Genomic DNA, 72,089 nt, shown 5'->3' with positions numbered 1-72,089 from the left:
CTGGCTACACAAGTTTTTTATATATTTTTCAACTAAATCAGAAATCCAAATGTAAAAGTCAGCACTTGGGGATGTCTACATGGATTTGTGACTCTCCTGCCTGAGTTCTAAGGTTATAAACCAACGAAGGGATTAAACTCATATGTACATTTTTTTTCTTTATGTGACAGACCTAAAATGAATAACAATGCTCATATACAGAATCAGAGAACATTTAAATGGGAAAGGTTTCTCCAAACCATTGAGGTAAAATCCTGGCCCTTTTGAAGGTGGTTTTAGGCTGGTTTTGATAGCACTCAGTGTCACCATTTTTCACAGGAAGAATCTCGTCTGCCAACTCTGATGGTTTCCCACATTTCGTAGGGCCTCATCCACCCCAGCTTGAAAATACCCAGAAATGGGACATATGCTGGCAATCCTGAGGCATATACTAACATAAAACAAAGTTATTTAATAAAACTGTAATATAATTCATTTTATTCAGTCCTTTCAGAAAGCCATGTATGAAAGACATGGAAGACACTAGAAAAGTGATGCTGTTGGCAGCGAGCACACAAATGCTGTGTTTGCCTGAACCCATAGAAATGGGTTCAAGGAAGATTATAGCTCTGTATATGTACACACTAAGCTCCTGAATCCTGTTATGCCAATCCCTCTGACCCTAGCACTGCCCTCATCAGAGGTGAAAACCAAAACCACCAACAGCTAATCAGGTGCTCAGCCAAATACATGTGGGTTGTGTCACACTTGCTGCTGAGCCCTTGAGCCAGAAACAGGGAGTCCAGATTCGCAGCAGGTACATCCTGGGGAAGCAGGAGCCTTAGAAGAAGAAGGTGGGCAGAAGCCTGAACTTCTGGCCGTGAGGAACATGGACCAGTGGGATCCAGGTGGATAACTAACTGCCCTTACTTGCAATCGCAGTTTCAGGCAGAGGGAAATGCTAAATTACTGTGTCCCCCTCCACTCCTGCCCCTGCTGGAGAACTGCTCTGATTTGGGAGGGCAGCACAGGGCACTTGGCGGGCAGCATAAGCTCTCTTTATATCTGTGTACAACAGCACAGCTTAAATTTAGCAGCGATGTGCAACATTTGGCCTGGTGTGACTTATAGGCAGACTGTCCTTGCCTGCAGATGTTAACTGCAGGCAGCAGACACAATCTGTGCAATGCCACCTCTGAGTGCTTCTGTGGTGCCAAGGAAAGGAGGACCAGGACTGAGCTCCATTACTGGACCCTCCATTACCCACACTACCTACTGGTTTATTTTCTCCCTGGCTCTGTTTTGGACCTCTCCAAACAGCTCTGTCAAGACAATGCCTAAGTCAAGCCTGTGCCAGCTCTACTTCTCTCCATGTTATACCATTCCCTAATGCTATCCCAGCAGGCTTTTCATCCTCAAACTCCCCCATATGCTTTTATGTCACAGTCCAGGGCATGAAAACATGGACCTCACAGTCATGCTGTAAAAATGTAACTCTGGTGAGCTGCAGCCTTGGCCTACACTATTTTAGAAACTTTGAGCTGAAAAGGTTGCACAGAATAATGATGACACCTGAGGGCAAGGTGTACCACATGAGGCCTGCAGGTGATCTTGAACCAAGGTGGTACAGATGCAGTCTGCTCAGGAGGAGGCTTGTCCCATTCAGTGTAGAGGAAAGCCAGGTGGTGCCTGCTAAATGGGCACTATTGATCCAGTTAAACCTTGTGCCAGGGTCCAGATAGATAGAAATTGGAAAAGATGATATCTATTCCAACTTTCAGATGACGCCCTGACTTCTCTTTAGCCTAGGGTGCTTTCCAGGTGAACCCCAGGTTTTCTTGGAGTTGTGGTTGGTGACACTGCTGGGAGTATATCACAGACCCTACAGTTAAGGCAATGCTGGTAACTACTGTATAGCACTATGGAAGTCGACCAGCCCGTCCCTGCATTCCAGGGTCTCACTGTTGCATAATCAGAGAAGAAGGAAGGCTGTATCTTTCACAAATGGCTGGAAGAATCCAGGATGAGGATGTGAGGCAAAAATAGGGTCAGAAAAGGAGAGAGAGAGAAAAGTCTTATATTTGCAGTTAGTTTTTAAGTATCGGAAGAAGTGATGACAGCCTGTTCACTTCCATCCAAATCCCTCTGTCATCTAGTCCTGGGAGAGGACCAGGGTCTCTACATGGGGCACACTATATTTTTAATCCAATTATAATATGGCTCAGTCCCTTTCCTACAGCTTAAGCTGAAGCATGAATACAATTAGACGGCAACTGAGTTTAACAGCCATAGCCATAAATTTGATGGTTTGCATAATTTAGATGGGAGTTTCCTTGGAGATTTGCTGGAAAAACTGAAGTTCAGGTTTTGTTTTTTCTTCCAAAGGTAAAATGAAGACTACAGCTCTTTTGCAAAGGACATAAATACAAAGCTATTTTTTCTAGAAAAAAGAGCCTGTGTGGTGCATGGTCAATGGTGCAAACATTATCATGGACTGCTGTTAAGTTCAGTGCGGCTTTGGGTCTTAAGTAAGAGCCTGCAGTTTGCAGGTTTGGGCCTAGATCCGTGGAAGTGCATGCAAACCCTTCCCCAAATCTACCTGTTTTCACATAGCGTTTTTCAATCAAAGGTGTGACAATCAAATGTGCAATTTCTACAAACAAATTGAAAAATGTGAATACAAAAAAAACCACACCAAAACCAAAACTGTTGAAGTGTTTGATGGCAGAAGTCAGGCACGTGCTTACAAGAAAGAGTAAAAATGATATGGCTGTCCTGCTGTCATTAACACTGGCCAGAAGAGCAGCATGACATGGGAGTATTTGTGTAGCTACATTGCTGGCCTCCACCCAGATCAGAGTTATATCTGACCCTGAAAGTACCTCATAATGTAGTCCTTGAAAGGTAAAAAAAAAAATAATCTCAATTACTAACTTCCTGAGGCTTACTGTAGGTGATTTGCTATTTAATGTCATTATAAATTAACATCCCATTACTGTAATATGAAAATTAAGCAAATTTAATTTTCTTTCTGCTGCTCAGTTAATTTAATGTAATATGTTTTGGGCAGGTAAGCATTTAAAAAACATAATTCAATTAAAATGCCACAGTTAAGGTATGTCCCTGACCAAAGAGCACTGAGTTCCTTAGTGTGGAAATTTAGACAAAACACAATGTCTCATTATCTTATGATTCTATGATTCTATTAATACAGTGCCTAAAAAGAATCAGGTTGTATTAGATGTTGTAACACGGTTGTGAAACACATATGCACGTTTTGGTCCTGCTCATATAGGCAAGATGTTATCGTTTTCTTAAATAGTTGGAGGAAGTGGTTAACTTTCCTGTAGATGTTCATTTGCACATGTTTATGGGCTATTGGATATTTTACAATGAATCTTCTGTATCTTCACTCACCTGAATGCCCCATGGTCAAACTGAAAGTTAGTTGGAAGAAGTAAAAAGTAAGGAGTGTAATGTTCTACTTTCCACTACAGGGGAAAAAAAAAAAAAGAAGGAAACTTTAGGTTCTGGCAGACTTCATTTGAACCATTTCTAATTTTACTTACTTATAGATTCATACCATGTGGTGGGTTATTTAGAGTTTATATTACGGATGGTTATACTTACTTAATGCAAGAACATTTGTAAAAAAAAGACATGTGCACTGGATACAATACCCAGTCTATCTCTCCCCAAGTAGAAAAAACTTGCAGAAATCTTCCCTCCACTACCCCTTCCCAAAGATCTGGGATTCTGTCCAGGTACCTGTCTGCTTTTGCTCTGAATTTTCCATCCAGAGCTTGTGAAATATTTGTAAGACTAATTCTGTAGGTCATTCTCATGGCAGAGCTAGAGCTAGTTATACAGGGCTCCCAAACCAGACCGGGCAGTTAGCTCAGCAGGTAAATGGGAAACCAGACAGAACAGCCAGATGGATGCCAGATTTCTCTGACTTCACCTTTGACTTCCACAGAGCATACATTGGTGAATGAGTTTCAGTTCTGGGCCTCAAAAAGGTGGCAAGGAAGAAATGGCCTGGGTCAACTGCAGTCTCCAAGGAGAATGGGGTGCTGTAAAGTATCCAAAGATACACAGGACTGACAGATGAGACACAGGGCTATGGCAGACCAGTGCCTGTCTGGGGCAGCAGCTGGAAACCAGGAGAGATACAGCAGCATATCTCAGACATGGCATGGTCACATTTAAGCAACAACGTGGACTCTTTACTATTTTCTTACAGTGACTTGTAATTAAACTTTCCAAGTGAGTTTAAATAACTCTTAACTGGTTAAATAAATAACCTCAAATGAAATATTTAATCAGAATTTCCCAAAGAGAAATGTCTTTTTTTTTTTTTTTTTTACAAAACCAGTGGTTTCCAGTGTTGGTTTTGCAGAGAGTACCTTTTCTTGTCTGGAAGGCCAGCCTAAGCAGAAAATTCCCAACAAGCTTCAAGTCCAAAAAGTGGAGGCGGGGGTTTCAGCTTCTGAGACCCTGAAAAGTGCAGGCTGGAGCTACCGTGGCTTTTCATAGCATTTCATATACTGGCTCATTTGTCTCACTGTTTATGTAGATAGGGGGGTGCTGAGAAGTCTTTTCTGGACCTTCCCATCTCAGATGTCTGGGACACTTTTTACTCCTTTGTTTTGAAATCAGAGTGAAAGGATGAGTGAAAGGATCTTTTCTGCTCTCTTTTCAGTTCTTATCATCATGCCAAAAGCTGTCTTCAATTATGCAGCTTTTGTAAAACTCCTTGAAATGTGTTTATATAAGAACAAACCGTAAAAATTGAAGTGAAAGGACTAAATCCTGCGCTGCGCTTGCTCTCCATTGACGAGGTACTCAGGGAAAGCCTGAATGGCAGCATGTGAATAAGGGCAGAACAGAGATTAAATTATTCTCTAGGGGAGTTGAGGCACCATGGGCAGGCAATGCAGATTCCTAACGTACTCCCCTATGGATCCCATATGTAATGGTAGAAAGACAGTTCATTCAGGATGCTGACACAAAATAAAGACTGAAATTCTTACCCACTTTGCATGACAAACTCTTGAGGTAGCTGCCACTCATTTTTGTAGCAGTCGTACTTAGAAGATTTGTATACTGGTAAACAAAATGCAGTTTGCCTTCTCTTTAACAACTGGTTTCCTCATGGCTTGTGTACTAGTACTGCCCAATATGTCATGCATGCTGGGTCACGGCTGGGGAAGACACCGTGTGAAAGAGCAGGTCCCCTAAAAACATGCAGGCTTGTGGATGCCCTCCACAGCTATAAGTCCTGAAGGTCACCAGAGTCATCTCCAACCAAGTTATAATCATATTTTAGTAAATTTTTTAACTAAAATAAAATCATTAGAATCTCCTTATTGCCTTCTGACCACAGCCACTGACCCCCCTCCCCTTTTACTGGGGCATGGATAACAAAGAATCTGTAGATGTTGAAAACATACAACCCGGGAACTTAGGATCCCCAGAGAGAACAGGTACTTTAATTGAGCCACAATTAAAACTTGTCTTTTAAAATGCCAGGGCCAGATCCACAATTTATGGAAGCAGACATGCTTGCATAAGCATCTGTGGGGATTCATCCCAGAGGAAGGGCTGGTTCTAGAATTTGAGCCGTTTTAAAGAGAACCTTAACAAAACAGATCTTAGCTTATGCTTCTGGGCATGAAAAACCACATACAGGAAACTTCAAATATTCATTTTGTTAAACATTTAATTCATTATCATATCAGAAGTAATCGGGTAACATTTTGTGGGGGTGGGCTTTTAGTCACATTTGATGTTCTGTTTATTCCAAAGAAACTGGGAGGTCATTTTTCTAGGAGACACTCTACTGGAAAGCATAAATGTGCCACAGCAGAATTGGTGAGGCTGGACTAGCCCATCCTCTGAATCTCCCCTATGAAATGACAGCTCAGTCGTACCGTTTACCAGGGTGGTACCAGGGTGTCCAGGCACTTTTAAACAGGTTGCAAGTTTGTCTCTCACTAAAGAGAGTTTACAGCACAAAAGTAAGTGGCACTAGACACCTCTACCTTTCTGCTCCACATGGGATTTGTCCTGTGGGGGGAGACCAAAGACCTTGCTGTCTCTAAGAGCCTCCCTTGTAAGAAACCATAAAGAGTACCTGGAAGACACAGCACTTCCCAGTCACATCTGACTGGCCTTAGCTCACCCTCCACTCTCACCCCAAGGCCACAGTATGGGGATTATAAGGGACCTCAGTTTTCTGCTGGGAAAGAGACTAGAACAGGAAAGGATTGCATTACTTTCTTGACCTCCCACACATCTGTTCATCCCCACCATACCACCACTACACCGCACCAGCATGGACTGACCCTCTCTGAAGCCTCCCCGGTCCTGTGCAGAGCTGCTCTGTGCAGTGATAAGAAGCTTCCCTACATCTTACTGTCTTATAAACAGAAGATAAAGCTTGGCCTTATGAATGTGACTTTCCCTGATTTTTGAGATACTGACACAATGCATATTTGCAAAGACTGTTCCTTCCTCTGGCCATCTGAGAACAGCGTTTGAAAGAAAATTTATATTTGGATATGTGAGATCAAAGATTTAGGTGAACAAAGGCTTTACCAGGAAAATAATAAATAAAAGACACCTATGAGAGCTGAACACAGTTGAAAGTTCAATGAATACAAGGATAAATAGAGGTTCCTGTGCTTGAAGGAAGAGAGCAGCCATAAATGCAACAGTTACGCACAAAGGCAGCGTGCTACAAAGCGTTTACAAAGCCACATTCATCAGGGAGTGCATGAAGTAGGATCTGAACTGGGTACTGTGAAAATCTATGAGTAGATGATCTCCGCATTCAGAAAAAGCAACGAAAGTTCCTACTGAGCTTTGGAAGGACTTAGAAGAAGGCCTAAAGACCAGATTATGTTTTCCCAACCTGTCAGGTCTTGCACTCAGTTACCGTGGGCGGTTTGCCAGTCTGCTAGCCCAGCACAGCCTTTCCCCTCTGGTACCGAGGGACTGTTGACCTGTCCACCTTTGACTGAGAGGCAAGAGATTTCAAAGGATGACTTTTCTGCAAGGTAAGAGAGCACAGGAGTTACCGAGAGATGATATGTCAGTGAATTCACAGCTAATATTTACATGATGGCTCTTCCCCATGGTAGTTTACCTGTGTCTCAGCAGAGTGTAGTTGCAATGCAAAGGTGCAGTGCAATTAAACATAAAATCCCTCCCAAACCCCTACACATGCTACATTGTCCCTCAGCTACCTTTCAACTTAGACTACTGCTTCATTCTTTCTGAAAAAAAAAACCAAACCAAAACCAACAAACCAACAAAACAAAACCCAAATAGCCTAGTGGTTTAATTCTTACTTTTTTTTTCCTGCTAAACCTTCCAATTCATTTACCCCAGAAAATAAAAACTCCTTTGCTTTAACTGTAAATAAATATTTTGGATGGATATACACCCTAAAACAGTTCTCTGAAATCTCTACTGACCACCTGGTAAATTCTAGCGAATAGCTTAATTCAGCATTAAATTAGAAAGACAGGTAGAGACGTGCCTGAACTCATGCACTTTTAAGCTCGTAAAGAACAGGGACGAACAATGTTACCAGAACTCATTCCACAAACAGCAGTAACTATGTTCACAGAGCAAAAGAATGGAAATAAAGGAACTAGGCACACAAGCAGACTGAGAAATGATTGTCTAAACTAATGCAGAGCACAGCAAATAAGGCATGTTGAAGTAAGTTATACACAAAAATTAAGATGAGCAGAGAACAGAGGACCTGACATATTGCAGGAATTGTGTATTTTCCAGTGCAAGATCCCATGCAGGTCATGTACCTAGAGGCTATGTGCTTTACAGGAATCTGTCAGTTTAGTGCCTTGATGCTCATGGTTCTTATCTACACACTGTTGGAACGCCTGGTGGTTCTGGTTTGCAGTTCATAAAAGCAGTATTGCTGAGAGTAACATTTTATTTGTGCCCCATTTTGTTCCCATTTTCCCACCGAAAAAGCCTAAAAATACATTATGTCGGGGGGGGGGGGGGATTGTAATAGCTCATCCTTTTTATACATGTTCATTATCTTTTCTCATTGTTTCTCTCAGGTATCTTCTGTAAAATGAAAAATAACAACAGAACACAATTGAACAAATATTATTAAATATTAAAAAAACCCTACAATTATTATACAGTTAAGTGTTAGTTAGAACAGAAAACCTGAATATATAAAAGCAGCTTAAATTCTGATTCTTTAGGCTGAGTAAGGCTGGTTTAATGCATAGACTGAAAGTCGAGGCTCATACAGCATGGCTTCCTAATAATTTCCTTTGAAACATTAAGGATATGGGATATGTATCTCCACAATAAAGATGGCTGATGAACATATCATTCTTTAAAACAGTGTTCAAAATTCCTTTTCTTCCAGAAAACTCCTGATTTGCCACTCAACATAGGATTTGGCTCCCATAGGTGTCTATACACAGGTGTTTATCTGTGAGCATGTTGTGTAAGCTCCTGTTGTAGTCAGCTAAAATCTCTTTAGTACAGTTAGTGGAGCTCATTCAGGTGCCTAAATCTAGGTCCCTAGTTGAGATTCCCTAGTACCATAAGAAGGCATCTATACAGGGCTGGCAGATATGACAGACAGTTATGGTGGGACTTACAGCAAACCAGAACCGTACCGCAGCAGCAGCAGGGTGTTACAGAGACACCCTTTACTTATTAAAATGACTCTTGACTGTGATCAACTCAATGAAGTCCAGTAACTTCTGGTTTTGGTTTTACTCTGATCTTAACAATTGCACTTTTTAATGTATAGAGCCTTTATTGAGTCCTCTGGGCCTGATCGTGACATGCAGGGTAATTATGGAGAAGCTGTACATAGGATTTTTAAAGAGTAATGATACTCTGGGTGCACAGCAATGAAAAAAATATCACAATGTTCCTTCAGATTAAAGGCTACTCTAGCACTAGTGGCAGTCCTGCTTCAAGAGGGAGGTTGGACTGGGTGACCAGGCGACCTCCAGACATCTCTTCCAACTGACTTTTCTATGATGTTATAGGCCTGGCTTATTCAGTCCTACCCAACAGAGCATCCTTCTAATCTCTTCATGAGGTCTGCTCCATTCTTGAGTTGAACCAGAAGCCATTATTTACGTTTTTCATGGCTTTTCTGTATGTCTGAGTTAGTTCAACAATTCCCCAGGACATGGGCTGTGTCTTTATTTACATTTGTAAAGGGTCCAGAACACCCTCTGTGCCATGAAAAAAGTGTCTCAAGAGACTAACTGTTCTTCATCTGTGTCTAATTGTATAAGGGCTTATATCACGAAATCTCTCACTGACTTAAGGAAAAGCTAGGTGTGAACTTAAAGCTGATCATATGTTTAAGTGGTTTTCAGAACACAAATAAAGAAAACAGCAAGTATTGATTTTAACTAGACAGAGACTGTTGTTCTATGAGCAGCAAAGCCTTCCTGATTTGTGACAATTCATTGAAGTTATATAATCTTATGACATATTTGAGTTGTTAGGAAGTGAGAAGGTGGGCGTCTGCTAATGGAAGGAGACAAGGGTGGGAGCTTGAGCGCAAAGTCTCAGTTGTCCCCACTTCTTCACTGTTAGCTCCATTCCTGCCTTAGCTCCAAATAGCTCTCCCCAAAGCAAACCTACGTGAGAGACAGAGAGAGGAGCTGTAAGCAGGGTAAGTGGGGGTGGTTCTTAACCCTCTTTTACTTTGTAGTACAAACAGCCTAAGAGGTCAACACTGGTGGGAGAATCCTGGAGCTCCTTGGGCTAAGAGATAACACAGAGGCTGTACCCAGAAACTGCAAGCAGCAGTGGGAGAAGGAAGAGATGGATAATACCAGTGTGATACGTGTGCCAGGAAGAAAGCACCCCAGGGGTGTTCAGCTTTGGGGAGCCTTATTGCATGGTGTCATGATGAATACTGCTATGACTAGAACAGCTGCATCAGCAGTAATGCAACAAACAGGCCCAGAATAGGACATAGGACAAGAGGAAACAGCCTCAAGTTGCACCAGGGGAGGTTTAGATTGCACATTAGGAAAAAAATTCTTCACCAAAAGGGTTGTTAAGAATTGGAAGAGGCTGCCCAGGGGAGAGGTTGCGTCACCATCTCTGAAGGTAGATTAAAAAGACATGTAGATGTCGCACTTAGGGACATGGTTTAGTGGTGGACTCGGCAGTGTTGGGTTAACAGTTGGACTTGATGATCTTAAAGGTCTTTGCCAACTAAATGATTATATGATTCTATGATTTATATGTAATTTATTATTTTCACCTGAGAAATTAATTTTAGAATAGAACAAGATAACTGGACGCAATTGAACAGACATCCAGCTTAATCCTTGTCTTTATAATATCTGATAACTATATATTTTTTGGAGAACACAGTGTTGGATTCTCAGTTGACTCAGTCATTGTGCAAGTATCTATTAGATTTCAAATCACTGAGATTTATTTCTTTTCATTAAAAGTCCACATTATTATTTATATGGTCAAGAACATAAGTAGTGTTGGGAAAAATAAGTATTAAAGTCTAAAAAAAATATTCAAGTCAATAATAACAGAAGAAAAGAAAAATATATAGTACATACTAAAAATGAAAACAATTGTTATAAATATAATGGCCTTAAATGTTTGCTTTTATGTGACAGATGTTTTTAACAAAATGTCTGTGTTGGCAGTTTGAGCACACTTATGATTTTAATTTGTGTAATATTCCCTTTTAGTATTGATGTCTATTTACAACATCTGTGAAGGGTCTGTAACCTGAATGTGACAGGGAAAAACTAACAGACTGCTATTGGAATCTTTCCACTGGGTCCATGTAACAGACTATTAACAAAAATCTTAAATAGCTATTCTAATCATCAACAGCAATCTTACGCAAATTATATCAGACCCAAAGGACCCGATTAACTTTAAAATGCCTTACAGACCTGAAACATAAATTTTGTTCCTCCTGCCTTTCTCTGTAGAGTTAAAATCAGATTATATCACAGGCACCAGTTTTAGCTAGGCACACACAAGATCAGTATGCAAGGCAGTCTTCAGACATACAGGCAGGGTTCCACTTTCATGACAAGGAAAGCACATTTCTGAGTATTGAAATTAAATGTAATCCTCCTCTTTTTTCTTTTTTCTTTTTTCTTTTCTCTTTTTTCTTTTTTCTTTTCTCTTTTTTCTTTTCTCTTTTTTCTTTTTCCCTGTTGCTCTTCTATAAATCTCCAACTGGAATTTCCATTCTGTAACAACTCTTTTAACCAGCTGGAACTTGGACAATATCCTGGCACAAGGAGGCATTAATATGTTGAAGTGCTGCAGTTAAAGTGATACCACTGATAGAGGTAGATACAGGATTTCTGCTTGAGGAAAGCCAAGTCTTACTTACCAAGAGCATAGAAAAGTGTGAATGAGGGAACATGAGCTGTCCTTTGCAAATATTAATTTGCACCAAAATTTGAAACGTTAACTATTATTGTTATGTCCCAGAGGTCTTTTCCACAGTGTTCTTGCTTGTTCACGCCTTCTAAATCAGGAGCCAAGATTCCCTCTACCTTTTGCCATTTAGGCCCTCTCTTCCCCTCCCCTCCCACACATACCCTTTGTTTGACCCCATCTATACTACAATAACTATTTAATTAACAACAGTTGTTAAATTTGTTTATGGCCTGACCTTATAACACAGTTTGGCTGGCCAGTTAGGATGGAGCCAAACTGTTTTATATCTAGGTTAAGAAAAAAGCCTAGGTAGAGACCTAAGCTAAAGAGCTTTTTTTCTAATAAATCTAAAACCCAAAACACAAGAAAAAAAAAAAGTCATTCCATTTGTATCACCCTTTGGCCTTATCCACCATGGCTGTCCAAGCTGCATTATAACTAAGTCCCTGACAAGGGAACCCAACAGCCATTGCTGAAGTTTGTTATTTTTCGTACAGTAGAGGAGAAAGGGGAACAGTCTTTTGAAAGCCTTTATTCAAGGCAAAGACTTTTATTTAAGACAAAAAGCTCTCTTCATCTCTACCCCTGTTTTCCTTGGCATTTGGAAGTTGGGTCCAGTTTCTGGCAAGCGAGCCCCCGGGTCTCTGACAAATCTGGGTCTCTGATGGATACAGCTGCTTCCTTCTGAACCACTGATATGGTCTCATGGGTAGGAAACTTCTAGTGTTCTCTGCAGTTACTTTTTCTTTCCCTCTCACTAGACACATTTCACTTCTCTTTTTCTTATATACGTTTTTATCCTCCTTTGCCAAAGTCCCCCTTTTTTCTCGTGCTTTTATTTCCAATTACTTTTTCCTTCTCTTGCCTTTTATCCTTCAGGATTTCCACATTAAATCACTTAGAAGTAGAACATAAAAGTCTTAGTTTAGCAAAAATACAGGTGTTGGCTTTTGTCTGCCACTCTACTTCTAAGTGCATTGGATGTGGAAATCCTGTGAGGTAGAATTAAGACATCCTCTTAAGGACTGATATTGTTCTATATAATTCACAAATTATATATTGCACAAATAAAACCAGGGATGTTTTCCATATTACTTAGATTTTTCTCCTTTTTCAGAAACATTCAGATAATGGTTTTAGTTCTTTAGTACCTCAGTGGAAATAGCTTTCTCTGAGTCAAGGATGGTTCCCCAAGCATTCTGCTGCTTAAGCAAAACTGACTTGGAAAGTTTTATTTTTTCTCTGTGAAGAGAAATGTGACTGCAGATGGGTCTAGAGCCAGACCATGTCAGACTCTGAGTGTATTTGCACATCAGAGAAGAGAAGAAGCAAGGCCTCACTGCATATGAATGGAGGAAGCTGAAGGAGCTCACCTGCTTGCCCTCTGAAGAGAGGCTGGTTATTGGCAGCAGGGAAAACTGCTCTTCATTGTGCCAATGTCACTGCTCACAGAAGAGGATTCAGAACTGCTGCAGATGCTGTCTCTGAAACAAAGCCAGCCCAGGTGATTAGAGATTCATTAGCACTTTTCATTATTGCATATCCTGGCCAACGTGGCATTCAATTTAAAAAAAAAAAAAAAAAAAAAAGTAAGCATGGGTGGACAAACAGACAAACATTCCAAACTGTGAATTTCAGGGTCTTATAGTAAAGTCTTCAGACATTCACTGAGGAAAACTAGGTACACTCACTCCCAAACAGCTCACTTCTATCTGTGTAACTGAGCTCTAAACAGGCTTCCTGTGAGATTTCGTCTGCTTCCCAGCCACCTTTGCAGTCAAGTTAGCACAGCAGTGGAAGTGCTATCTCAATATCTCCTCATTCCGGCTTCACCCCAACAGAGCAAGAAGGCACAAAACTTAATTTCACAGTGTATTCTTCATTTATCCAAATGTGAAAAAGATTTCAGCTTGAAATCAGTCAGATTTTTGGATACAGGCTCAGCCTGTTTCTTATTTTATTCAAATTGACTTATTTTAAGTTCTGTTACTGTCCTTTTGAACTAGCTGTTCTCCTGCTCTCTTTGTGTAATGAGCTGTACGTATTCCAAAACAGTTGAGTGAAGTTAAATCATAAAACAACGGATCTCTGCTGAACCTGAGTGTCAGGGAAAAATTAAAAACATATTTTGGAGAGGGGTTAAAGAATCACATCAGCCACCATTCTGGGTACATTGAGAAGACTCAGGAATTGTAATAAACCTGAGTTTAACTGGTAATGTATGGCTTTTCTACAGAAGTTTGTGTTCAAAAAGTTTTAGTCTTCTGTTCATCTCACTTATGATGTACATAGCAGAATCAGTTCCCTTACCCAAAATGAAATCTTGGACTGAGCTCTTCTGTTTCTTGAATTAAATTTTTCCAGGTAGACGCAAGTTTTGGACTGGTATTTACCTATACATAAAAAGTTTTAATGGAACTAAATGAAAATTTATTGTATTCTTTGCAATATTTTTCTACACTATCTATAGCAATATTAAAGTAGATAAATCACTATATTAAATACACATGTTCCCTAATTGCTATTACTTTTAGCCTGGTTTCCCATAATTCCTGCAATGGGGCAGTCTATCTGTCCTCCTCTCCTGACCTCCATGGACAGTTTCAATCAAATTAGAAAGAGTAAGACTCAAACTGGAAACTTATTTTAAGTTCTTAACTTGAACAAACATTTCAGGGAACTGGAGAGGAAGCCCTCCTAGAGCAAAGTTTCCCTCTACAGTCAGCGGAGACAGGTAAATGCCTTTGAAATGCCTGTCTCTGAAGGCAGACCTTGTCTGCAAAATCTAGATGCAGCGATGATCTTCTGTTGCTTGTGGTAGAGGCAGAAGCACTGAAAGAAGGCTGGCTCCCTAGCTTTCTTGAATTTAAGCTCAAGTTAGATCCCTCAGTTAGGCAGGCTTGATCCCATCTTAGGCATCTATAGACAATGAAGATCTCCTGGAGGACAGAGGTCCTCAGACAATTGGCCCTGACTTTTAGAGAGACATGCTGAGCTCAGCTATTGCATGGTCTGGCTGTGGCCAGGTGACCAACCAGTGCACCCACAGCTCTGGATAAGCTGCAGCGTTTGATGAGTCTCAGCTGTCTGAAAAGGTGAAGAGGACCTGGGCAAGGGAGCTGGGGTTATGATGGGGGAAGCTGAAGAACAAAGATAGAAATCCATAAGAAACAATTTGGTCCTTGTAGAATTTTTTTGCATTCATTAGTTCTGCTGCTTGTGAAATATCTTATTGAAGTATGTCAATTGCTTTTGTTTACCCTTGTAAATGCCGAGTGCATCCCAAATTCAACTGCTGGAGTAGCTGGTAAGCCTGTCCTTACCGTACCAATTGCTTTTCCAGGACATCAAATGCAAATCCTGTGTTGTAGGAATATATCTTTTGTGGGAGGATTTGCTGATACTGCAGTCCAAATGCCTAACTCTTACAGGAACAATCATTGCACTGACTCTTGCTTACATTTTTAATCTTTCTTTGGCCCCTGGCCATTTGCTAAATAAATGAAACATGCCGGTATTGTCCCGTCCAGCAGACAGATGATAAAAAGTCTGTTTCAGACTATAGGCAAGTCAGTCTTCAGCCAGTGACTTCTAAAGATATGGAACAAGTACAGCAGTCTTTATGTTTAATACTACCCTTTCACATTTTAAATCAATTTACAATCTTGCTTTGTAATCAGTTTGGTTACTTCCCAAATCCAGTACAGGGGATGTTTCATTGCCAATTCTTCATTTCTAGTATGATGTTCTTGATAAGGGTTATGTCAAAGACAACGCTTCTTGATCTGTACAGAACATTTGATATTGCATCTCACACAGGCCCTTTGTTTCAATAAAGCTATGCATAGTACATATACCTTAACAAGTCATTTTTCTAATTATCTGCTTTGAAGGTCACAAAATATTGTTAACGATGTTCCAAATAACAAGGACCTTTTGCCTTCTAGAATTCCCCTGGAGAACATACTTGGCTGAAATCAATTTTTATGTATATTAGCAATATAATCTCTTTGCAGTGCTCACAAAATAATAGACTTACTTGCATTAGTGAAGACACAACATTTGATAAGCGAATATATAATTCAACTGAGAATTCTGATTTTCAGTCTGATTTAAAAGTAACCTTAGAATATAGCTAGTTCCAACATGATTAACACGTCCAGCAAGCTAAGAATTCACCAAATACCTAATTACCAATGAGATTCATTCTGTACATGAATTCAGAAGACTTTTAAAAGATAAATGAAAAACTGTTGTGAAATGAAAGTTTTATATAGTATGGGAGCTGAAACCATTGACTCAGAAGCAATTGAAAATCTTACATTCTTAGGTATAAAAAAAATAAATCTTAGGTATATCTGCATATTCCCACAGAAAAGACCCCTTTTTCCACTTCAACATTTTGTATTGTCAGAAAAAGAAAACCATGGTCATTTGTCAAGGATTCCTGCATGTCTGGCTGTCCATTTGGAGCCACAGCAATAGCTTTGCCTGCGCTGTCGGTTCTTGGCAAATGGCCACCGTGCATGCACCAGTACCTGCACTCACCTGCAGTTGTTACACAGTGTGTTTGCACATATTACAGATGCAGATATGCAGTATGTTTTCTGCATGTGCAACAAACCCCGTAGTTCTAGAAATCCAGAAATGTCAGGCTCACAGTGCATGAACTGGCCATCTGTACGCAATCTTCACCCACAACTCCTAGAAACAGAGGAGCCTTATAAGATTTATTTGAATATTGACCTCTCGTGACTGCTTGCAGGAGACCTATTTGGCAAAAATTCTCACTGGCCACATTTTGAGCCATACCGAGGTATGGCTATGCCTGTACTAGTAAATAAATCAGGCCAGGGTGCCTTCCACAGCCCCAAGGGAAGAAGAACAATGCTGATGTTGTACTCTTTCCCCAAAACAGGGTGGCCTTGTTCATACTGCTTATTTGGAACAGTCATGCTGTCCTTTACATTGTGCCGGGGCAGTGTCTGGGAGCTTACTATTTGGCAAGGACTATGATGAGGTTGCTACCAGATAGACAACACAGTTAGTTTCTGGACAGTGTTTGAGGCCATGCTCTAACCCTGTTTATTTTACTTCTCCTGATTCACTCACAGTAAAGAAGCCACAAGCAGGAATTAGGGAAGAGGCAGGTGAAGCAGTCTGCATCCGGAAGGACTGGGCCACTCTTAACAGCAGAAATACCGAATCCTGGTCTCAGAATTGCATGGAACAAAATAAGGAACCAATAACTTGTTTTAAATACATTTACTTGTGAGGGCAGTGTTTGTGTTCTGCTTTACATTAGGCTCCTTGCATTTAAAACTCCGGTGTCTCAAACTGCTATAGACCTGGTTGTTCTTTCTAAACCTGCTCATACACATGCCCTCTGCTTATAGATCACCCTGCTTCCACCTGTAAGCAATGTTCAGCTCTCCCACAACCACTACACAGCCCACATTTCTGGCCCTGTGGAGGTATTTTTATGCATAACCACAGATGGCATACAAGCAGAGAGCAGGCAGATCACCCCTCCTAATATATTTGGCTTTTAGAAAAACCACAATAAAACAATAGTTACAAATTCACCAGTGAAGCTTGGTTTCTAATGAATTTGTGTCCCATAGCTGATTGAACTGTCCTTTGAATTGTGACATGAGCTCAAATTCTTATTAGATGTTAGATAATCCATGTAGATGCTAGCCATTTTATGAATGCTATCATTCATAGCTGGGAAGCCTTCAGGAATATTCACACCTAGTTTGACATGAAAGGATTCTTAGAAGAAAGAAATCTGGGCTATGATGCTGATACTCCACTGCCTTGTGGGGCCTGAACATCAAAACATTCATGGCTAAGGTGTTTAGAATTTCTGTTTCTTCATTTCACAATTCTCTTCTCCCCTAGAGAGGTCACTGATGCCATCTAAGATACCTTAAGATATCTGACACATGCATATGGAACTAGAGGATATGACAAAAGACCTATGGGAGACCAGTGTCCCGCTGGACCAGAAGTGGGTAGCCAGGTGTTCCCACTCTGCAACCAAATCAAGCCTGTACTCATTAAATGCCATGGATTTGAGAGAGCTATTGGGCTGTCCAGAGATGGGCATCTGTTTTAGGAGGAGCTGAATGTCACCTGAAGGGTGTTTCTCTCCTCAACCTAGCTGTGTGTTCTCATAAAATATGAACCTACATCAAAGGTGGCTTAAGTAAGTGACCACTTACTGAGGGTCCTTCTACGTGATCTACAGGAAGACTGTTATGCCAGCCCCAGTGAGAGAAATTCGGTGGGTCTGCTGGGGAACTAAGTCTGGGTTTGAATTACATGAATGACCATCTTTGGTGACAATTGTCCTTGGCAGATTGGCACACAGCATCTGCTAGTAAAGAAACCGAGCCTCTGTGGCGGGATCTCTCTGAAGACAGCATTATAAACAGTTCTGTTCTTTGAGATCCACCTGGAGGGTTTTCTGCAAGAGGGTAAGTCTGTTGGTTTACACTTGTATGACTGAAAGCAGAAATTGACTATTTAAGTTTCATAATTAACCATGATGGACCTCCATAATGATCAGAGCACAGAATGCTGCCTTAGCTGTTGCTGGATATTAGAATTATGAATGTTTTGCTTTAGTAACAGGATTGCTGTTAGTAAAAAGCAGGGAGGGAAAAAAATGGCAGAAATTAAACCATTAAACTCACAGTGGTTGTTCAAAGAGGAAAAATGGGAACACAGAAGATCAAAGGGAATTATAGCTGTTTAAAGATGGATGAGAAGAAGGAGAGGCATTTTCTGGACTATATAGATAGAATTCTAGGATAAATAGTACTGATTTGTCTGAGAAATCTAGGCTTCTATTCCTCAATATCAAAGGGACGAAGCCTCAGGTCCAATAGACTGGCACATAGACTTCTGAAACATTTTGGTGCACAGCACAATACTGAAACAGACATAGACATATACACATTTTATATGGAAAATACCTATATATATTTCAAATGGTTGTGTCTGTGTACACCGCAGATATATATGTGTATGTATCCATATGTATGAACTGTGGTAGAAAGGTATTGTTTCTGGTTTTTTTTGCCTTATGGATACATTTCTAACCATTGGTACTGTGGAAGGGAAGTGCAGCATTAAAGCTGCCAAAGTTCTGTTGGATAATAACAACAACAACAACAACAACAACAACAATAATAATAACAACAACAACAACAATACCATCACATGGCACTTACAACATTTAAACACAGGTACTCTCTTCCTTCTTACCAACCTGGACTTTTTGTTTGCATAGCGGTTTTTTCATGCTCTGCATTTCAAGTGAACACTTGTTTTTTGAGACTGAGAAATTTGTTGAAATCCACAGTACAGGAAGGCAGGGTTAATATGGCCACTACAAGTTTTGATGCAACAACTTTTAATCTGAAAATGTTCAGAAAAGTCTCCATATGTTTGGTGGTTTTTTTAAAAAGACGTTCGTCTCCTTTCTTTTTTTTTGCCAGTGTCTGAGTCATTATCTCGAGGATGTTTTGCAGTAACTTACTGCAGTGGATGAATGTATCATGCACATTAAACAAGTGTTGCTACTGTTCACTTTAAGCCAGCTCACAATGTGTATACTCATTCAATTTTTTTCTCCAAACAGTATACATCATTCTGAGCAGCTTCTATAAACAGACCAAGTTCTGCCTGCTATAGCAACACACCTCCAATAAGTGAATTTTCTCGTTGATTAAATAGAGGAACAATAATATTTCTTAGGTGCTGTGAAAGAAAATTGGGAAATCCAGCATACTTGAGTCAATAAATATCTGCTCGTGCTAACCCCACAATAAGGTCCTCATCCATCCTTAGGGTGTAACGGATGCACAAAAGATGAGGGGAAAAAAGTAAGTGCTAATGATAAAAATTGTATGTAAACTGGGGCCTGTCCCAGTACAGAAAAAAGGTAATGGAGAAAGGTTCTTACCTGCTCATCTGAGGCGTCTGCAATTTGGGTATCTACCTCTAGATGGATGGGCTAACTCTGAAACAGACTTAGGAAGTAGGGGAGATGAATGCTACTCTGTTCCTCTCTGTTAACTATAAAAAGGCACTAAATGATCAGCTTGAAGGTAGATATTTACAGTATAAAATTAGGCAGTATGAATCCCATGGTTTCTGTGGGTGTGCCTTATTTCCCCATCTAATACTGATTTCTTTCCTTTTCTCTCTCTTACTCTTATTTGACTTGACATACAGGCAAACTTTGGAACCCATTAGGTTATTCCCGTTAAGGCAAAAATTAGTAATTGTTACCTATAGGTGTGGCACAACCTTGTTTAGTGCAAAAGACAAAGCATTTTCTTTGGGTAGAATCTTTTTCATCATTGCTTGAATGCTTTTAAATGAATGCTGTTATTTTCCTTCAAGTGGACTATTTTCAGTAAGAGAAGTACTTGCTTAGGTGGATACTGTCATAAAGAACTATTTAAAATAATTATTCTTCAGCTTGAAAGATTGACTTGGATTTATAGTTAGAAATTCAAACATGGCTTTGAGAGTTGTTTCATAGATTTATAATGCCTGTATGTGCTCTTTCTGGTCAATGCCATCTCTATGTTAGGCCTCCACGTGTTCGTTTGAGTCATGGCAGAACCTTCTAAGGTCACTAGGATTTAAATCTAGGGATTAACCAGATGTTAACTGTTTTCAAACTAAAAAAACAGAGATTGGGAAATGATTTCATGAGGCAAGCAAACCTATTCTGGAGGACAAGAAGACTGCACACCTGGACCTGCTCCCTCCTATGTGCCAGCACATGTGTGTTCCATGTGACCAAAATGGCAATTTTTCCTGCCGCAGAATCAGACTTGGCCATGGTGCGTGTGACAAAATGCTCTTACTGCTTGAACTGAGGGAGATGGATGTTACGTTTCAGTCAAATCAGTGAGTATTTTTGGTCACACAAGGAGGAAGCACTATGGTTTGTTTTGGGGGGTCAGAGCACTTCATCACCAGTTTACATTCTGTTAAAGTATGCTAAGAATATACCATTTGTCATTTAAATGAGCTTATTTTAATGTATAATGAAGCATGACTCATGTCTCCTTTTACAGTTTTATTAAGCTTTTCAGTTTTCATATTTATCTGTTGTTTTTCTTTTTTTTTTTCCGCATATCCACTATTAGCCATGAGGGTAAAGGAGTGTGATTCTTGTCTAATAGGAAGAAAAATAAGGAAAAAAAGGACTGAGTAAACTATTTTCAATTTGTTTCAATGCCACACATATTTTGTTTTGAATAAACTCAAACAAAACAATAATCTGACCTGTGATGGGCAGAGAACAGTATTTCAAACTAGGCAACTTAAAGTGAACCTTAATTATCCTGGTAGATCAGCTGAAGTCACAGTAGCAATAGGCCTTTTACTGGGATGAAAAGTAACACTTGCATAAAGACAGCCGACCTTTAAATCTGCAGATCAATGGATTTGAAGTTATGCATGTAAATGTTTGAACCACTGAAGCATAAAATAGATAAACTTGGCCCATAAATATAATTTGTTCGTTGAAACTGTGTAAAAGGAAACACAACCATAAGTGGAAACTTTTTTGTCTTTTAAATGACAACCTCGACTTAACAGGTGAATCGCACTTCGTTCTAAACATTGATGCAGTTCTCGCTCCGAGCAAGATTTAAAAGTTGCTTCACTAAGAGCTCATGTAAGGGAGGACGAAGGGGTAAATTCTGCAGGGGAAGGTGGATGAAGGTAGCGTCTCTTTGGCAGCAGAAAGTAAGTAATTTGTGTTTGGCAAAAACTGATGCTCGCATTTGCACAGGCATTTGGATTATGAGAAGCAGCCTTAGCAGAAATGAGTGCACGGACAGCGTGCAGGTGAAGCCTGAATGCACGTCAAATGGCTCTGAAATGTGTGCAACGATTGTCCTCCAGTAGGCTGCAGGCCCATGTTGCACACATTTAGCTCTCTGGACGTGATGAGTCATATGGACCCAAATGAGAACACCCATGTGTGTAAAATTAAAAAATGAGTATTTACAATGATATCACCATGGCAATTCAGATCAGTCTAGTGTTTTAAACTTCAGCATTTTCTTTCTGGGAGATACCACTAAGGTTTAAAAGTGTTGGCAAGCCTGGGGGGAAAGTATTTCATCCTTAAGCAACAAGATTTTAGTATCATCAGCTCCTGACAGAAATCCTTAATTAGTATATCTTTTGTTTATAATGATATAGTATATCCTCTGTTTATAAAGACAGATAGTATCTCTCAAATGTGCATGAGTAACAATAGAAAGTTTTAAATATTTAATATGTATAAATTACTGCATTATTTTTATTCCAAAACTTATGTCATTCTAGAGCCTTATTCAGGCCCACTTGAGAATTTCCATCTGGGGCATTTTGAAGTATCTGAGAAAAACATTTCTATCTATCTGAAAGTTCCTGCAAAAGCACATTATAGATCCCAGGGCCAATATGCACCTAGAGATTGTGGGAGGCACTCATAAATCAAAAGAAAGGAACAGCTGGAACGTCCGTTCTGTTCAATAATGTTAGGAGTACTCAGCACCTCTGCAAATTACCTTGCTTACCAGGTGCCTAAATAAGGATGGATCGGTGCTTTGGAAAATGTGAGCTTAATAAGTCAGTTTCGCAAACGTGCAGTAACGTTTGCTACAACATTTCCATCACACACCACATCCAGGGAGGACACAGGATGTCTGGAACGACCGCAGGTTGTGCCTCTAGACTTAACCCTGACCCACGCTGCATCTGGAGGCTTGCAGGGTTGGATTCCAGAGCTTTGTTAAGCTCAGTGGCTACAACAGCCTGTGACTCGTTGTCCTTTTCAGGACTGGAGGCCAAATTGATGGTGTAATTTATGGAGAAACCTTCTGCACATGGAAGGCTTTTCTTCTAGGAAGGTTTCAAACACAGCAACCGGCTCTGTTCTGTTCTTCCAGTGCTGTTGTACAGCTTTCAGTGGAATAGTCAGAAGCCTCTTTCTCTCTTTGCTAACACAAGTACTGAGGAGGGTGTTACAAGACCCATCAGTGAATGTTGCAGTCCAGACATATGCTGCGGCAAATTGCAATCACTTTGAAAGCAAGTGATTTCAGTGGGGACTTCTTCAAAACACATGGTGTGGTGTGGTCTTCGGCACTTAGATCTTGCCCTACTTCAAGCAGGGGAAAAAAATCAGGAAAATTAAAATAAAACAAATTTAGATTAATGTAATCTCTGAGTTATGAATGTATATGATCAAACTTCAGGAAATTATTTTTTTAAGCCTTACATCAACTCAGCTGTTTTGCATATGTTGGCCTTGATTAGTTCTGCTCTGTTTTGGGGCATAGATGTTAGCATGTTTTTAATACTTGTTTCATATCTCTGAGATTTACAATTGATATGTATACTTCAATACTTTTGATAATATATAGTATTTGTCTCCTAAATCTCTGGGACAGTGTCCATCAACCCATTCTTGTGCTGGTAAAATTAAGTTTACATACATAAGTACACATGCATGAAAACAAGCACAAGTGTGGACCTTCTTTTGTGCCTATGGCTCCTTGGTGCAATTAAGACCTATTTAACACGATCATATATCCTGGGGAGGATGACTGTTACGATAGGATGCTGGCTCTGCCCATGCCCAGCCTTGGAGGACCAAAGTTCTGCAGACCGGCGGAGGCTGGCAGGCACATCGGAGAGGGTCTAGTCCTGCTCCCTGCACAGGGCTGAGCCAGGTACAGCAGGTCCTCAGAGCAATGTCCAGTCAGGTTTTTAACATCTCCATGGATGGAGGCTCTGAAGTTGTTCAGGACAACCTGCTCCAGTGTTCAGTGTTCGACCACCCACACGCTACCAGCATTTTTTCTCACGTTTAAATGGAATTTCCTGCATTTCAGTTTGTGCCGTTTGCATCAAGCCCTGTCAGTCGGCACCACCGAGAAAAGCCTGGCTCCATCCTCTTTACTCCCTCGTGAGGTATTTACGTACAGGGATTAATATCCCTCCGAGCCTTCCCTTCTCCGGCCTGAACAGCCCCAGCTTTCAGCTTTTCCTCACATCAGATATTCAAATCCGTTAATCACCTCCATGGCCCTGCATTTCTGCCTTTCGGTCCAAACTCATCATGCCTAATCGAAGCTGGTCCCCTCTCAAGACAAAGCTTTCGGCAGAAGTGCTGCCTCCCGCCAGGGGCTGGCGTCCATGCGGCAGTGGCAGGCACCGCTCCGCTATGGCCGCCCGATCGTCTGCCACAGGGTCCTGCAAGACCGTCACCTCGCAGCCTGCGATGGGACAAGGGTTAAAAGGAAGCCTTCGCCTGCCAGCTCTCAGGGTGCGAGGGGAAAGACGTGTGTGGGAAAGCAGCCCTACTGCCTGTGGGCTACTGGGCCAAGAGTGGGGAAATGGGCTCCGAGAGGCTCCGATAGGCGACCGTCCTCCCCGCTCGCCCCACAGCCTGCAGAGCACTGACGGGGCGGGGGGAGAGGAGAGGCTATGGCGCTCTCTGTCCCGCCCGCAATGGCTTGTACCATTCCCTCCACCTGGAAGGGGGGGAGGAGAGCGAAAGCGGCAGCGCAGTCCCAGCCGCCTCAGCGTCTTGCTGCCCCCCGGCCCCCCCCTCTCCCGCCCGCGGGGTGTCGCCGTCCTACCGCCACGCGCGGGGCTGCAGGGCGCGCGGCCGCCGGGTGGGCAGTAGCGCGCGGCGCCGCTTCCCGCCTCTCCTCCTCGCCGTGTGCGGCCCCGCCCCGGCCGCCATGTTGCGGGCGGCGGCGGCGGCGGCGGTGGCGGGAGCGGGAGCGGGAGCGGCGGCGGGAGCGCGGGCGGCAGCCGGGGCGTACGGAGCATGCACGGCGCGAACCGGCGTCCCGCGGACGCGCACCCTGGGCAATGGGTGCTCATTGCACCAGGTAACCCGGCGGGGCTCCGAGGTGGGACACAGGCTCTGCCGCAGCGCCGATCTCTCGTTCTCCACCGCGCCCCGCTGACTGGCCCTGGCGATGCTTGCCGGCATCGCGGCGAGGCTGGGCCGCTGCAGGGGCAAGAGACGGGTGCATTTCTCCGCGGGCTGGGGCAGGTCTCCGGGCTGCTGTGTGCAGCCAGCCCCGGCCCTGGTGTGGTAAGGACGTTCTGAGACACAGCCTTTACACAAGGCCTTACAGGGTAGTCGCCTTCTCCTCCCCAAGGACCCTGTTTCCCTCACTGCACCTACGCGGGCTTTTTTTGTGTGTCAGGGTTTTCCAAAGGTCAGGTCACCCCTCATTTACAAACAGCGTTGTGAGCGCCGGGGAGAGGAGCTGTAAAAGAGTGGTCTTGTCACCGAGGTCCCTGATGGAGCCTCGCCATCGTCTCCCTGCTGCTGGCAGCCCACCTTGCCTCCATCCCCGTAGATCATTCCTGCATTTTTTGAAGGAAACGGTTCAGTGCTCCAAGCCTGTTTTAAAGCAGACTCCTTTGGAAATCCTAAGTCCTAAGCTAGAGTGAGCTCTCCTTAGCTCTTCCTCTATGGGCTGTAGAGGCAGACCTCCACATGGCAGCTCTGCAGATGCAGTATACACAAGTTCTTAAACACTGTGTAGGCTTAGTTTCACTTAGTGCTGAATAAATGGGAGGATGCCTTTCTCCCTTTACATTTGTGTCTATCTAGTATCAGGTTTTAAAATTTTAAATTCACAGATCACAAAAGGGGTTTCTGTTAAAGAGGATGAGTGAAACAGGATGTACTCATGACACTGAGAAAGGAGGCGTTTCATAACTGCTTTTTTTTAGTTTGATTTCCTAAGTGAATGCAACTTCCACAATTATCTGTGGGTCAGCCTTTGTACTGTGCCTGTTTCTTACCCCACCCAAAACTGAGTGTTAATTTCAACCAAACCTGATAAAAAGGAGGAACTGTTTGGAGTAATTTTATGAGCTATGTGAAAATGTCTGCGATGATGGTGAGAAATGCTATAAATGGCACCCTTGAAGGAAAGGTCTAGCGAGAGCCTACTTCAGCAAAGGTTGAAAACAAGGCAGGAGCTCAGTTTGAGATGTGCTTCCGTAACAAAACAGGCTTCCCTAGTTACATGAGAAACAGAACCTATTGTTATGATTTCACTGATTCCTCTCTCCCTCTGGTTTTAACTTTTCAGTTCCACCCTTTGGTATCTGACATGCTTAGTGCCTAAGAAAGGAATTTATAAGTGAGGAATTCCTTTTTTAATATTGACTCTCTGCAGACTAGGATTTAAAGCTGAATCTTGTATCAGATGACTGGCTATGCTAACAGATGTCCATACTGTGCAAATATTTACAAATATGCTTAACTTATGCAAGAGTAGTCAGTTCTGTGCAGTAAGTTAAATTCTTCAGTAAGTGTTTGCAGGATTGGAGCCAGAACTTGTAACTTTCATGAAGCCAGACAGTTTGTATTACCAATTGTGCCAGCACAGCTCTGACAAAATTTATATAGTACTGCAGACCTGTAAGAAAGTTTATTAAGCCTTAGTAGAATCTCAAAGCACACAGTGACTTTAAAAAGAGTCTGTGGCTGATATTTCAGAACTCCACGGCTAATGAGACTTGCCAATCATAAGAACAGGACTGCTGAAATAAAATGGATTTAGTGGTTGTAGTTTGCTTTTAACATTTTTTTCAGAAAAGAGATTTTTAAAGGTAACACCTATCACTTTGCAAAGTTTTGCATTTCTTAACTGCTTTGTTGAATGTATCTCAGAAGTTCTTCATTGGTCATTTAGCAGAATTTGTAGTGGGAAGACCTGATAGCTTTTAGGAATGAAGATGTATCGCAGTTGGATTTATATCAAAAAATGCTTTTTCTTTGGCTATGTTAAATTTTATTCATATGGCAGTCCATATCTTCATAATACCTGCGTGGCATATGCTACGTACATGCTTAAAAACAACTGGTGTAAATAATTGCAGGATCTGATTCTGGATGTGAGTTTAATACCATTTGTTAATTCTACCAACACCTTCTAGGTGAAAATAGTCTTATTTATCTTCTTGTATCTGTGGCCATTATCCTGTGCATAGTAGGAGGAAGGAGCAAGGTGTGTTTTAATGCTACGCAAGAAGCTCCAAAACTTTTCTTGTAATAAAGGCACTTTCTGAGGTCCCAGTTTCAAGCACTTAAGTTAGTTTGAACTACTCACCTGGATAGTCTGACTCCTCGAACAACTTGTATGGTTAATAATGGATACCATCCTACACAACCCGATAGCATCTCCACTTGGATATATGCCATTCATTTTGCTTTGATTGTGACATGTAAAAGTTCCTGTATGGATGAAGACGGTGACTAGTTCTGCAAAGAAGCTAGATGTCTTAGTCTAAAAAAGAATGAGGTCTGTCAAAAGTATAGAAGTAAAAACAATGAGAACCGAAACTTGCTTTCTTACGTATCAGTATTTTTCAGTCAATCAGACTGTTAGACGTTCAATAGTAGCTTCCTAGAACACGGCAAAGATATCACCGGAGTTCTGAACAATGATGGATGTGTTGCTCTGGTTCCTTAGTTACTATGTTGTTCTGAGAATGTGTGATTTTGTACAAGCCTTTGACTGTGTTTGCCTACCCTCATTCTTTCTGATGGCATTCTTTCCTCATTAACTGTTCTTAGCAGCAGCCTGATAACAGTATTTGGTCTCACTAGCCCTTTGCCACACCAAGACACTCAGGTTTGGCATGAGAGAGTCACATAAGGGAAGGGGAAAGGAGAGCCTCGGACAGTCATATGTGGGCTGGCTGGTAAGCAACTTCTAGGTGCAGTAGCAAATTTTACCTTTAGAAGTGGTAACCTGCCCTTGTCCTGGTGAGAGCTCTTGTTGTGGTGTTTCTGCCAATACTAATTTTTTTCCATGGAGGCAGGATGATTTGATATGCCAAGACAATCATATTTTTTTTGTTTGTTTTTATAAGTGTAGTTGTTCCTATGTTAGGGATTGAAACACCAAGGGCAGGACAAAGGGGGAAACCAGAAGTCAGGGGGAGAAGAGTTAGGAAGTGTTGGTCTGGTGGAGATGGTAAGATGAGAGGGTGGTAACCATGTTAATTACTCCTGAAAGGCTGGAAGCTGCTTGTGTACATTGTGCAGCCTTATCGTGGACATTTAGAGGAAGGCTGAGAAATGGATGTGAATAGTCAAGAGAGAAAACAACGAACAAAGAGGAAGAGAGTAGATGGAGGGTTTGGTCATATGAAGCGAGGTGATGAGGACAGAAAACTTGGGCATGTGAGTGGGGGGAGAGCTGTGCATGCTGGGTTTGAAATGGAGTCAACTCTTTGGGCAGTTTCTCCAGTTGCAGATTAACTATCCTGTGGACATACAGGCACCAGATTTGGCCTAGAGCAGACTCAGCTCAGCACTAACAGTTTATTAGTTCAAGTGCTGTGCCATGTTAACACATCTCTGCTGTTTCCAGGACCAGTTTTGCAGTGCAGCTGCTTTCAGACAGTGTCTGAACTAATAAGTCCTGATGGACCCAAGCTGGCTCTGTGCAGAACCACTTGGGTGTTTCTGTGCTGTGCTCCACGTTCCAGGGGATTTTACTAGCTTGGCTGGAAATCCGGATCTGAACTTGCTTTGTGCAGGGTAATTGACATCGATGGTTAAGAGGACCTCCCGAATGTGGAATTGTGGAGGAATCATGGTACTGAGACACCAAAGTGCTAATAAGTCCTGGAGGACCCACATGGACTTCATCGGTGGGTGGCCGAGTTTCCAAATTGAGCTTTTCTGCATTTCCCGTAATAGTTGGGTAATCAGGGATGTTATATTACCCATATATTCGAGCCCCCCTTTACCCTTGAGAATCTAGAGTCCTATACAGGCTTCCTGTTGTATTGGTCTAACTACTGAACAAGTACAAGGGAAAAGAAGCATCTCCTGAAGATTAAAACCTGCCCATCTCACAGCTAGAAAGTTGCTAATGATGTGCTTTAGTAGAGGAGATTCTGTCTGTGTTTACTGAATATTCATGTGCATTTTTTTAAAACTGTACTGCATGAACCAGTGAGATTAATTTTTTATGTGCATATAGGAAATTTTTCCTTGCTTTGTGAGTTGGGCCCACGGAACTATCATTGTTAATGTTTTCCCTGGATATCATAAGAACTAGAAATTATTTTCTAGGGAGAGAAATAATACTGAGACCCCACCTAACTGTAGGGTTCTAAGGGCAGGGCTCTGGAAAACCCTCAAATACAGTGGTAAAGTCGCTGTGCATGACATAGATCTGATCTGGGCTCTGTATAACAAATAAACATTCTTACATAATGGCTTCAAACTGGTCTTACCAGTAGCAACCAAAATCACACTAGCTGCTTAACAGGATGGGTGTGAAGGGCATTCTCTTTTGGGTACACTTTCTCAGGGATAGGTGTTATGTCAGAACTGGAACTATTTATATTCTTCACTGGTTTTAGCAAAGAGGTCAGGAATTGAAGGCAGTTTGCTCAGTCTCGTGTTCCACTCTACACCTAAAGTTGAGACTGCTGTATTTAATTTGTTCTGTGTTTGTCTGTATTAGGAAAAGAAGTAGGGGTTAGCTGCAAGCTGAAAATTATTTTCAACCTTTATTTTTCTGAACTAGACAAGTTTAGTTGACTACATTTTTTCAGTCTGCTGTTTTCTTAAACAGTAAATTGATTAGCTTTTTTATTGTTTTATGGGAACTGCCATATGAATAGCACTGGAAGGATTGCAAGGGGGAAGGAAAATTTAACAATCCTATTATTTTTAGGAATTACTTATTTAAAAATAAAAGGAGCAGTTTCAACGTTAGGCTTGGCAAGTTGTTTGAACAAATCTCATATATGCCAAAAGTCAGATGGAGGCAGAAATAAATCGTCTGTGATGCCAAACCATAGGGCATCAGCACACATTAAATTAATCCCTCGTTCTTTCAAATGAGACTAAGGAACTTTTGTCTCCATGTAACAACAGAGGAAGCATTTGACTTGAAAATTTTGGGTCATATTGAGAAAAGATGTCATAGCAAAAGAAGCTGTGGAATACTTAATGCATATAAGTAGTTTGCTTTAAAATCTGAAGTAGGCAGGTTTTATATTAATTTTTTTTTTCCATTCTCGCACCTTGCACTTAACACTTTGATACATGCTTTTATTTAGCATTTAAAAAACAGTTCCATTTATCTGGTACAAAATAGACCACACTGCTGGGCTGTTAGGGAGCTTGATTCAGAAGTCGTAGTGAATGTCCAAATTAAGCAGGATACTTGAATATTAATAGTTCCAGAATAATTTCGATAAAGAACTTGGAAATAATGTTTACAATAAACAAATATGTGTGTTTTTAACAGCTTACTTAAACATTAGAAAGATTATTTAAAATATGTGCACATATTTATATACCTTTTTAATAAGGTGAATGTGAATATGCTTATTTCAGAAGTTAGCACTCAGTGGGCATATTTTACTCAACCTCCCCCTAAACTGGCATTTACATCTCCTAAACAAAGCCTTTTGCCTGCAGGTAATTTGCACTGTTTCTTATATGTCATCTCTTAAAAGGCATACTGAGCTCAGCTGTGTGTAAAGCAGATATAGCTGGCAAGCTAAGGAGCCAGAAGGAAGCATAGCAAATAAAATAACTGAAAAGAGATGTTTTAATGTGTAACACCATCTCCTAGTTCTGCTTTCTGCCATCTGGCTTGGAAGAGACCAGCTTATGCCAACTTAGGCCTCTCTGCACATGGGAATAGAGCTGATTCAGCCAGTAATACAGCTGCACCAGTGTTGACCCTATAAATATTGAGAAGGGAAGTCTGAAGTTTTTATCCTTTCTAGTGATAACCCGTTCTTGAACTTCTCAAGATTGACCTCTCCTTCATTCAGCTCAAACCTCTGCATGTCCTGACTAGCATCTAGATTTAAGTAACAGATGAATTAGTACTGTCCATTGCTGCCAATGAGTCCATGAACATGTTTTTTTGGCCTAAGAAGTGAACTGTGCCAGCTCAAGAGGAAGCCAAAGGATACTCTTAGGCAGAAGTCTTAATATTTAGATGTATTGCATAGCTATGTACTGGAGCAAAAGACCACTCAGACCATTTAGTATCAATTCCATGTGACGTTTTGCTCAAGATAGAAAACAGTGCCATTTTTAGATATCACTGTGTTTTATCATAGGATTTTTCAGGTGAAGTGGGAGCCAGAAAGACTTTAAGGGGTGTAAATTGTGTGACATTAAATGTTACTTCCTTAGGGCACCAAATAATAAATGCTGTGATTACCAAACTGATAACCGTTCTCTTTTACAACAGGCGTGGCAAAAGTCCCCTCTCTGAAGCTAGTACCTTGACTATGGTCAAGGAGAGGGTAGGGTGGTGATGAAACTTCAAGTTAATATAACTAAGCAACACCTTAAGAAGATATTTCCAAAAATCAAGCATGTGCAAGTGCAAAGCCGTACCTTGTATGTAAGCGCCTGCAATAGAGGCTGTTTCCAGAGGTGAATCGAGCTGTGTGCCATTTGGTACTCCCCTGAGAGTATTGTGAGCCAAGGAAGCAACAATGTAGTCTTGTGGCTGATCTCTTGTTTTCCCACCTCTGTAAAGTCACATACGATCTAGTTATCTGATTAGATTACACTGGTGAAAGACACCAGTGTCACATACAGAGTAGGTTATATTCTATGTCATCTGCTCCTGCCGTGGGTTCTGTCCCTTTACTCCGGTGATCATGTAACCATATGGTGAGTGAAAATAGCTTACTGATCTGGGTGAAAATTAATACTTCTTTTTTGTGACTGGTTAATTCTCAGCTGGATCAGTGAGCTGAGCTGACTTGCTGTGTGGCCGCGAGATTGCTAGTTTTGATGGAAAGAGAGCAGCAGACCTGTGCAACAGGGAGGGAGCAGAGATGGAGACCTCAGGGTGGTGCTTTTCAGTGGCCTGTGGTCTTTCGTCTTTTCAAGCCGTTCATGAAACTGTATCATCGGTCTGTGCATACCTGAATTCATTCATTATGCTAATAGTGAATTACCTCGTAACTTACAAAAGTTGTCAAAAGTACTGTATTTATTAATTAATTTTTACTGGGCTTTTTTTGGGGGCATGCTGCAGGACAGAGGACACAGGCACTGAATTAAAACCATTTACTTCAGAGCTGACTGATTCTAAAAAGAACGTAAATAAAATGGTTATTAGATCTAACATATCTGAACCTTTAGGCTACATAGTTTAAAGGCTTCCATAAAATGTCCATTTAATGGGCTCCATCATAATATCTCCATCTGACACACCTTTCGTTCAAGGTTAGGAGTTAAGAAGGGAATGGAAAAGACTTGTGCAGGTGACGTATGGCTTAATATCTGTTTTTAAATGAAAACTTAACTTTATATTTCCAGACTTTTAAATAATCCTGTTTCTTTGCAGAGTGATGGTGGTAGGGAAATTTGTGCTCTCAGAGGGTTTTTTCCTCTTACGCAATTGACAGATATTTACAGCCTTTTTGCTTGCTTGGCTGGCAGCTTTTTGCATGGGAATTCCATATAACTTGATATTAGTCTTTTATATATAGTATTCTATAAGCTTTTTTTTTTAAAAAAAAAAAAAGGGTGAATAGACCTTGCATCATCCATAACAGTTTCATAGATCTTAGTGGGAGTTTTATGTTCTTTTGCAATATTCATGTTGCTGTACCAGCTAACACTTTTTTTTTTTTTTTTCCTAGTGGCCAGATTCATTAGTGCCTTGTATCTATCTATTGTGGAAGAAATTATTGCCAGAAGTCCTTTGACAGCTGGTTCATTTTCACTTTGTTCTGTTTATATATTTTATAGAATTTGCCTGGTTGTATGTCTGACCTCCATGAAATACGATATTTTCTGTAATGGAAAGCTTTGTTTAAACTTTTATAGTCTCTTTTGCTCAGCTTCAGGATTCTGTGGTTCCGACTGTAGACTCAAGTAAAACTGATGGATATATCACCCACATTTTTAGATGGATTTTGTGTGATTTGGTTAATAGTAAATGAACAGCAGACTATAAATTAAGCGAAGTAGACATCAGCCCAGTGTTGGCATTTGATTGTCCTGCATTGTGCTTACCTCAGAACTCCCTCCTCTGGTACAGCTGTGGCAGTACTGCATCCAGATTCATTCTACGTTGCTGGAGGTGTCTGTAAGCTCAGTGGAGACAGAGGCAGATACTTGCAGGGGATGACATAGGTGGATTTAGGCCTTAGGTAGGTTCAGCTGCCTCCTGGAAGTGCCTGTCATCTGTCTTCCCTGGCAATCTAGAATTGCTAATGGAGATACCTCCTTGGGACAGGATTAATTGAGTCCCTCTGTACCCTTGTGTCAGTTTTTTGTATCCTTGTAGTGAATATTGTCCTAGGAGAATAGCATGCTGTACTGGCACATCTGTTAGTAAGCTGGCTTGTACTGACTGTGTGTTACCTGCACCTTACAGCTGCAAGACAGTTGGTAGAGAATATTATATTCAGTCAGAAAGGTCTTAATTCTCTCCCTTGTTATTTTTGTAGATGAACAAGTTTCTCAGGGCTGAGCTATGGAAACTGTTGCAGTAAACACAGTGGCAATCATCCGATGGTTTTCTTCAGGATTTAACAAAAAAGCTTCTCCTGTAATGTCCTTTTTCTCTGCTTATTTTGTGTAAGTTTATTTTGTATCCAGATGTGAATCTTAAAACTAAAAAAAAAAAAGACCTAGTTTAACTCTTAGTTTTGCTAGAAAATTGCTACAGTACTGCTTTTTAAGAAGTATTTAGCTGTAAGAGATCCTTGCCCAAATACAAGGACTGATAAATGTAATGACTTTGAAGAAATCCAGTTACCTTTCCTGGCTAAAGGCCAGAACACACACAGGTTGGGTTTGGACACCTAGCTTCAAAAATCCCTTGCTTAGCATTTTCCTAGTCATGAAGTGTTTAAGTTCAGATAAATAGGGCCTTCTTTGCCCTTAAGGCCGCGTTAAAATTGCATCCAGTTTTCCAAGCAGGCATTCTCCCAATTCCCTCTTTTTGTCTGCCGACTTGTCATCTAGTAGACCCAATCTGTAACAAAAATATACTTCAGATGCCCCTGGAAATGGAGTGGGGTATTGCGGACGTTTTGAGGAAACTGAGGGTAAAATAAACTCAAAAGAAACCACTTTTGCCTTTGCCCACTCCTTCCCTTCTTCTTGTGTGTGTGTGTGCACGTGTGTGTCCCTTCTGGTAAAACATCTTCTGTGGCAGCTGTGTGGAGAATGTGATGTATACTTTGATCCCATCAGTACAAGATACTGGGACTGAAGGCTGCAACTCAGACTGTTCATTGGGATATGATCACTGCTGTCCTCTGTGCAGTGATGAACCCCACAGAGTTTGGGGGAGGACCAAAGAACTAAGAGGGCAGAGCTGTGCTTCTCTTCACATGGGAAAGGGCTACAGGCAGCTGCGGGGCCAGGCAGTGTGTCCAAAGGGCAGGGCAGAGCAGCGCAGAGGGTGCTCTCCCAGAGCCCAGGATAGCAGGGGGCAGGCCTTAGCGATGGAGGGCGGTTATCTGGGTTGGGAAGGTAGAGGGTTGTTGAGGAAGAGATGGGACACTGTATCCCTTGGGTTTGTTAACACTGAGAGCTGTCTACTGCAGGTGGCTCCTAGGCTTAGCAGGGATGGATAAAGTCAGTGTGGTACTAGAAGGTTAGGAAAAGAACATATCAACTAAATAAAGACATGAACTTAATTAAAAACAGCTACATTAGGAAGGATTGTCTACTTAATTGTTCACGTTGTACAAGATGCAACTTAGAGCTCAGCTGAACTCATTCCCAGTGTTCATAAATCTGTGTGTGAAGAAATCAGAGCAAGTGAGCACTGAAAGTTCCTTTGGGGTTTTTTTTGTTTTGCTTTTTGTTTTAAATTTTGAAACTCACATTTAGTATGTATATTTTAACATGTTCGTGTGAAACACATCAAAGTAAACACATGCAATGTGTTTCTTTCACTGTCATTAATCACTGTAGTGTTTTAAAAAGTAACAGAAAATACACTGATGTTAAACTGTGGTCAAGAATTGAAATATACACAGCTCTAGAAATTTGAAGTTCGCCTTTGTCAGGGCAAGTGTAGCTTGACAACTGTGTGTGTTTATGTATCAGCATATGAAGCAAGTCTGGTTAGCAAATATGGATATTTTCCATTAAAAACGCTCAACTTAGATTGAAACTTTTTAAAGCACTTTTTCAAGCCACCTGAAAACTCAGCTAAAAATTCAGGGGAAGATGATGACTGTAAATTCTGTGAACTGCTCTGAGAACTATTATCCTCCAACACTTTATCACAAAATATACTTGATTTTTAAACCCTGCTTATGTCTTTATCTGGGCAATTTCTGTTTGTGACACAACTGAATAACCAGAGGTGGATGTGAAAAATGAGGGTTGTTTTGTCAGTGAACAGCCTGTGAGAAGTCCACCTGCCCTTTCCAGATGGGTTGGGGATAGGCTCTCAGCCAGAGTGGAAGACAGCTATTTTTGGTTGTACTTGAGGTTCCTACTTCCCTGTTTTCCATAAAAAAGAACTGTGCTGTCTTCCTCTCCGCAAACCTCCTGGATGCTGCTGAAAGGGGAAGGACGATGTGACACTTCTGTTCCTCCCTTGTGAATAGCTGTGAGCCCGCCTCTGCTGCTCCTCTCTGCTTTCCTCAGCAGCACCATAATGCGAGCGTCAGCCTGATCCCTCTCAGTCCATTCTCTGGGGTCTGGATACTGGTTATGTATGTGAAATGCTTTAGTGATTTTCCTTCCTCTGATGAATGCCTATATGAAAGTAATTGAGACAGAGCTGGCAGTGTGCAAGCTAAGAAAGATGATGCTGTCATGGTGCTCTTCACTCAGATGTGGGAAGTTGTTTTCATAAATATAAGTTAGATTTTTCCTACAAAGAGAACTTGGGTAGAATATAATTAACTGGGGATCCTTATATGTGTTTTTTCAGACTTGAATCAGCATCCTTATGGGAGCTGTTTGCTTTCTATTTTTTTTTTTTATTTCACAGAGAAATTGTACTTTTGTGGCTCTGCTTTTTGTCTTTTTTTGCTTAAAGGTGCAGAAAAGAGAACAACTGTCAGAGGCTTAAGCCAGAGGTGCTGTATTCTTTCAGATTATGGGGAATTAAATGCACTCTTTATTTTTCAAGATTATACGTAAGAGATAAACAAGGGTGCATGTTTTTCGTGGAAGTAATGACCACTCAGACAATTCCTATCCCATATCCCTGCACAATCTGACTTCCTGAAAGCTTTAGAGGACCACTGTTTCTTCCCACAAATATTTTACCTTTTGCACATTTAACTTTCTAATGTCCACACAGTGCTTGGCCTGACCAAAGCATTCTCAGTGTCTTTGTGACTAATCAGGGCAACATATCAGTTCATCTCACTTAACTGAGAAGTCAGACTTCGGAGCTCTCTTGCCTGAGGCTCTCTAGGGGGAAGTGGTTTTCAAAATCTAAATCATCCCCAGGTGCATGTCTTTCCTGTGGCAGATAGAGAGTGCCAGGAAGTCTGGAATCATAATTTAGGTGCCTTGATCAGGTAGGGTGATTTTGGGCTGAGACATATAACATTTAAGCAGAAAATACATGAGTTTTAAAAAAGTGCCAATCCAATTAATTCTGAATGTCTTGGAAAAGCATGGCCGAGCCTGAAATACTTCTCAGTTTACAAGTTCGTAACTTTTTCCTCTCCCCCTACAGAGGCTGCTACTGATCGCCCTAGGACACCTGACAGCGAACCTTTGTTTACAAAACTGCGCAACCCAAGCACAGGCAAGTTTTGGAATTGTGACATGAGCCTGTTAATGTTCTGGTTGATTCCCTCCACCACCAAATGATTCATATTTTTCAAGCTGAAATGTGATGATAGTATAAGTCTTACGTGCAAAGATACTGCTGGTGATGCTGGATAGTTAATGCTGTGCAAACATTTAAGATTTCTTTTATAATTCTAATTAGTTGAACTGTTTATTCATCAGGAATATTGGCAGCACAAAAAAGAGGTGTAATTTAAGTTCTGTTTTTCAGTGCTTTAGTTTTGGGGAGCTTACAGTGTTGGGTGTTGAGCCTGGACTTATTTTTAATCCAAATTTAGGCTTTATAGCATTCATCTTATGCTATAAAATAAATAGCCAGAGTTAGAAGTGATTCAGTTATGTTTACCAAGTTTTTTGAGTATTTTCATTTTAAAATCTAATTTTCATCTTTCCCTGGTCCAAATGGTGGTGTCTCTTTTCTTGTTAATAGATGATGAGGCACTTTGAATTCAACATACATTGGAAAGACCAGCAAATGCAAGCAATACAATGATACCACCATCCCACAGTTACTTTCTTCTAGTCAGATTGTTGGTTTTGTCAAGGTTTTGTTATTATTATATGAGTAATGTGATATTTGGAATATGAGACACTACAACAGAAACTTGCAGTAAGCCTTTGTTAGAGTTAACATATTTTCTTTGAAAAACACATTTCATGCTGGCTTTTTTTCTTTTCAGAAGCCCGTTTGTTTTCTGTATATCTAAGTTGTATCTTTTTGTTTTGAAATTCACTGCTCATTTATATATGTCTGTAACTAAAGTCTTCAGGTACATTTTAATGTCACAATATAGTAACTGCTACTTGTTCTTGAAAGGAAAATAATTCAAAACAATAGATACAGAGTGTGAAATCACTTACTTGTCTTGATAACTTGGTTTTTAATTGCGCAGATTTGCAGTGGGAATGTATAGCCAGGGAAGTTTTCCACCTGCTGCATTATATTTGCTTTCTAATTTGTTATGTTTTCAAAAGCGTAGATACTGATTTGCTTTTCTCTGTGGAAGAAGAGTCCTGTTTACCTTGTAGAATCAGAGATCTTGGGAAAGGTTTCTGGGGAAAACCTAAAGTACGGTGATTGCCTGGGTGTGTTCCTTTAGAATTTACAGGAGCTTATTTATAGCCTTGCATAAACTTTCAGTTATGTAGCCTATTATAAGTATCAGGTCTGAAAATGGAAGAACTGAGAACACCCTATTAATGTATTTTCCTTACGTTTGGGTCTAAGAGATGAATTGTTGATGCCAGATATTGTATAAATATGCACTGAAGGACTCGGCATGCTATAGAATTCATGCTCGCCACTTTATTAAATAAAAGTATGCATGGTCTTTTTTATAGACAGGTAAAAAGGACAAAATAAAATTTCTATCCCTGACAAAGACTATAAACTAGGGTTCAGCCTGCAATTCAGAAGTACCACAAGAAGCATTTTTCAAAGTGCTGAACTGAAAGAAGGGAAATAATCATACCACGAGACTTAAGCAACTAATCGAAGTGGTAAAGTTATGAGCAAAGCTGCCTAAGTTCTCTCTCCATGCCGTAGAGTTTCTGTCTAATGTCACTGTTGGGAGCCTGTGATGACTGTCCTTTTAACATAAGCAAATAAATTAAGGAGCTGCAGTTAGGCAATGGGAATGGACCCTTTCCCGAGATTTTGTAGCTGACCACCACCTTTGGCTAGTGTGCTCACTGGTAGGAGTCTTAAGTTGTTCGGTGAGCACTTCTGTGAGTACTTTGATGTCTGGTGCTGATCAAACTGTGGTGTAGACCCTTGTTGAGAAGCACATGGTAATGATTGAAACCTCTGCTCCCCCTTATATCTACTCTTCACTCCCCTCCTCCCTTACTCAAAACAAAAATTTTCAGAGAACTGAAACTATATCCTTAGGTGAAGTTAAACATCTGGTCAGCCTTTTGGATAAAGGGGGAAAAATGCATTATCAATCATTTTTGGGAAGATGTGTGTCTGCCCATTTTAGCTGACCTCCCTCCGCACCTAGGGATCTCCGCAGACCGAGTACAGCAGTGCTGACATCAGCTTGCAGAGGCTTACACAGAGTCTTTTTTGAGCCAGCCCATGATCTGCAAGTCAGTGCAGCTTTGTGACTTATGTGTTTGGAGCAGGACTGCCATGTTGTAGTTGATCTTGTCTCTTGAAGATGGATTGATAACCGAGATAGGACCAGTCCAGCTGACAGACTCGGCTGACCAAATTTCAGTGGCCCTTTCTGTAGTTCTGGCAACTTCTGGGTTTAAATATGGAAAATGCCAATCCTGTTTGCAACGTGTTCATCACCCTTTCATTATAACCCAGAACCAGTGTGAAATGGCAGAGCTGTGCTATGGTGCAGCCTAAAATAAAGCTTTCCTTTTCCTTTCCAAACTATCAAGATCCTGATGGGCACTTCAAAGCAACTTCTTTTAGCTTCCTTGTTCACCTTATTTATCTACCCGTACTGAGTCATCGGCAGTCCATTCTGATGCACACAAAAAAATAATTTCAAATTGTCACTTGAAGGTTTGAGACTTTTCTTCCTCTAACCCAGCATCTGATATCTCAGAGACAAACGTGATGGAAGGAGAGGGAATTTTCTTGTTTTCCACCGTCCTCCTTCAGTACAGAAAAAAGCTGATTTCTTGAGTGATTTTGATTTGGATTTTATCAAAGGCTTTGTGTTGTAAGATGAACTGTTCACACATTTATTGATTCAAATTCAGTTTGGTTTATAGAACTGGTAACTGAACATCTGTATATAATAGTTTTCTTTGTCTGAGCTTTCTTTGTAGTGAGTTTATGTAGAATGTGTGTATGCTTGTGTGTCTGTATGTATATAAGGCACATTCTTCAGATGTATTGGGTATTCTTTTGATTTTTGTGAAAGCTTACAAACACAAAACAGATTTCTTTTCAACAGGGGAGGCAACCCTTTACTTATTCAATAGTGGTGCACAGCAGCTGTTTGAAGTAAAAGCGTTTCATGAGGAATATCGTTCCTGGTTTGTAGGTCAGACTGTTCAACAAGGTGAGTAATAGAGGTATCCTTCCCCCAACTGTAACTAATGCTTATGCACAGGCCTTCCCTCTCTTTTCTAGTAAATTTACAGGTGTTTTTCCTAGTTGTTTGAGGCATGCTGCATCACATCCCCACCTTCTGACGCACTCATTTGCCATCTGGATTTAACCAGGGCTGGGGGCTTTGTGGTCTGTCTTTAAAAGGCTGCCTTTGGCAGCCTCAATTAGACAGATGTTCATTTGTCTTTGAGGAAGGGAGGCGGGGGAAGTCATTCAATTGTATTTAAACTGAAGTGCTATAAAATACTTAGCTTGCCTTGTCAATCAGACCAGCAAGTCCTCACTGTAAGTAAAATATGTGTTATCCTACGGGAGGGAAAAAGCTAAGCAGCGCAGTGTGTTAGAGCTCCAAGCATTGGAATCTATGATCTTGCTTTCTTTTAATTACCTCTGTAGTCCCCTGTGTTGAGTGCTGGGATCTGAGGATAGGCCGACTCTCTGAAGGTGCCACGTCACTTTTTGTCTGAAGTGAGCTCGTCTATACCATCCCAGTCATTCTCTGATCCTAGCTCACCTTTCTGAAAATGAGGAGGAAAAAACGTGACTGCTTGTGACAGCTTTAACAATCCTTTATCAGTAAGGATGTCATTGAGTAGTGTTTCTCTGCCAGCATGTCCATAGACCAAGCAGTTAAGTATTAATTCAGGAGATGAAGGTATATTTATTTTGTCCTTTTTAACTAGAAAAAAAAGACCATTTATAGTAATAAATAAAAGCAACCCCACCAGACATATGCCTTCTTTAATGGCAATATCCCAAAGTGTGTGTTAACTTTTAAACATCCCCTGCAGGTGCATATAGCAATACAAGTGGTAAGTCTGTGAGCTTTTCCTTGCTCCATCTGGGGGTGAGCCAAAAGACTGGGTCTGCTCCCTGCTCGCAATTATGTCCGCATTTTTTTCTCCCCCTCCCATTCTAACCTCTATGTTGGCCCTTGGGAAAAAGTTGCCTTAAGGAATCATCACCTCAGGTTTCTTTAAAAGATACAGGGGAGAAACTTGTTCCTGAATGTTAGAGCTGCTGCATCTCTGAAATGGCCAGGGGAAGAACAACACAAAAAAAGCAAGTTTGCAGTTAAAGCAAATTATCTTGTTATCTGCAGTGAAGGGCAGAGGTCTTTATACACCTATAGTGAGTCTGAACTCTTTAGAACAAATAAATATACCTCTTCCTGGAGGTACAGTGGTTTTAAAGCATTTAAATGGAAGCATTGAGAAAGTGGCTAGTGGGGTTTTTTTCCCTCCTGTTTTTTTATCAAAGCTTTCATGTTTCTAAGTAGTGCTGATGCTTGCTTTGCCTTATGCAATGCATCATGTTAGTAATACAGATGTTATTGTCCAAAACACGTTCTTCCCCCCCCATCTTTTGTTGGGTTTAGGGCCATCACAGTAGGATTTCCTTTTCTTCAATTATCTTAATCATGTGATTTAAAACAAACAAAAAAACACATTTATTTGCTTTTGGTTTGCTAATTAATGTCAATTTGTCATCAATTACTGAGTCTCATTAGTGAACTTCTTTGATGTTACATTGTTTCCAAGTATCTACAATTATGCAAAAAGCCTGACTAAGCCATTGCCCTGGAATGAGCTCCAGGTGGGCAGAGGTGTCTGTTTCAGTGGGAAACCAAGTTTTCCTTTGTGCATAACTTTGAATACAACATACTGAGCTGTATTTTCTGATCTATTCAAGTTTATTTTGTTCTATTAGGAATCTGCATGCAAATTCTCCCCTTCCAGATAAGAGGCAGCTGTAACTTAAATAGCTCTTGAAATTCTTTTTTGCCCTGCCTACCTCTTCCGCCAGCACAGTGTTGCCAGTGTTTGAGGTGGAGTATACTGAATATATCTGATAGCCCAAAACAAGTTTCTGTTACACCAAAGTCTGCCGATAGAGGGCAGCTGCAATTTTGTTGTTTTTAATATAGTCTAGGAAAAGGCAAAACTACGAGTGCTTGAAGCCAGCAGACCTGCGGTGGAGCTTGTGCTTTGGTTTGGCAGGGTTGAGAATTGAGTTCTCTCTGCATTTATCTATAATATAAAATCACATATATATTTAAATATAATATAAAATCACAAATACTATTTTTCTGGCCAATTTATTCAAATATTGGGATACTTATTAAAAAAAAAAAAAATTTTCATCTTCTTGCCCACACTCCTGAAAAACATCTTTAAAAAAAAAAAAAATCAATATATTATGCCTCTTGTTACTAAGCTTACTTTTACATATTTGTCACTTAGATGGGCGCCTGCTGTTTGTTACACCGATGGACCCATTATTTCTGATTCTTTACTACCTCATAAAGGCAGACAAGGAGGTGAGCCTGCTTTATTTTTTCACTGGAATTCTCAGGAGAAAACGTTCTTTCCAATTTCATTTTCTGCAGAAGTTATGTTAATTTTATAAAGAGGGGCTTCCATAATAATGGAAATTTAATTTGCATTTAAAGCAGAGATATCCACCCTAGAAGTATTTTTGTTTGCATCAAGTTTTTTTTTGTCAGTAAAGCATATCCCAGGAGTCAGCTTGCGATCAGAGTCAAACTCTAATCACCTCCTTTTTAAGAGAATCAACGAATCCCTTTTGCCCTTTTTTGAGAGCCTATCCCAGAACTATTGAATTTAAAATGATGAGATGTTATCAGAGTAAAACAAACTAATGCCCTTTCTGAGGCATCAGTAGATGAGTCATTTTGGGAAAGAAGGGAAGAAGAAAGAAGATTTTGGATGCTATGGGGGAGGAAGAAGGAATGTTTCTGTGGCAGTTTGAACTTGAAAGGAAACATTGCCTTTTTAGAAGCAGTATTTGTAGAGATGCTGTATCATAGACAGCAACAGAATGATCAGACAGTATCTGAAAGTTGGATAATTAATAAATGGCTTAATTGATTTATTGTGGGTGTGGCAAAACCTCTTTTAAATTTCTAAAGTGTATCAAAAGGTGTAGGCAGTTACTGATATGTTATTTGTAATCTGCCTGTGGAAAAAAGGGCGTAGAATAAATAGTGTTGATCTTTGTTTTTTGTTTCATCGAGGCAATAATTTCACTTTGTGTCCTAAGAGTTTTTGCTCTAAGGCCATTTCCTATAAGGTTGCTTGCTATTTTCTGCCTTAGATTGCAAGTGGAGAGTGCAGGAGAACAGTTTTTGTATGGTGAAGAAATAAAGTCCTACTGCACTTTTGTAATAGGAACCTATTGCTCTGTAATTATTTTTAAATTATTTATGGTATAGGATGTGCAAACTTATTCTGTATTTCTGTGGCCTGTCAGAAGAAGTCATTTCTCAAGGAATAGTTTAGCTCATTCTCTGGGCACTGTGCTCTGTTTGAATTCAGCATCCCTTTGAAAGCTTTATACCAAACTTAAATTAGGGAAACAGTAAATCTCCCCTGTCTATGTTGTAGAATGTTGAGGTGGCCTGAGTAAAAGACAGCTACTGCTGCTGTTTCTGTGCATGGGAAGAGTCTTGTACTGCCCTTTACTTTCTCAGCACATTGTTTTCTAGGATTTCTGTTTTCTAGACCAGGCATGATGCCTGATGAATGGATAGAGCTGTTCTGGGTCCTAAATCAGGGTGAATGAATTCCTGCAGTGCCCTGCCTAAGTTAGTGTATTCTTCAGTGAAGGGAAGTCTTGAGGATTGTGTGGCAGATACCTCGTGCAAGGCCAGCTTGAATGCAGCACAGTCACTTCTGGCTTGATCTAATGAGTATCAAGGTGACCACTGGGTATCTTAGGACCATCCTTTGCACCATCCTTTGGTTTTGATAGTGTGATGCAGGATTGCTTAATGTGTCTTCTGAGCAGAGCCATCTCCTATCCAGCAGGCTTTCTTGGCTTAGGCTCTGTGCCCCTGCACAGTGTAAAGGTGGCTGTCTTGCTTTGGGACACAAGCAGCTTTATGCAGGTAAGTTATCTATAGGAAGCAGTTCATTGCAGGTTTATCTCTGCATCTCATAACCTTCTTTTTGCCATTATTATTGTGCCTTTTCATTTTCAGGAGAAAAAAAACTTTAAATCTTTTCTGGGTTTTGTTTATTTGTTTGTTTGGTTTTGTTGGATTTTTTTTTTTTGCTTGTTTTTGCTTGTGATTTAACAATGGATGGTGACTTTTAATAAGCTTCTGACTGTCTAGCAAGAGGATTAACTAATAATGAAAGCAGTATAACCAAGTGGGTTTTTTTCATGCTGACCGGTGTAATGACTTCAGCTTTGTCTTCTGAGACCAGGCGCTCTGTAAGGATGGAGAGCTCACTGGGTCTTTGTACTGATGCGCTAAAGAATCTTTCCAAAGGGAAGGCTGCCAGTTGTGCCAAACCGTGCTGAATGATTATACATTGTTTGGCAACAGCAAAATTTGTTTGATGGTTCTGTCATGTGTGGGGCTATTTAAGTTGTGCCAAAATCACTTTATATACATACTCCGGCCAAACTGGAATTGACTTTGCAGAGGTGAAAGGTTAATACTGTGTTCCAGAAGCTGCCCTGCTCCTTAGAGATTTATTTTTATGGAAGGAAAAGCAAAATTTGAATGGAAGTTATGACACTGGGTTTAATCCAACAGGTTTTGGTCTAAAACACTATTGGCACGCACTGACTACTGTGTCTTATGTCATCTTCCAAAAAATCCCACTGCACTTCACATTAGTTTCTCCCCATGTTGTTTTGAATTTGGTCTTTTAAGTGCAGTAATTGAAGAGTTCAGCATTTTGCAGGTATTTACTGGTTTGAAGTAAATATTTATAGCTTGCTTAGTAATCAGTTTCTGAATGTGTCAGGTGTTACCGTTCAAAATATGATCTTCTTTAAATCCTCTATTTTACAGCTATGGTCATTGCATGCATATAATTTCTAGATATGTTTAGTGTGTATATCTGTTTTAGCATTGCAATAATGCTTTTATAATCCCTTTGGTGTATTTTCAGCAGCAAGGAAAGTTCCAGCCACTCGATCAAGTTGTGCTAGACTCAGACTACCCTAACTGCCTATTGCTGCTGAAGTGTGCGGATGTTAAACAGTACATACACCATGTAACAGAAGAAAAAGGTGAAAAAAGGGGGCTGGAGGGGGCAAAAAAAAAGACTGGATTTGTTAGTGTCACTTCGTTACAAGATAGATTTAAGTATTGTTTTTTGCTTTGCTACCCAAAGTTCTGGACAAAGCTGTACTTTAAAAACAGAAGTTTAGGCTTAGAAGTCATCCCTGCAGTATTGTGAGTAGTAGTGTGTGGATCTTGGATTATCTGCTGTAACTCTAAAATACTTGTGCAGTCTTGTTAGGTGTCATAAAAATGATAAGCTGGTCAGAGCTGTCTTACTGACATTGCTGTATGTGTTGTGAACTTTCTTTGCCTTTTGATGAAAGTTTTACAGCTCTCTAGAATTTTTATTTAGTGTAGGATGGTCTGGTGTGGAAGAAGTTACCCATTGTCCATTTGGCCTTTTTTCTCCCTTTGTTGCAAAATATTCAAACAATAAGCAGGGAAAAGCTGGAGAAGAGAGAACATGCTCCTGCAAAAGGAGAGCACAAATTTTTTAACTTTGCATGATTTAGTGTTGTGGGTTTAACTTTAAAGACTTAATTTTTTTAAAAACAGAAACTTGATTGGGATGCGTAAGTGTATGAGAGAGAAAACGTAGATGGAAAAAATTAGCAAAGTATCAATTCTGTACATAATTTCCTCAGCCTTTGCCCAGAATTCCCGTTGGTATGGGGGCTTTTATTTTATTTGAGGACGATATATGCTTTCTAGGGAAGGGGAAGGAACATCACATAATTTCTGCAGCTTGGCGGACTTGCAAAAGATGCAAGACTTCAGTTTTTATACTCGGTCCTTTAAAGAACATTCTCCTTATGCTTGCTGACTTCCTGATAGTGAGTGGAGATTTACCTACACACAGATGGAGATCTACAGGAGGAGGTACAGGAGTCTGAGAACATGCAATCTACCACCAAGTGCAAAACAGCTAAGCTGTCTGACCCTTATGCATGTAGAGCTCCTCCAAGGAGTTGAGGTGCACAGATTAAAAGCCAGAAATACTAGGAATTTGCTTTCATGAAGCACTCTGGCCTTGTTGTTGATATAGATAAGAAGAAATATTTAGGTCATCTACAGATAATTGGGAAGTGGCTAAGGAAAGGTGATGGAAGAATGAAAACCCAGCTGAGAAGTAAAACACCAAACCTCTTTATTGCTGTGCAGAACATCAAGTGTGGGGGGGCTGTGAGTTTTTCCTGAAAGATTTAGATGAACAAGTTTGAGTATTTCCTGTATGATATTGTGCATATGCAGTAATGTAGGGCAGTTTCTTCCCCCAGAAAATCAATTTAAACTTTAGGATATGACACGTTTCCATTGAAATTGATCACTTTAACAAGAGAGCAGGAAATCCGGGCAGCAGGACTTGGTACAGTCTTATGGGAACTGAGGCAGTTGGAATTATGTGATTTTGTGACACTCTTGGATTTCTGAAAGAACCTTTGGAAAATATTTAGTCACATTCAGTGTCATTGGGAGCAGGCAACCTTTTTCTTTGGGTGAGTTCTGACTTTTGAGAAGGCTTCTTTAAGACAGGTGCATCTGAACTGCAAAACCACTTTTGCCTTCCCATGAAGGGATAAGTACTTCCAGTAAAAACTATTATTAAGCTTTTAGACAATTGCCCCACAACTTGTCTCACACTGGCTAAGGAGCTAGGGATGAGAGAAGGGGTACTAAACTTCTGTGCACCCATCTGAGAAAGTGAAAAATCATGCCAGATCCTCTTGGATGTCAAACTAAGAAGTCTGAATGTAGGACAAGTTCTGGATTATTCTTCTGAAAGGGCACTTCCTCCAAACAACAGTGCTGCCTTGGGGCAGTATTTATGTTCCCTTCTTAACAGCAAAATAAAAATTAAAACCAAAAAGTATTTGCTATAGACAGGGTCTTATATCTTGGTCTAACGTCTACATCCATTCTGAATTTGTATTTGCAGTTGTTATCCATCAGAGCATCCTCTGATAAGCTGTATTCTGTTAGACAGTAGTTAAGATGCTTTACTGCTTGTTTTTTTACATTGATGTTTTTAATAATGTATTATGTACATCTATGAGTTCGTGTCATTTTGCCAGCAAATGATATTAACTGTTAAAGAAATTATGTTCATTTCCTGGTTTTTGTTTTGAAATGTAAGGTAAAAATTGCTTTTGTCATTAAAGCTATACACACATGCACACACCAGTTGTGTATGATGTTCTTAGATGGCCCTAGCCATGTACCTGCATGTACATGGTCCTTCTTTTCTTGTTCAGATTTGGGTTGAAAGTAACAGTAGGACTTGTTCTTAGGATTTCTTTCTTTTTTTAGAACACCAAGCATATTGTTATGCTACAAACATATTGGCGCTTGCTTGCCTGTCAGGCACAGATCACCTTTCTGTTCAATCCACTTCTATGTGTTTCATATTCTCATGTCTTTTATTGCCTGTAAAAAATACCAGTGTTATGACTAAGGTACTCTTTTCTAGCTCTAAGACCTTTTGTCCACTTTGTGGCCTTTCTCATTTAAGGAGTAGGGCTTTAGGGCAAGAAGTATCTGTTGTGTTGAGTCTTCTGCAGCACTGATCTGTTTGGCAGAACCTAACAACATAATTATTTCACTCTTAGTTTAATCTTAAGGCATTTAACATCTGTCTAACAAATTCTTACCCTAGAGCACTCACAGTTTACACTTACTGAGTTAGCAGAAAGTCCACCTTCCCTGGCCTCAGTGTTGAAGGACACTGAAAATTCATTTACTGGATTAAATTCCTGGTTACCTGCTTTAGTAGTTGGGGAAAGGGTGTGTTACAGCTCACTAAATCTGGGTGAGGCAGGTTGTTCGCTAATAAGTTCAAACATCGGATAGAAAGTACAATAGAGAAGCTTGAAGGAAGAGTTATGAATTCCAGTTCTAGAGTGTTACTCTTTGTTTCATTTTGCAAGGCAAAAACTGCACTGTGATCTTGTCTGATGTGATTAACATGAAGAGCCAAGAAAACTTACCTGATTAGAATAACTAAATAATATTGCCAAGTTTGTATTCCCAGAAGGTAGGAAAAAAGGGGCCATATGAGTTTCAGAGTTATGGAAAACACTGAGAAAAGGGATGTTAAAATGTGCTTTAGGCAGTTTGCTCAACAATACATCAGGGAAACTTCCAAGACTACATAGCGATTACCCGATCGCTGAACATATTATTTAATTGTAGAACCACTTATATTCCATCTGTATTTCTCAAACCCAATCTTTCCAGATGTCTCAGACCAGTTTTATAGGCACCAGACACATTAGGGAACAAAAGGCTTTCCAATATATACTCATATTATCAAACATAGTCGCTAACTCTCACCAATATCAAATGTGCATCACATGTTAAATCCACGTTCCAATATTGAATCCTTTTGTCAGCAGTTTGTGACTTTCATAACTCACTTTAATTCTTCAGAGGTCTCAAATATTGTCAGTTTCTAGAGTTTAATAGTCAAAACTGTCAAGCACACAAAATATTTTCAAACAAAGTGATCTCTGAAGGGTTCAGTGTAATTATTTTTCACATGTTTTAATGAAAATGGCTTCACAGTTCTACGTTTCCTTTCCCTAACTGAGTCACTCTGAATCGTGCTGTTGTGGGGGAGTCTGCCTAGGAATCTGGACTAGAATTACTTTTCAGCATGAGTTGGGGGATGGTGGCCAGAGGATGTCCCTTCCTCGAACTTTCTTAGATAAGAGAGGAATCCACAAATTGTACTTACTGTACTTGGACCCAAACCATGTTAGCTCTTTGAGAAGCAGGTTCAAGTATCCAGAGTGTCTCCCCCATTTTCTACTTCTTTCAGAGCCATGTAGAAGCTTTTAAGTCCTAAAGGCTGCATCCAGCAACGTCACAGCTAATTACTTTACCTGCAACTCATCAACTTCATGCAGCAAAGTGTACGTTAGTGGGTTTTTTTCCTTTTTGCTCCACAGAATGTTTGCATTTTACTCTTTTACAACTGTGGAGATAGATTTAAACTCTATCCTATAAACAGCTTTCCTCGACCTCTGCATACCCCCTACCATGCATACACGAAGAGCACATAATCGTTAGCTATTCGTATGCAATTTGAAAGAGCCAAGATAAACCCCGAAAAAGGAAATGCTGAAGGAATCATAAATAATAAGTTGTTGTTTGCAAGGAGAGAAGGAAACTCCATGAACTGAGTATTGGAATATGATACTGGATCATCAGTAAATGACATGAAACAGATGTAGGTGTTTATGGGAATGGTATACAGGAGATTAAAACTTACTGAAATACCTGTTAAAGAAGAAGGCTAAAACACAGTGGGCTCTAAAGTCTGTGAAATCTTACTAGGCATTTTGTTCCGTTTCCAAGATGTACCTTTCTGTGAATTAATACTGAATTTTTATACTGAGATTTCCGTGACCTTGGTAATTTTCTCTCTCCTTTGCCTCAGCATCGTGAACTCGCCTATCTCCAGATAACTGATCACATGTGAATAGCAAGTGTTCGTGATACCTTAGTTATCACAGGGGGAAACACTTTCTGAAATTCTTCTATCGTTGAGTGAATTTATGTTGCTTAACATGTACTTCCTCCCACAGGGAGTGTGTTTCTCTGTTTTGGATTCTGTGTTTTCTTTTGACACTATATTAAACTACATAAAAAGGGGATAGATGTAAAACTTTTGCTTTAGTCTGTGAAGCGAAGAGGGGAGAACTGATAGGGAAAGGGTTTATTGAAAGAGTGGATGGTTTGTCTTGATTACCCAGCTCTCTGTCCTATCCCCTTACTAGGTACTGGAATTCAATAAGTAGACATTTAAGATACTAGTTTGTTGGGTTTTTTTAAAAAAAAAGGGAAAAAGCAGTAGTGGAATCAACATTTTGTGTTGTGAACTATGTAGTTAAAATGACCAGTCTGGGGACACAGGGCAGTGAAGGTTTGGCAAACTACAAGGGCTTGATCAGTCTCTTAGTGAATTCAGGCAGCCCAAGATTACACATAAACAAATAAAATATGTGCTTTGCTGGATTAGGTCCTAATTAAAGAATTGTGAAGTTGTTCAGACTTGTGCATATCAGCTCAGTCTGTTTATTTTTCCACATTTCCAATATTTTTGGAACTTATTGCCCTGATATCAAACATGTGCAAGCTGCAAATTAACTTTCATGCTGTATCTACAACTTCAAAGATTTTAAATAAATTGAAAATGCAATCCAAGCCAGTCATGACTTTCTTCCCCTTACTTGTTTTTTCTCAGAGATTGGCAGTCAGAAATTCCACAAATACAGCCAAGAGAAGACACTGAAGTGGTTAAAGGAAAAGGTATTTTGTTTCTGTTTTGCTTTCAAAATTGTTTTATGTTTAAAGTGAAAATGCTTATTAGCTTGTCCATACCTGCATTTGGGCCAAGTGGTGAGCCTCAGTTCAAGGTACGTGTTCTGTTCAAGAAGGTCAGACATCACAGTAAAGTTGTTGCGCTTGAGAATGTGATGTGGTATTAGAGAAAGAACAAGTTTGTTACATTTCTCTTTCTGATGGGGCTGGCATGAAAGGGGTTCATGGAGTGTGGGGAAACAGAAGAAGCAGCTGAAGTTCAGCTTGTTGCTGTGTTCTATAGGCTTTGTGTAAGGGGAGGGGCTTGTCTTTTGCTTCATCCAGTTCACAGGTGGGCTAGCGGAGAGCGTTGACTGTTGCAGCTTTTAAATTCTGCCATGCTTTAGAGCTGGGCAGAAGTGCCTTGGTTTTGTGCTGCAAATGGGTTTCCCTGTGAAGTGTTGGCAATGTCTCAGAATGGTCCTGGTATGGTTGCTGCTCTCCTGATCCAATCACACTGTTCAAGAGGTCTGTACAGTATGCAGAAAGTAAACTAGTGTTATAGCTAAGCTTGAAGTGGTCTGGTTTTGGTATAAAGAAGGCGAATCTCATTTTACACACCCACATTGGCCCCTACTATGATGACACTTTGTAGAAAAAAATTGTGTGCATCATGTGATACAAGGAAACCTTGTCATTTAAAATAGTCAACGCAAGCACAAAATCTGGTCTGCTTTCTGCAGTGAGGAGGCGTGGGGATATCTGTTTTCCAATGGATACCTGAATATTTACATTTGAACAGGTACCTGTTTGTGTTGTTGAAATTGTATTCTTCTGCCAGTTATCTCTGCTACATCCAGTATAGCGCTGCCCTTTGAAGTCCTTAATCTTTGATTTCCATCAGCACTGCCTTTGCAGTCCAGCTGAGCTCAGGCATTCTCTGTTCTCCGAGCAGGTGCATTTCTCACCTGTGTAATCATGGCTGTTGCATCTGAGTAGCTTAGTTCATCTTAGGGTGCTGCAAAACTGGTGCTCTGTTGCCAAGGCAACATGTTCAAAGACATGCTAGTTTCTTTGGGTTTTTGAGCTCATATGCTAGTCATTACAAATGTGTATTAAATTTCACCACAGTCCATAACTTGAGTATTTTATATGCTTGAAACAAAATTACAAGAGCTTTGTCACTGCATTAACATGTGCATAACAACACTGATACAGACATTTCGTTCTGTGGTTTCCTATAGGTCAATCAAACAGTGAAAGCACTTAAAAGCAACAATGTCACTGTAGGTGAAAGGGTACACGCAGCTACATATATCAGCTGTAAACAGATCACAGATACTAAAGAAGGTAAGGAAACTGAACATTGTAATGAATGACTTTTTTGTGAAATCGCATATGTGGAGATAAAATACGTGATTAGAATCTAAAAGATATTGAAATCGGCCTTTGCAGTAAATTTATTCCTTATACAGAAAATCCCATATATGTTGAGACTGGTTGCCTTGACTTCTCTGAGTTCTTTGATATCCTCATTAGATGACATTGTAATTAACAGTAGGTTTCAGATAGGGTTCTTTTAGCTTCTCCTTAGTTCAGAAAGACGTTTTTCTCAGTGAAATATATGCTGAAGTGCTTTGCTGAACTGAGACTATCTTGGACAATAGGACACATGCTTATAATATATGTGAGTATCCACCCAATTAAGTGTTTCTGCATTAGAACAGACTTCTTTTTTATTATTGTTTTTATTAGCATGCAAATGCTTTTCATAGAATTCTCCAAAAAGGAAAGGAATCTGAGGGAGTCATAGTCACAGAGTAAAAGCTTCTGGTCTAAACATTACTTTAGGTGACAAATGTGTAGAATACACAAGTATGTGCTTATTAAGGGCAAAAACTTTAATAATATGTGTATTAAATTGCCCTGAAGTTGACAGTCCTGCTACCAAAAAGTCTGTGGTGATCCTGTTTGCTTCTAGTCACCTTTTCCCTGGGGAGGGCAATGTCCTGCATGTTACTGGGATATGAAGTTGTGTAAAGAAACCTGAAAATGGATGCTGAATAAATTCTTTGAATGTTACTGAAAATGAAGAACAGTTTAGAACAAGACGAACAAAAGCAAATTGTTTCTTATTACATTCGTAAGTCTGCATGCTGTTGAAAAATAAAGAGAAACAAAGCAACTTGCTGACGAAGTAGAAAATGAGTTACCAAGTAGTGATATCAAAGGAAACAACATAAATGAGATTTAAGAGGCAACTAGACAGTTTTATAGAGCAGAGATTGTAATATATGTTTTTTAAAAAGAGGCAAGGCTGCAAAACTTGTGACTTTAACTTTACAGTAGCTTTTCATCCTTTTCCCCACCCCCACTTTTTTAAAGAAGGGGAAAATTGTTCTGACACAACCATTTTGACTATGCTTAAATGCTTTCTTTCTGAAATTTCTAATTAAATAGCTCATCTGCAGTGTTTTTTTCCACCTTCTTCCTTACTTATAGTAACATGGTAACATACTAGTGTTTTAAAAAGCCTTTTTTAGATTTAAAAGAGCAGCATTGGAACAGGGAATACTGGGGGTTAAAAGTAGGTAAGTTTTGGAGGCAGTCCCACTGCCTGTAGCAAGGTGAATGACAGGAAATCAAATGGACCTTACTCAACGCTTATTTTTAATAAGACTAATTTTCTTGTCTGATCCTTTCACTGCCATGACAGTGCAATTTATTTCCGCAGAGAATTGCTTTCATAGGGGTATTATGAAATTTCAGTATCTTATAAATAGATGGGTATATGTAGTTAGCATCTACAGATGTTGTGGGGCAAAAATCTGGGAGGATATAATGAGTGCAAATGGGGAAGGAGGAGAGGTTTAACATGAAAGATCTGAATATTCATTCAGAAAACAAAGAAGGGAGGTGCGCAAGTATTCCTGATGTTTGACAGGAGGTTAATAACAAAGCAAGGCTAGGGTGGGAACACAGACTCCCTAGAAGGCAAACAGTGATGTATTAAAATCAGTAAAGGAAGTCAGCGAAGATCGCTTCAAGGCAGAAAGGCAAAGAGAATGGATTTTGTATTTAGTACAAAGTAGTAGCAGTTGACTTGGACTCACCATTCAGTGTCATAATGCAAAGAGCGAAACGATGGGACTGTTTTTCTTAAGTGGTAAATTGGATGTTTTAAGTGCTTGGATTGGAATTACTTCTTGTTCTCTCCTGACCCTGAAGTGGGCTTAGGGAGTGACAAATCCTTGATGAATCCAGGCAATGGAGGAAGGAAAAGTGCAGATAGGAGATGCTAAGAATTTGATGTTGGTATAGTTGATGCATATGCTGGTGTCAGTTTGTTAATGCTTTGTGCTTCAATGCCAGTTTACACTGGGCTTTTTAGATTAAAAAAAAAAAAAAAGAAAGAAAGAAACAAAATCTCTGGCACAGAAGAAATAGTTCTTTACCACCCTGAGGCTACTTTACCATGTGCTTCTGAACTCTCTTAAGTGTGTAGGCACATGAACAGATAGAGCTGGCCTTTGTTGATGGAATTCAGAGGTGAGATTTTAGCTTAACATCTGTCTGGCAAATACTTCCTGTGCATGGGTGCAGTTACTCCCTAGCAGCCCCAACAACAGCAAGTTTAAAAGATCCAGCCCATGATGGGTAAGTGCTTGTGTAGAACGTGACCGGAAAAGTTTAGGACTTCATGTTATAAAAGGGTCACTTTTTCCCCCCCAGTCTCTCAAAAACATTTATAGCAGGAGTGCCCGGTACTGAAAACAGCTTCTAGTAGTTCATATTTCCACAGATAATTATCCCATCTTGCCAGTGATGTTTAGATAGGCCTTGGCATTTTCTGTAAAGTACTGAAATTAAGTACAAGACTTTGAAATAGACTCATTGTCTCATCTAATTGTTTTCAGTTGAAGCCAGAAAATGTACTTTAGTACTGAAGCCCTTGCCAAATAATTGTAAGATCCAGATGCTTTAAAATTAATGATTGCGTGTTCTGTTGAGTCAGCTTTTTACTTTTGCAGGTTTTTAAAATTTAATTTCTTCGGAAAAATACATGATATCTGGTATTCTCAGAAAATGAACAGCTTTTGTAAAGTACAAACAACAGATATTAATAACATGTGCTGACAAAGTGCGTGTAGTAAGTCTTTACTTTTAAATAAACCTACAAGTGTCAGATAACATAAACTACTCAACACAGAGAACCATCACAGTGTATCCATTAGAAGTCTCTTACTATTAATTCAACCTTATGATTTATGGTAGTGCATACAACATGGCTAAGGCAACATGACTATATAATGTGAATGTTCTTTTTCTTCTCCTTCGCACTCCCTGCCCTGTTCCTGCAGACTATGCGCGGTATGCCCATGGGTTAATATCAGAATACATTCCTGAAGATCTGAGTAAAGAGTTGTTGAAATATTTAGGGTAAGTATCGTTCCAGCTAGCTGCTAGTTTTATATGGCATGCATTAATGTCCTTTTGGTCATTTCTGTTGAATACTGAGATTTGTTCATCAAGGTTGCGGTGAATGACACGAGATTATGTTTGCCACACTTTAAGTGTGATTTTTTCCAAATGTAGTTTATGCCTTTCTCTTGTTCCTGTGATGCTGAGGACCACAGGCTGGAGAAGAGATGTAATATATGTCTGATATGTCTGTTATCACAGTTGCATCACGAAACAGTTAGCAATGTCTCTCATTTTAAAGCAAGATGGGGAAGGAAATCCAAAGAATTAAAGCAATTTGTCCAGAATTGTCAAGCACAAGCAGCAGAGTCAGGAGTAGAATCCTCATCCCCAGTCCTCTTTCCTTCTCCCTGCTTACTCAGTGCTGCTGGGGTTCGACTTCACATATCTAACCTGTGTTAGTTTATTTTTAAGTCTGGAAGGTGAGCAAGCATCCTCATCCTGGTGTTCCCTGCCAGCAGCAGACTTTGCTTGGAGCATTATGCACCTGCCCCTCAGTTCGGTTCTGTTCAATGGGTTCTGTTATGGTGGCCTCTGGAAAAATGTGCAGTTTGCAGCTTGAAGTCCCGTAGCTTAACAGTTTCATTGAAGAGATGTTATGGGCTTTATATCATCTTACTAATAGCCAAGGTTTTCAAAAGTAAGGTGGAGTTCTCCTGTTTTGGTTGCCAGATCTAAAAACTTTTAAAAGAGCCCATGTTTCTGTGTGGTGCCTGGCTCTGTTTTAGTTAACTAAGTCAGAAGTACAGAGGCCACGAGCTGCTTTTTTGGCAAACACATGCTGTGTGTGAGCAGCTGATAACCAAAGCAGCTTTTTGTGGGGAAGGAATTGCAAGCTTTAGGTTGTGCAATCCAGCTGTCTTAATTTATAACTTAAAATCTTTTGTTCTACAGGCTCCCAGAACTTAAAAGCCCAGCACCAGAGCCACCGTTGAAGGTAGGCAAACATTAAGATGTTGACAGATACGTTGTGTTGTAAGCTAATTGCTCTGAATTATTACTAAAACTAGACTAGGCCAAGCACTGGGTACAATACAATAAGTAAGCTGGCCCTGTGAAAAACCAGTCTGAAATAACGCACAAAACTTACCAGGTACTTCATATTTTTTAATAAGGAATATTTTGTTTGTTTTCCTGTTTGAAAAAGGGGAGGGAAAGAGAGAGAGACATTTTATATTTTTGGTCAGCCGTCTTTTCATACGTGTTTTGCTTATTTAGTTTTATTGAGGTTGATGGGACAATATGACCTCATAGGTTTTCTTTCATATGTAATTTATGAGGACCCTGAAAGGGACCTCCTGGGTCATGGATTCCCAGACAACCATGTTGGATAATCTCTCATACACTGACCATTCTTCACTGTAAGTCTCATTAGTGTTTTTTATTTCCATTACTTCTCTTGGAAGACTGTTCTATAACCTCATTCCTCTGATGCTCAGAAACCGTCCTGTAAATTCCACTTTGAATTTATTCATGGCCAATTTATTCCCCTGCACTTTTGTGCTAACATTATCATTTTTTTTTTAAATTGAATAGGCTCTTTTCCCTCCCTAACATTTGTTCTGTCACTGTATAAAGGGAAGACGTGTATCCGTTCTGTTTTCATTTTGTGAAGCCAAACTTGGTTGTTTAAGATGGATTCTCCATTCCCTCATCATCACAGGAACATTTCTTTACACCTATTCCAAGATGAGTTCAATTGTTTGAAAGCAAGTGACCAGAATCATATATAATTATTCATGATAAAACCTTTACTGGTACAATATGATGGCATTCTTCCCTTCTTGTCTTAACTGGAAGTACTTTATATCATTACATCTTAGAACACCATTTGCCTCTATTACTGTGTGATGTACCAGATAGCTTACAGTTATGCTGTGAACGGTTAAGACACACAGCTATTTTTTTTTCCTCCACTGCAATTTTTAGTCAATCAGCGTTCAGATTTACGAGAAATTCATGCAGTTAGCTGCTGTGTATATGGCCTTATACTTCTGCACATTTCATCCATTTTTAGTGTTTCCAGTCTTGAAGGTTCTCCAGCTTTTCCTTCACAGAGTTAAAAACTCTTTAGCTATTCATAATACTGCTTGGTGGTGTACGTTCAGCAAATGTTAGCATGCCCTTATCTTTAATTAACAATTAATGAGCATTTTTAATAGATGTTGTTCATGGCACTCCACTAGTAATCTCCATCCGATCCGATGACATCCCTTTCCGCATTATTTGTCTTTGTTTCCCTTTTACCCAGTTTCTTACCTGCCTTAAAATTCTTATGCAATCTTTGTTTTCTATAATTTCAGTTGCTTAAGTAGTGTCAAGTCCTCTGGCAATCCTTCACATTTCCTCTCACCAGAAAATGTGTTATCTTTGAGGAAAAAAAAGATAAAAGTTGGTAGGCATTACCTATGTTTAGTTTTTATGTGCTCTATGTCTCTAATTAATTATTCTTCCTTCTTTCCCTTTTTCTCCTCCTTCCATTCTGCTGAGGCCTACTGTCACTTTTTCCTCCTCCTTACATATAGATGGGGTTTTGGCTATTCTGCAGCAATGTGGTCCCTACTTGATAGAGCAGTTGCCAGGTTTTGCCTCTGGACTTGTGGTTCTGAGGCAGTCTCCCAACAGTGTCAGCATACTAAGTTTTACTTCTACCTTGAATACCTGTGTTTAAACTCTTCTTTACTGAAAACAGTTTACTGAGGCAAAGGATTTATTCCATTTTGGTGCTACACATAGATTAGCTTTAGTATCTATCCAATCATTACTGTATAGCAGCTTCACTTTTTCTTTTCTGATTCCCTTTTTGCCTCTGTGGCTAAACCTTCTATTATTTGTTTTAATTTCCTTTCCAAGGTCTAACTCAGCTTGACTTTTTGGCAGGTCTCACTTTATCCCAGTATTACCTGACCCCTAAAACGAATCTTTTTTCTTGTTTTTTGGCAGTCCTTTTTTCTTTTTTGCCCTGTTCATTGTCGAATTCTGCTTACTCCTAGTATCTCTGTGGGTGGCAGGGAATACGTGTGCATCTGTGTGAGCAAGGGGGGGAGCATTCATATAGTTTAGTCTGAGAGGCTCTTTCCTTCAAGATTTTTCACCTCATTTGAAGTAAAAGATCCAAAATTACTTCTTCCATCTCTTTCTTCTACAGTCCAAGTGTCCTCCTCACACATCAAGTCCCTTCACTTTGGCTTAGAGAAGTAAGGCATATGGTTTGCAAAGTTTGCCCCTCTAGAATCAAGAACTCCACTTTTGATTATCCTTTCCATTTAATTTAAACTGATGTAGGGTGTCCTATGTCTACTGAAAGTAGGCTACTTACTACACCGGCCTTTCCTGCAATGTCCTCACTACTTACCGAAACAAAGTCTAAAATAACCTCATTTCTGGCTGGTTCTGTGACTGTTCTGTTAAGCAGTATGTCAGCTAGCACATGCAGGAATAATTGGGCCGTACTGTTATTAATAGCATTTGTTCTCCAATGTATATCCATGGATATAAGTTATTTCCATGTGGTTGGACAGTTGTTCTGGCTGCACAGTTACTTGGCCCTTTGATTCAGTTAAGAATTATCTTTATGCATTGTAAGAAATATTAAACACACATCAGGAGCCAACTGATATTCATTAGCCATATAAGCATGTTACAACAACTATATTAAACTACATGTGATGTACATTACGTAGTTTTTATGCCATTGGGATAGTTCTGAGAATCTATTTTTAAAAATAGTTTTATTTCAACAGTTTGGTTACAGAGGAAATGAGGCTTAGAACTGCTCAGTTGTTGGGCAGTGAAATCTTGCTGAGGATCTGATTAATTTCCAGAGCAGTGACCAGGGTGTGTATGATGCTTCTGTGTTTGAGTCTTTGCAACCTCAGAGATTAAAACACTCCTTTATTTCACAATCTCAGAGGAGCAAGGCAGGCTTGTACACTGGAACCTATAGTCTCCATCAGACCATTTTTATTCTTTTGCATTGACATTTCTCTTCATGAGGGCAAGGTGTATTGACAGTATAGTATAGAATTATTGCAAATAAAGAAGGGTCTAATGTATTTCCTATTATGGTAAAGTCATTGCATGTTTAGGAATTATGTTAAAATAAATTCTGAGGGGAGGAGAGATGTAGAAACTCAAGTGGTTAACAGAAAAGCTACGACAGATTCTGTCTCTTGTAGACCAAGAGAAAACTGGGTACAGTCTGGATTCTGTGATTTAATGATTAAGTCAAAATTGCATGTTCTTTGTATTAATTGTAAGCCATTGATCTTGTGTTGTAATCGTCATACTGTCCAGTGTGTCAGCATAGTGAGTCTGACCATTGGCAGACGATGAGAGACATCTACAAAGACTATGTAGGCTCTGCTACAACTACACAGCAAATGTTTTGCTGAAATGCAGACATTTTGTTGTAAGTTTTAAAAACTTGTTTATCAGATTTGAAAAAGAAGAGAATAGTAATTATTCGTTAGGTTGTCATTTGAAAATGTAGTCACAGCACAGTAAACAGCCTCCTAGAGATGCTGATCCAGATCCCATTGAAAGCAAAAGAAAAGGCTGCTGTTGGATCTGGTTCTAAGAGCTGAGAAATCTAAGCTGCAGACCTGGCTTCTGTGCCAAAGAGAGAGAGGGAGGGGAAAAGACAGAGAGAGAGAGATCACAAGCACCATAAACAAAATGAATAAAACAGGATCTTAAAATGTATGGTACCATCCAAGTTGCTTGCAAAATCACTTTTTTTGGCACAAAAACTAGGAAGGCCACAGTTTAGATTTCACAGGATATTAAGGACAGGGTAGTAATATCAGATATATAATAACAATAAAAATACAGTGTTGTAAAATACTATATACTTCTTTTTTCCCTTTTGGAAACATACCAGGAAGTTTTCACCTTTAAACTAAACACACGCTCACAGTTTATGGAAAGAAATATTCATATTTACGGCCTGATCGTGTGAAGTGCCGAGAACTGTTCACTTACATTATTTCTGAAGTTAGAAGGCACCCGGCACATGCAGAGTCAAGCTTTTTAATGTACTGTTGGATTCAAGGGATGAAGCAGTCAGCAGAGCTGTGGCAGTGTTTCAGTGTTGCCAAACTGTAGAAACTACTTACTTCTAAAGGTTGTGTACAAACAGATAATAGGCTAGATGATGATCCACTTGTGTTGGCAGATAGCAGTAACAGTGGAGCTGCTGGACATTCCCATGAGACTGTGGGCACCAGAGTCTAGGTTCCTTGGCTGTTAGACGCTAACTTCCAACAGCTACTCCATAAAGGTTCTCTAAATAAACTCTGACGCCAAAGTCACAATCATAGAAGTTAAAAACGGGATTTGAGTGGTTTCTTGAAGTCATTCTTCAGAAGGCTAGGAAGAAGAAAATGCTTCCTGTGGCATTGAGTGATCTCTTCTGAACACTGTAGAGATGGTGTGTATTCACGTGTAAAGAAGGCAATTACAAAGAGAAGTCTTCCACTGTTACTGCAGATTCTTCAGTTGATTGCCAGTCCTATTTTGGTGCTATGGTTACGTTATAAAGCCAAAGCTTTAAACTTCCACGTGTCCATCATAAAAGTGGTTGACAGAGCAACTTCCTCACTCTAACATTTCAGAAAAGGAAATTATCGGATGTCCCTGTGGAAGCAGAAGAAGACTATACTAAGTTTAACAGCAGCAATCCGAAAACCAAAAAGGTAAGCAAAGCCTTGCATTCACGCATGTTTTGCTAAAGCATAGATTAATATCCAACATTAGCACAATGTGCCTACTTTTCTCCTCCAAAACATATCAGAAAAACAAGTGGCAGAAGTCTGTAGTTATATTCCTTTGAAATTTTCATTCAGATTTAATTTTACTTTGATAGTGTCCCATTCTGAACTCTTCTAGAATACTGTTTGACTGTATTTTATCAGTGAACATTCCAGTGAACCTCACAGACTTTTGACACGTGTTAAGGTGCTCCGCTAATGTTTGCAAAGCTCTTTGAGATCTTTACATGACAAATCCTATGGCTTAGTGATAGCAACTGTTAAATTTCAGTTATTTGAAAAAGAAACAAAAATGGCAGCATTCACTTAAATTCCAAGGGATGCTAAGACAGGCTTTATTTTTACCGAGAAATACTCCTTGTGCACTTACTTGTGTCAACTTAATGAAGTTAAATCAACACAGAGCTTGGTGATTGCCGGCTCCAACACAAGTTTGGAGGCCAATTCAAATCGGAGTCCAGTGGTGCCTGCCACTGTACTATTCCTAGGAGAGCAACAGAGATGTGAAAAGAAATAGATTCTGTCTGTGCGTGCCAAGGTTGTGAGGCTTGCACTGGCTTATTTCTCTGAACATTGAAAGAAAATTAATCCTTCTCCAGTCCAATGGGAACTAAAAAGATCGTCTGTGCTGGTCTTGTGACCTTCAGACTAATGCTGACTACTCTTCATCCCTTTGCAAAGAGAAGCAGCTGGTGACAGATGCATTCCTTCCTCCTCCCAAAACCTCCAGAATTTTTTGTTCTGAGGGCACATGCTGGTTTTGAAGTAAGAAGAGGATTGCCCCCTAAAGTGAAGGTGCTAAATAGTTTAAACCATGCATGTTCCTTCCCTTTCCCCCAATATGTACCTATAGCTTTTGAACTGAGATAAAGCTAGAAATAAACTGAAGAGAGATAATTCATTTTAACATTAAATATGATTTACTTCTGAAATAATGAAGCACATTGATGAGAGAATCTGGGAAAGAAAAGATAGCTCTTGGACTCTGTACAGAATACTACTCTTTTTTAAATACTTTGGCAATGTTTTTGTTTGTCTAGTAACACAGACGATCATAGTGCTGTTGCATATCTCCATCCTATCCATAACCTTCTAGCTGATCCCAAGTATTGTAATTGTGAAGTCCTGCAGGCTGAGGAGTATCATAAAGAAAGGTCAATGCAAAGCTTTCTTAACAGGGAAAACAGCTAGAGATTTCAAACATAGCATTTTAAAACGTAAGAAAGAAAAGAGGTCAGCTCTGTAAAATGTGGTTCATAAAATGTGTTTTAGGTGTAAAAGTCTGGAAAGTTGCCCCAGTGGCCGAAGTGCTTTGCAAATGTTAGTTACCTTCTTCATTCTTAGTTCTTCCATCTCTTTTCCCTTTATTTCGCTCTGCATAGAGTCTTTGATAATAAATCCGTGTGAATTATTCATCATCTGTAATGCAAGGCTGTAATTCAGCCTGCTGACAGCATAATCGTGAGATTGAGTCGGAGGGTACAGTATGCATCTGTTACACTGCATGCATTATTCCTCTTAATGTACACTCAGGGATTATCCCAAAGTAAACGTTTGAGTTGGGATACCTCATTCTGCAGAAAGGAAAGATGTTTCATCTCCTTGTCCTTGTAACTGATTATCTGTCTTTGTCTGAGGTTAGAGTAATTCGTGACAAGTATTTTTCTGTTTGAATAATCTCAAATTTGTTTTGTAAGGTTTTTCTCCTACAATTTAGAGCCTGCATAACATTATCTTTACTGCTGTGTACTAAAAAAGCAATTCAACTTCTTGTTTGACTTCTGCGTTTAGGAGTTTGTAGCTTACACTCCCCTGCTATGGAGATGCTCTTTAACTTTTTCTGTTTATCATTTTACTAACAGGCAAACAGCAAGTTGTCTGCGGCACAGAAGGCTCTGGCCAAAGTTGATAAGAGTGGAATGAAATCCATTTCTACTTTCTTCAGCTCCAAACCTAAAGCATCAAAATAAAGACTTGTTTTTCAAAGTTTTATACAGTGGTTATTTTTATGTTAAGCTAAAGATGTCTCCGGGGTTTTTGTTAGTATAGCATAGGCAGGGCCTGTCTGTGCACGTGGTGGAGTGTGATGCAGAGATCTGTGAGCTAGCGTGGGACAGAGCTGCCGGGCCTCAGCGGGGCAAGGCAGCACCGTGCCGATATTCCAGCCTGGGTCGGGAAGCCAGCCTGGCTGCATTGGCGTGGTCCTGTGGGCTGAGAAGCAAGGCTTAGCGCGGTGCCGTGCTTCCTGCTGCTTGTTCTAGAGCAAGCTCGGTCAAGGCCACCACAGAGTTTTCTCCCTCACACTCCATTCTGGACTGGAAACATGCCCTCCTTTGATGAGTTTTTAAGGAGAGTTTTTTCATTCATAAGGAGCATTATTTTTTGAGATTTATCTGGAGTTTTTTTACCCAGTGTAACACCAGAGTAGGATGGCTTTGTTAGATTTTTTTATGTTGACCCAATTTTAAGTGCTGATGTAAGCACTGCTGTTAGTGGCAATTTATCAAGGCAAAGATAGTGTCTACATTGGGGTTTGGGTTGTTTTGAATACGCTAGGTACAAATTGCAATAAATGTCCATGTGCGTGTAATGCAATAAAGTGCTTTGTCTAACGAATTTGTGCTTGTTGTATTTGCTGTGTGTTTCAAGAGTTAGGGTAGACTTCAGGACATTTCTTAAGGGATTTTGGTATTTTCCTGTGTATAAATTTTATTCCTTAAACAATTACAGCATCACTTTGGGCTTACATGACGAATCTCTTAACACATAGCAATATAGGGGTATTTTTATGCTCAGTTCCAAGGTCAGTAGGTCCTTACAAAAATAATTAGGGGAAGATTTATTTCAAGGCAAAACTGGAGTTTTTAAAGAAGCCTATTTCGAGCTGGATTCAAAAGCTTAAGTATGAGTGTCTTAGTGTCCTGGTTTCAGCTGGAATAGAATTCATTTTCTTCCTAGTAGCTGGGAGAGTGCCGTGTTTTGGATTTAGGTTGAGGATAATGTTGACAACACACTGGTGTTTTAGTTGTTGCTAAGCCATGCTTACACCAAGTCAAGGACTTTGCAGCTTCTCATACTGCCCTGCCAGCTGGGAGAGGACACAGCCAGGACAGCTGACCCCAACTGGCCGTTGTGCTGAACAATAAAACTGGGAGGAGGTGGCCAGAGGGTGGCAGCCCGCTGCTCAGGGATGGGCTGGGCATCAGTCAGGGAGTGGTGAGCGATCGCATTGCGTGTCACTTGTCCAACAGCTGTGTGGTGTTTAGCTGCCTGCTGGGTTAAACCACAACACTTTGATAAGGTTTAGTTTTATGAAGTTTTGCACAAGGTGAGACTGTTACTTGAAATGCACCACTCACTCCTGGGTTCCTCATTACAGAATATTCCTATATATTCCAAGGGACAGCTGTCTGCTGTGTTGCAACTTCCCCAATTCACAGAATTGAAAAAGAGGTGGCGTCACTGGGATCACTTGTATAGGTCTAGCCAGTTCTGCATGACGCTCAGAGTTTCATCCACCAGTTGTTGCACTGGGTCATTACTGTGGATCAGCTACAATGTGTGTTTTAGAAAGGCACTCTTAAAATACGTCACTTTGGTACTTCAGCTCAGTATAGAATCTGCCTGTATCTCTTGATAATAAATTTCAGAGAAATCAGGAGTTTCTTCATTTTTAGTAACTATGCCGTTTTTCCACTCCAGGCTTACTTGCTGCCGTTTACAACCCTTGGATTTCAGTGGTGTCTGTTAGGTCAGGGAGCTCTGGGTCCTTCTCTTCCAACCAGAAATGAATGAGAAGCTTTGCTGTGTGTTGTGTGCAGTGTTGCAATTGTTGTTGGGGTTTGTGTGCCTTTCAAACCAGTGTTTTTTTCAAAGTTTCAGACATATTTTGTGAATGGAGAAGTCAGTATGGGTAGAATTCCAGATGGAGGAAAATATTTGGAAATCTATGGAATTATTATCTCTGATTACAGAGAGATTTATTTAATGAATGCAGATGGCGTCCCCATAGCATACAGTTAACATTCCTGGTTTTAAAAATGTTTATCTGAGGTGGATTATCCAGAACCAAAATTAAGTTCCTTAGAAAAAAATAATTTTCAGGCATTCTGGGGAATCACTACTGTGAGTCTTCCTTGTCTCTGAAAATCAGCCCGTAGTATTAGTGTTTGAATGTAGGTTGAGAAGTGTGTGATTCAGATGCAGAGACTACTGGTTTTTCAGTTAGAATAATTCTCCCAAGTCATTTGGTGCTTTAATAAAATTCCAGTCATGAATGTCAACTTTCTGAAACAATATAAGGGGGTGGGGAGCAGCAGGGGGACAGAAAACACCTGCGTGGAGAAATTCCTATTATTCCACACTGCCTTTTTGTTCATCTATCTTTACCAGAATTTCACCAGCCCTATAGGTAAAGTTTCCTTTTCTGACATTAAATGTCAGACAAGTTTAAAAGTCAATAGTAGTGTCATTGTGTGTGACAATTCCGATGTGCACCACCTTTAGAATTGCCGTCTTGCTTTTTTCCTACCGTACTTGTCTAGGCCTTAAGTGCAGACCAGCCCTGTAGCAGCATGTGCGGGTTTATCCGATGGGCCTTTCCTCTGATGGGAAGGAGCTAGCGTTTGGTGAGCCCAGGCTGAGCAATTGCGCTCGTGACCTGGAAGGGGTAGGTTTTGAAAAACATTCGGCCTAGCCCAGCAGTTTATTTGACAATCAAAGAAGCCCCCCAGGTTCATATCAGTAGGAGAAGGGATGCACCGGCGATGGCAACTTTTGAAAACCACCACTCAAAAGTGCAGGATAATTTATGAAAAGAAAAAAAAAGTAGGAACAGGCACACGCTGTCATGTTAATGGAGAGGTTTTGTGCAGTAAGCAACATCTTAGGCAGTATTTTGGTAAATGAGAGGAAAATCTGTGATTCTATGAAAAGAATTGTCTTATCTGTTAATGGAAAGCCAATTCCAAGTACTGGAAGATGTTGAGAAAGCATGGGATGGATGTTCCAGTGGAAAACCAAGAATGGGTGAGAGTTACATTGGAAACAGGAACTGTGAGGTGGGACAGATATATGGCAGAAGCTCTTCTAGATATTTAAGTTGGCTAGTTTTATGGGTTTGTTTTTTAATAGTTCCAAAGTTTTGTGAAATAACTTTTGGAAATGCACCTTTTCATTGACTGAACAGTTCAAGAACCTTTCTTCTATGAAAAAGTCCCAGTTTCTCTGGTCAGAATTTAGGACGGAAGGGCAATCCTGATAGAGATGGGAGGCCCTTGTGCTGACCTCTGATCTGGGATACCAATTTTTAGTTTTTCTTTCTCTGTACATGACTCTCGTATCTGCCGCTGCACTCAGGGACCGAGTCGAGTCCTTCCTCTGTGCCTAGTTGCGTTGTGCTTTACTGTGTCACATCTCGACTTCAGCTGTCAGCTGTACCGTAACTTACAACAATAGTAATTTTATTAGTGACTGTGCTTTTGGTTGAGCAGGAATTTGTGCATGACAAAAAAAAATAAGCCACTTCCAAAAGCCATTAGAGCTTTCACGTGAAAACAAAAACTCTTTTCCCCTTAGGAAAGAATGAAATACATTTGGTAACTTTGAAACTTCCTCAACATGTAGCTGTAAGAAGTTATGAAGAGCATATGGTGCCAAATACATAAAACAATATTTCCTACCACAACGAGGATTTAAATATAGCTACTCTGCCTGGCCAGCGGTAGCAGTAGGTCATTATGAAGTGCTGCTTTGCTATTTCTTCCTTGGTTAGCTTAGTATGAAACAATATGCCAGCACCATTATCGAAATGTGGTCTGTCTTTATTTCTTTTTCTGGATTAACATGCCATCTCTACATGTTCATGTAAATATCTGATGAGTTGTGATGCTTTTACAGTTGTTGTTTTGGGATTAAACAGCTCTTCCACTTTTAGACTTCACAAATGGCTTGACATCAGTAGGCATAGAAAACTTCATATGGAAATACTAGCGCTCACTTAGGGATACGTAAGGGTTGAACTTGCACATCATTTTTGGTCTTAAGTAAGAAACTTAGTTCTATTTGTAGAAGTGACAATTGATGATTTGAATATTTTCAGTGGAAAAGGTGGAATAGTTGGCAGAATTTGCATTCAGATCTGAAATCTTGAAGTCTTCAGTGATGCTTGTGTTCAGGTGTTCAGTTGCATCTGACTCAATGTTTTTTAGAGGGAAGCTAAATAGATGGATGCTTTTTGAATGGATTAATGTTTACGACTAGGGTTTTCTTTTTCCTTTTTAGATGCCTGCGCAAAGACGTGCAAAGAAGAAATGAAAGGACCGTAAGGAGACTCGCTAATATTATTTTAACTTGCCATAATCTCAAAGCAGCTTTTAAAGGCTTTTTTTACGCACTTTCTGAAAATAAATGCTTGAAGTTAGACATGCCCAGTTCCAAGAAAAAGCAAATCTCAGCAGATTAACATTGTTAAATATGCGGTGTGTTAAACATACACTGCTTCAAATTTTATAGCTTATACGCTATTGGTCTATCGGGCCCTTCCAGGAAAGCACTTACGAGCATGCCTAATGTTAAGCACATGAGCAGTGATCTTAAAGTCAGCAGTGCTGTTCGTGTGGATAAGTGCTTTGCTGGATCAGCGCCTAAAGTCCTGTTAGGTGCTGAGCATCCTGATCCATATCCAGCAAAGCACTTACGTCCATGCTTATCTTGAAGTGGAAGAGCCAGTCTAACTAATATTTGTGCATTAGTGCTCGCCATAAAATCTCTCTTGGCACAATGACTCACATGCTTAAAATTAAGCACCTGCCTAACTATTTTGCAAGGTCAGACCAGCAGCATCCTTGAGGAGGTCTTAAATAATTACTTGATTTTGTATGAAATTTCTTTTTTTGTACTCTGTTTTAACAGTGTATGATTTTAGTGGCCATAATTACAAGTTTTAGAAGCTACATAGCAAAACATGTTGTATGCAATTTTCTCCTTTTTTTTTTTTTTTTTTTTTTTTAAATCTAGCCAAATACAGCAAGATGGCCTTTTTGGACTAGAAGTCCAATGTTCAGACATAGAATCATCCAAAATAAAAAAAAAAAAAGGTAACACTTTTTTTTAGGATATTTACTTTTTTTTAAATCATTTCACTGAGTTTGATTTACATGTTTTTGTCCAACCCTGCCCTATTATACAGAAGACGTCACCTAGCTCTGGTTGTGCGGACAGTCTGACTCTTGAAGTGCTAAAGGTTGAGGTAGGATGTGTGTTCAGGAGGGCAGATGGAGAAGCTGTATTTTCATTTCACTTTTTTGTTCTAATCGAAGCCTTAGAAACGTGTCTAAATAAGATGTGCATTTTGTGTTAAGGACTAAACCAAAACCTATGTAATCCTCCCCATAAAAAAAAAAAAAAACAAAACAACACCTATTTATATTTTTTTTTTACTTATGTAAGAGACACTTTCTGTGAAGTGAACTTCAGCCAAAATGTCAACCTGAGTCTACATAAAACATGCAGAAAATGGATGCTAATGAGATCGTTAAGTGATCAGTGTCAGATGCAGTCTGATGTTTTTAATTTAAATACCTGTTTATCAAACTACCATATATCTCTTTGCTACAAAACTTTGTAAAGGTAATAATTGATGGAGTCTTGAACATAACAAATGTGTACTTCTGTAAATTTTAACTGTGACCCCAGTTCACAGACACCTGCAGCAAATAGCTAAAATGTTCTGTAAAGCTTGAATATGTTTGAAGCTTTCTAGATAGAATTTAAAAACTATTTTGCTTCCACTCTGGCAAATTCTGCCTAACTTCAAGTCAAACGAGAGCTCTAAGAAGAGTTTATTAGGACATTGCTGAAAACTAAATTCCAAGACACAGAGGCAATAGCTTCTTCAACTTTCTTTTCAACTGATTCTGATAAACTGTGTTTCAGAATATGAAAAACCTTAACTGTTAACCATTTCAAAATCATGTATGAAAGGAAATGTAATCTGAATGCTTATTTTAGAAATTTGCACTGAATTCTTTTTGTTACTTAAAAGTAACAAAAATGCTTGTCTGGTTAAATAATATGCACTGTCTCTTTTCAAGGAAAAAATATTTAACATAGTTTTCTAGGCAGTACTGCAAGAATTTTATATGGCTTCAAGATGAAATTTCTATTTTTCTACCTTACATTAAAAAATGGTTGATGTATGAATAAGATTATATATTTCAGTTAAGCGTAGTCCCATTTTTGTGATAGGATTTTATTTTTAACTCATGTACAAGAAAGAAATAAATACCTTTGGAATAATTTGTTGATTATGACTTCATTAATTTCACAGAGAAATAAAAAGAAAAATGCAGTGCAATCAGGCTACTAAAACTGTGAGCCTCCGCAAGGTAGTCAGTAATTCTTAGACTGAGTTGAAGGAAATAATGAATCCTGAGGTAGATATGAATCTAAAAGTTTGTTAAGACAGATCCAGTGACGCAATTAGGCTAATCCTTGAGGACCTTACCGTACAGATGTTCCAGTGAAAACCCACTTCTGTGTACGTATAGTTGTTGGCCTAAGTGCTCTGGATATTTTGATTTTCATGAATGTGACAGTGAATCTCTGAGCGATAGTGGGATGAGGAGAGTGGAGGTGAAGAGAATGATGTGATATTCATGTCATTTTTTACATGTTTTGCATTCTTTGCCATCACATGCATAGTATATAGGTGCTCCATCACAGGCTTACACAGAACTGATAGACAATTCTTTTCCATGTTTTTTGTAGCAGACAGTTAACCAAACACAAGGGAAAAGCTGTTCCTCTGCCAAAACATTATCCTGGTATCACCGTGATGCTGTGCTAAGTGCTGACATGAGGCTTCAAGGCTGTTAGGAGAGTTATTGCCATTTCATCTGTAAAATCCAGACAACAGGGGCAAAGCAAAGGCAGTGGGTTTTTTTAATTTGGCAGTCAGGTTGGTTTATTGGTATTAATGAGAACCAAGCAAGAAAAGCAGTAAGGTTTGTACCATTTCATAAACCCGTCACTCACCAGCATTTATCTGTAGAAACAGAATTACTGGTGCTAAGGACAAAGCACCAAGGCAGCTTCCATTTAAATGTGAAATAGCATTTACACCACTTAGCTCAATGAAGTCAATTCGCAAAGAAATGCAAAGACTAAAGAAAATGGTACATTGCTTTACATCTTTCAAGAGCTGCCATAGCTCAAGTGTCTAAGCTTAGCTCTCTAGTACCCTCTGCGTGCGCAACTGTTACATCTCTTGGGGTCTGTCACATTGCAAATTGCCCTAATCTTTCCAAAGCTCCCTCCTGAAATGCATTTGATACCCTGAGATAGTTGCAAAGCAAGCGATGGTATTGCAGGTAAAACAATGCCCCAGGGAGGCTCATCGATTTTTGAAAAAGGGAAGCTAATAGAAAAGCAAAAAGCTGTGCTTTAAAATCTGGCTTCTAATTTGGGGTTCATTGTTGTGCTCACCCTTTGTCTTTTCACTCTGAGGGCCTGATTCTTTTTCAAAAGAGATTTCTTGAGAGATGCTAACTTGGTACAGCCCCAGCTCCCATGGACTTCAGGCCAGCCAAGCAAACTATTGCAGAACAGGCATCCGCAGTCATGAAGACAGCCAAAATCAAAGCTTCCTGCAACCCTACAAATGAGTGAAGCTGGTCCTGGTTGTAAATGGAACCACCAGCCAGTTCCTCTGGAATTCCCTGTGCAGCCAGCATTACTACAAGTTCTTCATAAACAGTTCAAACTTAATTTAGTAGGAGTGAAAGCAAAAGAAATAGCTGATATACTTTCTGATCTTATAGTCAGTCCTATGTCAGAGAAACTGAGCAGAATGATTATAGAGGTTGGTAGCTAGGGATAACTGACACTTCCTTGAAGGAAGTCATTAAGGAGTCATTCCACCTTATTTTAACCACCTGCAAGTTAGGTCTCTACGCACCTCTACACAGCTTCTCTGTTATTAATAGAGAGCATCCTGACAAGGTGACATTTGTATTCCAGGAAGAATCATACGCTGGAGCTGTGGCTTTTTCTCACGCACAGTGAGATAAGCCTAGACACTGTGTGTGCCTGCACACAACATTTGTAGATGGCTGTCTTCACTATGACTGTAGGGCCTACAAGAACTGGAAGCAGTCCTGTATTTGAGGACTTGAATTTAGCCTCCAGGCTGGACAGGACAGGTCAGGTTCTCAAGATCTCTTTAGCTTTCCAGTAAGTATTGTTTCTCTCTCTCTTCTCTCTCCTCATTTTATAAATACACTTAATTTTTAACCTGTTCTGTTGGGAGGGAAACCTCCCCTCTCCACCCTACAGATTATATTCTGCAGTGTTGCCATATTGTTTTCCCTTACGGCCCACTAAAACAATCATTAAAATTTTGCCATATTACTCCCCCCACCCCCCAAATTACTCTTCTATGTTTGAGAGGGCAAAATTTGTTCGTAATAATTTTGCAGTCCACTCTCTGATGCCTAAAACCTTCCCGTCAGCACACAAGGAAGCACCGAGGAATTGGGCTAGACTATTTGCTTTATCTGCAAGCAATCAAGGTAGGTAAGTTGATCTGGGCCTCTCCCCCCACTTTCCAGATGTACTTTTGTGACTGATTTTAAGGAGTTTTAGTCCCTTAATTTCCAGTTATTGTTTCTCAGCTGTTAACTGCCCCCTGCCCCTTTGGCTGCGATGCTGTGACTTGTTGTGCAAGGCACTTTCAGCCTTTCAGTGTGAATTAAAACAGCAACCAACAGCCAGAGGGTCGTAACTGTTTAAGCTGTTAAGGCTCAACTGAAAGAGTATATCCAAGTGTACTTCAACTCTGTCCCTCAGCCTTCAATCTATAAACTGTGAATTATGTCTCCCTACCTCATCACAGTGAGTTGTGGCAGTTACAAGCTCACAGGATTACAGTTTAAATAAAAATACATTTAAAACTGAATCCGGTGAACTCAACCTGAACTTCTTTGAATTCCCATATGCCTACCACAAGCAGGAATATCTCTTTGGAGACCGGAGCTACACAGAGACACTGATTTGCTTCGTTTTCAGGAAAAACAATGAGATTACCACTTGGTTTGTAACACCGTGTGAGGCAGACAACCTGCTGCAAGGTAATTGGGCCCTGACCCAGGCTTCCAGATCTTGATGGAGGAAAGTTTTTCTCTAGATCCAGGTCATGAGTTGGTTTAGGCTGGGTTCTGTGGATTAAGAGCTTTATGGAGGGTTTAATGCTGCCATTTGTTCCCACGGACAAAAACCCCTACAAGTTTTGTGCTGCTTTGGTATGATTTTGCCCTTGGTAAGCCCAAATTGTAACTTCTGGCCTTCCTGGAGTGTGGTTATACCATAAGCCTAGCAAAAAGAGATGTTCATGGGGTTTTAGCAGGATAGCTGCTCCCAGGATAACTTACTGAATGACAGGTTATTTGGGCGACTTGCAAGATCTGTGAAGACAAGAAAAGATTCCCCATGCACACTCCTCCCAGGCAGGGCAGGACTATTTTAACCTTTGCAAGTGCACCCAGCACAGGCATAAACATGTGCTGTGCTCCAGCTCTAAGCAGATGGAGCAGTGGCAGAACTGGAATGAGATTGAAATGAGGAAATAAGTTTGAACATAGTGGGGAAATCTAGCAGAGATAGACATGATCATCCTACTCTGCTCATCCTTGTCAGGATGCACCTGGAGACCTGTGTCCAGTTCTGGTCTCCACAATTCAAGAAAGATGTGGACAGGCTGGAGAGCATCCAAAGGAGGGACACAAAGATGATTGAAGGGCTGGAGAACCCGCCTTATGAGGAAAGATTGAAGGAGTTAGGTCTTTTCTCAGTGAAGCGAAGGCTCAGGGGGCACCTCTTTATGGTGTTCCAATAGTTAAAGGGCAGCTACAAGAGAAATGAGGCACTCTCTTTACGAGGAGTCACATGGAGAAGACAAGGGGCAACAGGTATAAGTTGCACTGGGAGAGGTTTTATCTTGACAGAAGAAAGACATTTTTTGGAGTAGGAACTGTCATTCACTGGAACATCCTCTCCATGGATGTGGTGGAGTCCCCGTCGCTGGAAGTTTTCAAGATGCAATTGAACAGGGTGCTCGAT

The 72,089-nt window shown here is 40.1% G+C and overlaps 1 protein-coding gene across 2 annotated transcripts; it reads left to right on the top strand.

Annotated features, from left to right (window-relative positions):
* Positions 1-24,304: 24,304 nt before the first annotated feature.
* On the top strand, positions 24,305-61,964 carry RNASEH2B (ribonuclease H2 subunit B). 2 transcript variants are annotated; one of them, XM_086481932.1, is made up of 11 exons: positions 24,305-24,368; positions 36,183-36,254; positions 39,217-39,324; positions 41,618-41,694; positions 44,306-44,423; positions 49,664-49,728; positions 50,964-51,068; positions 54,062-54,159; positions 55,096-55,138; positions 59,817-59,897; positions 61,835-61,964. In XM_086481932.1, exons 1-11 carry the CDS (start codon positions 24,305-24,307, stop codon positions 61,940-61,942), a joined length of 939 nt encoding a protein of 312 aa, XP_086338058.1. In that variant the 3' UTR covers positions 61,943-61,964. The 2 variants fall into 2 exon arrangements, with proteins under 2 accessions (XP_086338058.1, XP_009958185.2); XM_009959883.2 differs by having other exon boundaries at positions 44,303-44,423; positions 50,964-51,069; positions 54,081-54,159.
* Positions 61,965-72,089: the final 10,125 nt, after the last annotated feature.

This window comes from Leptosomus discolor, chromosome 1 (assembly GCF_034619465.1).
Source record: "Leptosomus discolor isolate bLepDis1 chromosome 1, bLepDis1.hap2, whole genome shotgun sequence".
In the NCBI taxonomy this organism is placed as follows: Eukaryota; Metazoa; Chordata; class Aves; order Leptosomiformes; family Leptosomidae; genus Leptosomus; species Leptosomus discolor.
The sequence above is the reverse complement of the archived record's forward strand: the minus strand, read 5'-3'. Positions and strand labels throughout refer to the sequence as shown.

Excerpts from the sequence above, each read along its gene's own strand:
- RNASEH2B (XM_086481932.1), top strand. The coding sequence starts at position 24,305 with ATGCACGGCGCGAACCGGCGTCCCGCGGACGCGCACCCTGGGCAATGG. Across the intron at positions 24,369-36,182 it reads ATGGGTGCTCATTGCACCAG|AGGCTGCTACTGATCGCCCT; the intron begins GTAACCCGGCGG and ends CTCCCCCTACAG. Across the intron at positions 54,160-55,095 it reads GAGTTGTTGAAATATTTAGG|GCTCCCAGAACTTAAAAGCC; the intron begins GTAAGTATCGTT and ends TTTGTTCTACAG.